At 35.9% G+C, this 72,089-nt stretch overlaps 2 protein-coding genes across 2 annotated transcripts in view; one reads left to right on the top strand and one right to left on the bottom strand.

The window, feature by feature from the left end:
* Positions 1 to 18,213: 18,213 nt before the first annotated feature.
* On the bottom strand, positions 18,214 to 55,944 carry LOC121408503 (carbohydrate sulfotransferase 11-like). The gene is made up of 3 exons (XM_041599986.1): positions 55,788 to 55,944; positions 31,452 to 31,567; positions 18,214 to 19,280 (listed from the first exon to the last, which is right to left on the bottom strand). The coding sequence occupies exons 1-3, from the start codon at positions 55,861 to 55,863 to the stop codon at positions 18,414 to 18,416; spliced, it is 1,059 nt and encodes a 352-aa protein (XP_041455920.1). The 5' UTR covers positions 55,864 to 55,944; the 3' UTR covers positions 18,214 to 18,413.
* Positions 55,945 to 71,498: 15,554 nt separating this feature from the next.
* LOC121408491 (phosphatidylinositol 3,4,5-trisphosphate 3-phosphatase TPTE2-like) overlaps positions 71,499 to 72,089 on the top strand; it is a 23,389-nt gene continuing 22,798 nt past the window's right edge. Inside the window, exon 1 of the mRNA XM_041599976.1 lies at positions 71,499 to 71,644. The gene's annotated coding sequence lies outside the window, so the exon portion shown is untranslated. The remainder of the gene's footprint in view (positions 71,645 to 72,089) is intronic.

The following is a 72,089-nucleotide window of genomic DNA, read 5'->3' as shown; positions in this document are numbered from 1 at the left end:
GACCGACTGAAGATTTGCAAAGACAATAGTCTTATTCCATCATTATCACTTCGGGGTAATAGGCATAATAGATACTGTCTCTGCCGTCAGAAGGATGATGGTACTTTCATGATCCAATGTGACTATTGTTTTGTCTGGTATCATGGGCACTGCATTCGGCTATCCCAAGAGGAAGGTAAGGCTATGGATAAGTTCAGGTGAGCTGTCTGCAAATTGAGGCAAAATTATGGATTAGATGGCTTTCATGTTTGCTTTATTTCTTTTGACCCAGCAACCATGGGTGAAAACAATTCGAACTGCATTTTTTGTTAAACGTCCATAAGTACTCAATGGATGGTTTGATTGATTTGACGTGCATTTATTTATTAATATCTGCCTGGTAAAAGGAGGGCAGACAGTCAAATTGTATTTCTTAGTTTTTCTTTCTCCCATTGCTCAGGTATGGAGAACGTAGAGTCCATGGAAGTGGATAACGGCTCAAGCAAGGACAAGGCCTCCGATGCTTGCGACGTCGCGGGCGATTCCCTGGAAACACTTTCAAACAAACTGGAGGTGTCTTCAGAGACAACCCTTGCAAAGGGTCCGGGTAAGGCATTTCCCAAGGCGCCAATTGCTGGCACCCCCCTGTCTCCTTCGAGGAAAGTGGATGGAGTGAAGCGAGGGATTATGTGCCCCTTCAGGGGGTGTAAGGTTGTCCTCAGGAGGGACAAATTACCTAACCATTCATTCAGATTTCATTTACCTCTGTGCTTCAAACGGGAATCTTCCGAGTTTTGGCAGAGAATGCGTGGCGTGCGCGTCGATGCTCGGTTTGCTCTTTCACGAGAGCTTGGAGTAAGAGGGCTGATAGGATTGTTTGATTTTCTGTTCAAGCGATGGAACTACCCGATTAAGACTCAATTCCAACTAGAGCTGGTGGATGACATGATACGCCTATCGAAAGAATATAGCTGGCACATTCCTCCACGTTTCGGTTTGTCACCACCAAACTCACCAGCCGTTCTCATCCGGGCGTCCCTTGCTGTTTTTGGTAGGTCAGTTGCCTCGGACCAGGCAAATTTGGTTCAAAAACAAATTCTCAGTTCCTTCTGTAAAAGAGGAGCCGGTACCAATTTCCCAAGAATGTCAGCACAAACCAGAGCCACCATCAGCGCCAATTGCTGCTCCATCAGTGGTACCTACATGCAGTTCTGAGAAATGTCAGGTTCTAATTGTGCAAGCACAATCTGCGCCAATTGCAATGACCATTTCTGCTGGTGCGGGCGTGGCAACCTCTGTCCCAGTAGCGATGCCGTCAAGATCTGCGCCAATCGCAATGACCATTCCTGCTGGTGCGGGCGTGGCAACTTCTGTCCCAGTAGCGATGCCGTCAAGATCTGCGCCAATTGCAATGACCATTCCTGTTGGCGGGCGTGGCAACCTCTGTCCCAGTAGCGTTGCCGTCAATATTTTCGCCAATTGCAATGACTACTCCTGCTAATGCGGGCGTGGTGACCTCTGTCCCAGCCGCGATGCAGTCAAAACCGGCGCCAATTGCTGTGTCTGGTCCTGATGAACCAGATTCACCTGTTCTTACAGTTTTTGACGCTCACTATCACCCTGACCGTTTGAGTGCGCATCTTGGGCATGTTACAGAACAACAGTTAGCACCGCCCCGTGTCGAGGCGTTATGAATTTCTGTGACCCAGGGACATACAGTCAGATGCCGCGTCTAGTTGGGCATCCATGGCATCTTGCCATCGGAATCTATCCTTCGTGCGCAGGTTTATATACTGCAGACGACTTCGCGTACCTTGAGCAGATTTTGTCATCTCGTCGGGTCTCGGGTATTAGCGAAGTAGGTTTGGATTATAATCTCGAGCCAAGCACATGGGATTCCCAGATGTATCTTCTAAACCGTATTTTAGAACTGGGTACTTTGGGTTATGTCCTTATCATGCATATCCGGGGACCGAGAGGAAACCCAGACCTTACCCGTTTGGCATATCGCAAGGTATTCAAACAGGTTATACTGTTCCGTTTATCAGCGGATACATCTGCATAGTTTTTCGGGCGACCTAGAGACCATGAACGAATGGGTTTCTAATTTCCCAAAATGCTATGTAAGTTTCTCCGGACTGTTGCATGTATTCACGTCGGATCAGCTTAGCGCACTGCGGCACTGCCCGTCAAAACGACTGCTGATCGAGACGGACTCACCATATTTGCCCCTCAGGGATAATGTGGGAGTGAATACACCCAACAACATTGGAGATATTTCGGCTGCAGTTGTGGAAATAAGAAATGTTCCTCTCATGGAAATTCTGCAGATGACCAGCAGAAATGGTAGAATTTTGTACCTAGGTGTACAGGAAAGCAATGCCTAGATACATGGAAGTACTTTTGTATATACCTTTTTTGATTTTGGTTTGTTTTCCTTTTACAAGAGAGATCAGAGTTTGATCTAATTACCTGCAAATTTGCAATAAAAAGTACAGAAAGTTGACAGGTAAAATATGGTAACAAATACAGAAAGAAAAATTATATCAACTCACTTCCTGCTTGTACTTGTGCTAAAAATGTACATGAGTACAAACAAAAGAATACCTTTGACTTTATTTTTCTATTAACATTAATATATTCATATGCAGGCAAATTGTTTTAGGGGATCCCCCGATAGTCTCGATATTGGTATCAAGTGCATCTTGTGACCGCAAGTTTGGGCATAATATTTCAAAAATCACATAGATACAAAACTCCTTGGGCCTTTACTCGAGAAGTTGGTTAGGTATTTTTAAGAAAAATGTATATATATATACATATGACATATGTTTATACAGACTTGTGACATGTTAATCTGTTGATCCAAACACTCATTTAGGGATTTTTTTTGTTTCTGACTTAATACTAATCCATGAGTGCGACAGTAGATTAATATATATATATGCGTTCTCACCTTATTTGGAATCATTGCGACCCGTACAAGGGCCATGGTCGAATTTCTGGATACTACCCGCTCAAGGGTTTACTTTCATATCCTTAAATTAAAAGGCGACAACGCTGTCCTAAAGTCGGGGATGTGTGGTCGTAAAGGCGCTGTCACACCTTGGCGTTTTAGACAGCGTGTGCCCGACGTATCAAAATTTCTCTAAAACGTCGGCATACGCTGAACTTTGTTGTTTTTTTTTCAACTCTGGGCGTATACTTAGCGTATTCATAACGAGTTGGACGTACACATAACGTATTAGTAACTTATATCGAACGCTTCGTTAACTTATAAGTAACGTATTCCAACGAATGCTTAGCGTATTGCTAGCGTACACAACTTATGCCCTACGATAGCCTAACTTAAGGCGCTGTCACACCTTGTCGTTTTAGACAGCGTATGCCCGACGTATGAGGAATTTGGCGAATACGCTGGCGTACGTCGAATACGTTACGGGTAAGTTTTGCATACGTTGAGAGTACGCTAAAACACGCTGGTATACGTCGTCATACGTAGCGCTGACGAACACGTTCGTAGCCTAAAAAAATGCTGCCGCTCGACTATTCAAATCATAACCGCACGATACATCACCGTATCAACACCACCGCCATGCCGAAGAAAACTCCTGTGAACCCCACCTTTATATACCAATTCCTATAAACGTTGTCAATACGCCATTATACGGTACCTGTAAGTTATAAACACGTTCAGTATTGTTTTGTGGTCGTCCGAGCACGTCTTCATGCGTCAATATACGTTGGAGTTAAGTTACACATACGTTCAAAGCACGTTATAGGTTAGAAGTAAGTTTTAGGGTACGCTGGACATTATCTCGGCGTACATCGACTTATGAGTAACTTACGAGTAACGCGTGTCAACGTGTATCAACGATCGCGTAACTTGCCTACAACTTATGACCCGCGTATGCGGGACGTATGAGCCATACGCTGGCATACGTCGAAAAATTTTTTGCTTGCACAAAATTTTTCGACGACCTCGCCGTATGACGGCGTATACCAGCGTGTTTTAGCGTACTCTCAACGTATGCAAAACTTACCCGTAACGTATTCGACGTACGCCAGCGTATTCGCCAAATTCCTCATACGTCGGGCATACGCTGTCTAAAACGCCAAGGTGTGACAGCGCCTTTAGTAGCTAAGACCACAGGGTATGGGTAGCTTGCACGCGCACGTCCCAAAATGGGGAGATCGCGAACGGACGGCCGTACGTTCGCAAGGGGCCTTGCCTGCGCGGAAGCCATCTTCATCACTTGGAGAGTCGACCGGCAGAAGACGAGGACGTCTGGTATTATACTACTACACACCTCATTACTTCGCCGTTCGCCCTTCGAGTTTTACCTTCATCACAAGCTACATATACATCACATCTACATGTATATATACATCCACAGCAAGAAGTACTAGTTTCTTTGGTGAGTATCACTGAATTTCCTCCTGTTAACACCCTTTTCCACCCTTCCTTCCCAACAGGTAAATTTATACCCAATATTCATTTTTCATACCACACTATTATTACGACGATGCGACTACTAATATTACTACTACAACTAATTATAGTTATAATTTGAAAACAAAGTAGAAACTACTTGTAGCATTTTATAATCAACAGAGTATAATTTGTCCAGTTAGTTTCCCCTAGAAGGGATCGTCCAGGCTGAAAACATTTCTATCTTAATAAATAGAGTAAACTATTTACAGAGCAAAAGGCTGACAATTTTATCAGAATCGGACAAGTTTTAAAAGTTTATTAATATTTTGTGAAAACAGTTCAATACATGCACATCATCAAGGTGGGTTGATAATGTCACATCCCAACTTTCCTTTTTCTTATTTTATTATACATGAAATTATTATTTTTTTTTCGTTTTTTTCATAAATCTTTAAATGATGGTCTCCATTATGATGAAATAAGTTGCGGCAATAATATAATGCACTTAATTAGTTGTCAATCCAATTGTTTTAGTTCTTGGTAGAGAAAACAATTGAATAAACATAATTTCATAAAATAAAATACAAAATATGACATCATCAGCCCATCTAATGAATATTCATAAAGACATACCTAGAATTGTTTCACCTGAATGATGCAAATCTTTAGAATCAAATAACTTCGTTATTTGTTATCTGATTTTGATCAATTTTCCAGCATTTTGCTCAGCGAATTTTACTTTATTTATTGAGTTTTATATATCTTTTATCACTAATATACTGCGCCAAATACCATCGTCAAATTAAGGTACAAATTAAGTATACAGTACTTTACATCAAACAAAGTTTAAAAAAGAACAAATGACATAAAAAATAGTGCCAACAAGTGAATAGATAAAATATGATTTTTTTTATTGTTAGAACATATTGTATTCGTCAAGCTTGCATGAATCTTAATCTTACATTAATAATGCAGTGATCAACAAACATTGTTGTTGTACGTATACCCTATAGGCTATATAATAATTGTTTTTTTCTTTTATCAAAAAATAAACTTTAATAGGTCTATTTTACATCCTATTCATAGAATGCAGTGTCATACAACGGTGAATATCATCTTCTTCCATGATAGCGAGGGGGCAAATTACCACTGAACTATACCACTACGTTGTAATGGGTCCATTTGTGCAAGTTACCTGCAATTCGGCAAAGGCAAATGGTCACGACAAACATTCGCGTTGAACCTGAATACAGCTGCATTTGAACATAGAGCTCTATGATTTGAACATGTTCTGTTCTCTTCGGTGCGGACTTTTGCATCGCGCGCCCAGCTGATAATGTAAACAAACGTAGACTCTTCACTAGTCGCTTTTTAGCTATTTTTGCGGAAAATGCCTTCTCCAGGGTGTAAAACGGAAAAACATGTGCTACTATTATATCTACCTTGCTACTAAGTAATGCTACCTCAGTACTAGATGTTGCTGTCTTCTCAGCTTGAACTTGTAACTGTTTTTAGTTAATACCATCGAGTTGAACTTGAAGTTGTTCGTTGCCTAGTTCGAAATTCTCATTCAGCGAGAGGACAGCCTGTGCAATGGCGGCAATAGTGAATTTGGTCGCCGGTATGCGTATTTTTTATTTACGCCACTGCTCCGCCAAAGTTCCAAAAAAATACGAAAGAACGGCTCGCGGGCAAGTCTAATCTGTGCGTTCAAGCAAAGCTCTCGGAATTCTCGCGAAGTTGAATGATAAACCTGATCCAAAACCACCTGAAGTCATCCCGTTACCACATTATTTTCTTAGAGTTATTATTGATAATATGGAAACGGGTTCTAAAACCATTTGAATTTGTTACAGAGCTGATTTGTGATTTTGTATTTAAAATAAAAGTGTAAAAGATATTGTGTATACGAATTGACGTTGAGCCAATTCATTAAGTGCTGAGAGAAAGTGTGCTCGCATTCATAGTATTTTGCCTTTAGCCTAGGCCTTCTAGTATTGACTTGTTCTGAGGTTTTCCCAACCTGAAATACTTTCAAAATCACAGAATGTACATTTGCAGCAATGCTTGGCAGTTTACCTCTTGGAAAAAGTTCAGTAGTAGCTGTGATATTTGAATGACCGAGAAAAATGAATAGCCAAAGTGAGGGGAAGGGGAGAGTTTGAAGGAATATATCTCAAAGGGTGAGAAGGAGATTGATTTGGAATATGATATTGTGAAGAAAAAAATAAATAAAAAATGGGCCTTAAGCAAAATGGAGGATAAAAAAATAAACTTTTGGGCCTTCAGCAAGAGGGAGAATAAAAGAAGAGTCTACCAAAGCAGAAAAATCAGATGAGCAAAACAAGCAACTTTTGAGGAAAATTGGACAACTCAGAAAAGCCGAAATTTTAATCATAATAAAAATTATGAAAAAATGGGGAAATCACAAGACAAATTGCCGATTTTATGAAGTCATGGATGCACCAATAACCAATTATTTTGTTTACAAGTGTATTTATACTGCAAAAATTCATTATTTGACCAATCACATGATTTTTTTCAGAACTGGAATCAAGTTTCATTGTTATGTATATAGGCCTTCTAATGAACTCAAAATATTGAGCTTTACTATACCTTTGTACCTTTAATCACTCAATAATCATATAATGAATCATAAATTCATATTTTCAAGGTTGTTAAATAGAACTATAAAGTCTGTAATAAAGGAAACATGAAAACATTTCTATTATCTAGATGATCCTAGCTGGAAAAAGTTTTGAGGAAATCAAAATATCGGAAAAAGTTAAATTTTGTAGTATAAAATAAATGGTTAGTCGTGCACCTATATTATGATGTCGGCAAGTTGGCAATTAGTGATATTAATTTCATTAAAAATTCATAACATTCTTAGGTCCTATTAGTTGTCCGATTTCCCTCATAGTGACTTTTAGTTCTGTTAATCTGATTTTTCTTATCCTGTTGAAAAAAAAAGTTATTTTGGGGTATAGACTTTCCTTTTAAAAAAGAATTGAGTTAGAAAAAAAAGAAAGAAGAGAGTTATAGAGAGAAGATCTTATCTGCCAAATAAATATATAATGATGATGATAATAATAATGATAGTAATAGTAATAATGATGATGATGATGAAATTAGTGATAATAATAATAATAATGATAATGGTAATAATGATATTAATAATTAATAGCTAGAGAAAAACAAAAGTATCAAGGTGTGCATATCAATAAATAGGCCAATACAGACAAAATTCATCGACAAACTGTGCCTAATTTAATGACAACAAAATAAAAGTCTTTTGAGTTGAGCAAAAAGCAAGAGAGCAATGCGGAGACCACTGTCGCCCCAAAACAGACAGGAGAATCACCTAGAGAGAGCGAGAGAGCCAGGTGAGTGCTGAAGATCAGAGAAGTGAAAATTTTAGACGAAGAAAATAAATCTAGTCTAGCTGCAGCTAAGAACCCTTCTTCTTTGTTTCATGCCTCTGAATGTCTGGAGGTGCAGAACTACGAACAAAATGCTCATACGATTTCTACACAATTGTAGAATTGATATGAAATGCAAGCGGATAAGGTCCCAACAAACTAAACGCTTTAAAAAAAAGCTATACATTGAAACCAGAAGAGTTTTTTTTTAGTGACTAGTAAGTTATTGTGAAAGAAATCAATGAGATGTCACAGTGCACGACGAAACGTGTGTGGTGAACGTGTTAGACTCTTGCGCGAGCCGTTTCTGTGGGGGTTTTCATTATTTTGGCGGAGCAGTGGTGTAAATAAAAAATACGCCGCCGGCATATCGGTAGTGTCCATAGAGAATTAGTATACGTCTCTATGGTAGTGTCACAGACAACGTACCGATAGATGGACAATCGAGTTGAAACCGGCCAACTGCACTTTATTTGACCTTATTTGAAACCAACCTTGTTCTCTGATTGTAAGCCAGGGAAGTTGTAAGTCCACAACTGAGCCCGTCCACAAAAAGTCCAGATATTTATTAAAGATGACATCCACTCTGCTCTTTTCTTTTTGTTGATCACATATTTATAGTTTTATTCAATTCCCAAATTCATTTTTTTCTATAATTTATTGCCTATGATGCTGCACTGCTTATGGCTGCACTGCCCGGGGGGGGGGGGCGGGGGCACTTCCATCACGAGTGGATACCATGCGCGACCACGAGGTCTCGAAAAGCACCCTAAACACGTAATTTCCATATTCTGAAAATGCACCCTTAACAAGTATAGGCGTGTGAAACCCTACCCTTAACAAGTATTGGAAACAAACGATACTCTTGGCAAATATTCCCTGAAATGAACCCCTAAACAAGTACAGGAATGTTTTATTGTTACGGGTCCTTCGGTCGTCGACCGGCTTTACCTTATTTGGTTTATTACGACCCCCAGCTTCTACACCTCGCGCAAATCCGACTCTTAACACGAATGTGTATTTTGATTTGAGAAAATAAAACATCCTTTAAAAAAATTTTGGGGCAAAAAGGATATATCCTTTATAAAACATTTAAAAGTGTTTTATCATCCCCGCAAATTTGACCCTAAACACGTAATTTTCCTAGCGAAATAGAAACCCTTTTTTCATCATTTTTGTGTTTTTGACACCCTTATGACGTTACGTACGTAACGTGCCCTATCGTGAAAAAGACATCCTTTTTACGTGTTTTTTGGTCGCGCATGGTATCCACTCGTTAATGTAAGTGCCCCCCCCCCCGCCCCGTGACAATGCGCGTCAACTTCGGGGAATCCCCGAGGCAAAAATGACGCGCACGAGTCTTCGCGGGGATTTCCCCTCACCATACATCTCTATTCCCCTCACTGATCAGAAAGTTTGAAAGTTTGTTACTATGATTGACTTTAAAATAAAAATCAACCAATCAATCAATCAATGAATCATTCAATCAATCAATCAATCGATCATTCAATCAATAAATCAACCAATCAAGCAATCGATCGATCCATCCGGTATTGCTAATATTTCATTTTGTAATTGCTGAAACGCATTAGTATTACTTTCTAGTATCTTTGAAGTTTGATGTATAAGTTGTATAATTATATTTGTAATGGATTTACTGTATCATTTATTATCATGTTTCAAATAGTGTACAACTTGCTTATGGAATGTGAATGTGTATTTTGATTTGAGAAAATAAAACATCCTTTAAAAAAATCAATGTGAAGGTGCCGTGACCGAGTGGTTTAAGGTGCATGGTTTTACATGGAAAGTCTGGGGTTCGATCCCCGGCAGCGGCGCCTACATGTATGCCCGCGTGAGCAAGGCATTTAACTCAATAATGCTCTTTTATCCTGCTTTCAAATAAATGGAAATGCTATATGCATTATTCAGCGGCGGATCCACGATTTTCCAAAAGGGGGGCAGATTTTTTCGGAGGAAGTTTCGGAAAAAAATTTGACAAGCAAAAAAAAAGAGGGTCTTCAAATTCAAAAGAGGGGGAACAATTTTCAACACAATTTTCATTTTGCTTTCCCTCTCTTACCTTTTTCTTCTTTCCCTTTTTTCCTTTTTTTTGCTTGTGACTTAGGTACGCAGGTGGCATTATTGGTAACTAGGTGTTCACTTATTAAACAATAAATAAATAAATGAAAATTTAAAAAAATCATGCAATCAGACATTTTTTTTCCCTTTCTGCTCTCCCTTTCTCTATTTCTCTTCTTTTGGACTCCACCAATGGAGGAGGGGAGGGCCCGGGGGAGGGGGGGGGGTAAAGTATAGAGCTGGATAAAGCTTGAAACGCTTTGTCCAATATGGATAAAAGCAGTAACATTTCCTTAAACTGTGCCAAAGGTGAACCTATGGTACTGGCCTTCCCCCAGTAAAAAGTACACAGATATAAGTTTATTGCTGTCTGCGTTACAATCCATACTATGTAGCCTCCAAAATAGCATTTATTATTCTCAGGAGACTTTAACTCACAAGGCCACTTTTGGCTTTATTTTAAGTCCTCCTTTTCGTTTCTCATATTATTACTGTATACACAGGCCTAATTATGCATGAATATCATTGTATTTATTTTAGTAGTATTTTGCATGTTTACATTTTTTAAATACTGATGTATATATTTGAATGTGTTTTTTTCTATGTATATATCTGTACTCAATGCCTTTTTTTTTAGAAATGAATAAATAAATGAACTGAATTGAACTGATTTTTTTCACAACGGGATGACATTATTTTTATGTTATATAATGGTCCAACAGATATATGAACGTTTTCAATACACATCTGAGCAGTGGCGTAGCTAGGATTTTTTTCCTGGGGTCCTTTCTTTTTCAGGGGGGAAAGGTATGCAACGAAACAATTGATGCGAGCGCGAAGCGCGAGATGAAGAAAATTGAGATTTTAGACCTAAAAACAGGACACTCTATTCATATTATGTAAATCACAAATAGCATAGTTAATTTGTTATCATTAATAATGCGATCGTGAAGCGTGAGCAGACAATTATGTGATGTGAAACTGGATAATTTAAATCTATTTTAAATAAAGAGCATGCAGGCTATCGCGCATGTTTTAGATTTAGACCTAGAATGTGGGCATTCTGAATACATTTTCATGGAACTTTATGAAATACACGTAGACAATATGAACTTGGAAAATCAAACAATGTGACCAAGCAGCGTGAGCTTAAAATGCTGATATGTGGACCATATAACGGACATTTTATAGATGAAAAAAATATTGAATGCTGGATGTACCAGCTAAAATATATTTTGTATATTGAATTCAAAACTTGCTCCATATCAGCCTATTGAGCAAGATATGAATCTCATCGAATCTCATCGAACAGGCAATTCTGGCGCGAAGCGCAAGCAAACATTTTATATAGTAACATAAAAGATTTTTTTTTGCACATTATTTTATTCACTCGTTTTCCTCCTGTTTCTTTCTTCTGTCTTTCTTCTTCTTTTCCTTTTTTTCTTTTCTTCTTTCTCCCTTTTTTTGGCTCTGTCATTTTTTTCTGGGGGGGGGGGGGCACGTTTCATCAACATTTTTATACTGTATGGTAACTGTTGGCCAGGAAAACTCTCCATCAAAGTTTTTTTATCAGTACGTGTAGTAATGTCTAGCTGACCAGATTTTATATTTTAAGTGCTGCAAATTATGCCTATATCTATTCACGTTAAACCACGGGCGTAGAATAAAATCTGCAAGGATATCTTTTGTTCAGGATGATGACCTATTCGTTTATCCGATCTGATGAATAAACGTGATGAGATCACGGATTATATCAAATTGTTTTGATACATTTCCTTGTACTGTAAGCCTAGTTATCGTTTATTATAATTTTTATGTTTGATTGATGTATCATGTTTGATTAGAAATATCATATCAATTTTCTTAAACCTTTATATTTTTAAATATATGTATGGACCTGCAAGTATGGGCCCAAAATCTTAAGAATATGAGTAAAAAAGGAATGAAAACCTAACCGGACTATATCTAGGCCTGCAGCCACTTTATACAATGTAACTACGAAACTTGGATGGAGAGGTTTTCTGACGAGTGCTGAAGATGGCTCATATCTAGATTACGGTTGTGATTTGGTAATATTCACATTTCATCTAATTTAGACTGCCATTTGATTTTTGTGGGACACGTACGTCCGCTTTGTTTTTGTTTTTCTTGCGACATAAAATGTGGAGAAGTTTATGTTTAAAGGGGTACTCCAGATGAAAAATATACAGATAAAAATCACACAATTATCACTTCTGCATGTGCATGTTTCAATGAATATTCAATGACTAATTTGATGATGTCATATGTTCTTTGTGATATATTATAATTATTTCAATGTTATCCTCCAAGAAAAAAAGGATGGATAGCTAATTAAACGCATTGATATATTTCCATAAGCCGGAGACATTACATACCCATAATGAAAATTGTGATCTTCTGTTTTTTTATGTAATGACATAAGTAAAAAGAAAGTAGGGCAGGCGCGTAGCCGGGGGCGGCGCCCCCTCAGTGATGTAACTTTTCCGGAAATTGCCGGATTTCCGGTATTTTCATGAAATCTCAACTTTTCCGGTTTTCCCTCCCTCGAAAGTTGCCGGAAAACCCGGCCCCTTCGAAATTTCACGATCGGCACGTTCTAAAAAAAGACGATCGATCGCCAATGTGTTTTGTACATGTGCTTTGCTTGCCACGTGAATCGCGACATCTCGGCTACTGAGAAATTCGCTCTGATTACGTTACGGTCAGTATACAGTGTATACTGACCGTAATTACTGTATTCAATGCACAGAACGCTCGCTGTCTGAAATTCTGATGGTCGAGCTGTCGCGAGTTGGCTTGAATGCGGAAGTGAACCCTAGATCGCAATTTCCACACACGTCACACGTACACAAACACATGCACATGTGCCGCACATATTTTGTTTGCCAACCTCTCGTTCGGACTGTGATTTAACTCGGAATTAACAGCTTAAACATTGCTTGGATAATTTTGTTATTGAAGTGAAATGGCCTCTCCTGTGGCCCCAAATGTGCAATAATGCTCTGGCTTCGGGGGGCTTCGCCCCCCGACCCCCACCGGGGCGTTGCCCCTGGACCCCCGGCCGTAAGGCGCGAGAGCTTCGCTCGCTCCGCTTCGCATTTTCAGGTTTTTATACAAAACTCCAGTTACATCCCTGCCCCCTAAAAAACGCCCTCAAAAAGAAAAAAGTAGAGGAAATGGAGAAAAAGAAAAGGCCAAAGGAGAAAAGGGTAGATAGCTTTTTGGGTTTTATTTCCTTCTTTTTTTAATCCAAAGAATAAAAAACCTAAAGGAAAATCGTGCGCTCTTCGCGTGCACTTATCATAGACAAATAAATAAGGGGCAGGTGGGGTAAGTTGTGACACTTTTTGCGTGCTAGAATTAATATGAGAGAGTCAACAGGTGTCTAAGCTTTCGATCCTAGCAGAATCTTCTTCGGAGGCAAAATGACAAACATATAAAGAGGAACAGCCATAATATAGACCACAGACATTCAACAGCAACGCTAGAAACAAGGAGACAAAAGGGGCATTAGTGAGAAGAGATGACCAATCAGGTTTGAAAGAAAAGGAGTATGCAGACACAAAGGGAAGTTAGTGTAAGTAAGGCCAAAGAAAGACCTCAAGCCGAGAGGGATTAAGATATGAGGCAGGCAACATCAAACAGGATCTCGAACAAAAAAGTGATAGGGGGTGTGAGGAAGAGATGACTAACAAGAGAATTAGTGAGAGGTGGGTCAAACAGGTAACAAAGAAAGGCATAATAAACTGGTAAACTGGTGCATAAGAGTGGGGGAAAAAGGGAAAGAATGGAGAACAACTGATAATGTGCAAAAGACATAAGTATGTATGTTAGAGCATTAAACAAACTAAGAGAAGAATTTAAGTGTAAAATTAAATCTGTAGGTATAAGATTATATAAATATATCCAAAAAGGAAAAATATATAAACACAAATGGTGTAACTGATATTGTTATCTGCTGGGTGTGAGGGGAAAAACAGAAGACTATACAGAAAAAAACCCCTGTATATATGGAAGGGAAGCAAATAGCCTAAAAGGGTAAAAGCAAATAAAGAAACTGATGCTGTATGAGAAAGGGGGTGTATTAAGAAAAAAAACATAGTAAACATGAAAATAAGCAAAATAAATAAGTGGTGAATCTAAGAGATGAAGGGAGAGAAAAAAATATATCACCTGAGTAAGAGAGGAAAAAATGGAGCTGAGCATATATGAGATATGGGAGGAAAGTAGAGGCAAAAACTATGATGTAACTAATCTAAAAGAGCTGAGGGGGAAAAATATGTGTGTACAAGTGGAAAGTGGATAAGAAGGATAGATCAGTCGTTCCCCTCTTAAAACACGTGTTATTCCACGAGAATAAGAATATAAGGTCGTATGTTAGAAGATTTTTTTTCGTAACTGTTTTAGGTCTGGAATAAAGACAACACTCTAAACCTCTTTTAAAACAGGTTCTTAGGTTGAAGGTTTGTTTGGTCTTAGACTTTGATTTTTTTTAATTTTTACTATTAGCGTTTTTTTTTAAGAAAAAATGGTCGGGCTGAAAGACTACGCTTTATCCAGCATTAATAAGATTATGGGGTCTTTATACTGTTTTTAAACTGTTATTCATAATGTTTAAATAACAGGTAACCGGGTCTGGAGAAAAGACTACGCTTGATTCTCAATTTACTCTTAGTGCATATATTCACAATATACACCGTATAAGTTGAAACAACAACAAAGACGTTAATTCCCCCAGTTTTAATTAACTGGATCTGGAGAGAAGACTACGCTCGATTCCCATTTTTTCCACAGGAATGTCATTATCGTATCTTAGTTTGGACTTATATTATAAATTTTGAAATAACTGGGTCTGGAAAAAGACTTTGGACTTATTAAAATTCTTGAAACAACCGGGTCTGGAAAAAAGACTTTGGACTTATATCACAATTTTTGAAACAACCGGGTCTGGAAAGAAAAGACTTTGGACTTTTATTATATTTTTTTAAACAATCGGGTCTGGAAAAAAGACTTTGGATTGATATTATAATTTTTGAAACAACCGGGTCTGGAAAAAAGACTTTGGACTTGTACTTTGATGTTTTATTAACCCAGTCTGAAAAAAAGACTTTGCACTTGTGTGCTATATGAACGCATATAGGATTTTAGTTTAGAACGGATTCGCCAATAATCCCTTCAAATTTATTACATTAATTTTGTGGGTAAAGTCATCATTACATTTGTGGGCGATCAAAAATAATTACATTTGTGGGTAAAGTGTTATGACATTTGTGGGCGTTATTACATTTGTGGGTAAAGTGTTATTACATTTGTGGGCGTTATTACATTTGTGGGTGCAACACCCCTTCCCCCTTTTGCTGCTATTCCTCCAACATTTATTTTGCTTATATAGTTTCCCACTGCATTTTTTTTTTCATTCTGTAAATTTTGAGGCTATTTATTTTCCAAGGAGGCCCTATCACTTTTAAGACCCTGTATACCTACAAATGCCCTTGGAAAGATTCCACAAAATAAACATTAGCGAGAGGTCACTCTTGTAGAAGAAAAGTAACATGAGCTGACCAGGAGGTCATGGGTTCTTACAACCTAAACATCTCTGATCTTGGAGAGGAGAAAGAATGACCGCCAAGAATAGATTCAGTCAACTAAGTTCAAAATTATTCCAAACACCAAAATATTGCCAGAGTGTAATTTCCAAATTAGTGCTTACATGAATACAATTTTATACCTTGCTAACAGTAGTCGGTCGTTTGAAAGGCTTTGGTTTTACCCCTCTCTTCTGTAGACTGCAATGAAGATATTAGTTCTCCATGCTGTTCCTGGACCTAATGCTTGTAATATCATGTTGTCTGGACGTGATCCATACTCGGCCACAGAACAGTAGCATTTAGTTCTGATATTCTTCTTCCTTCCACCTTCCACATGTATACCTCCAATACTTCTTGGTATGTCCAGATCATATAGAATTGATTCTGCTGGTGGCATTATCACTTTGTCTCTCAATATAATGTCCTTATGGGGAGAAATGTTTCTTACACTTGATGAAAAATTCATCTTCCTATCGAATAGGATGATTACTGTAACTTTCTTGATCTATTCCTCTGTTGCCTCTAATATACTTTTTCGAGCACAATGCATGATTCACAGTGGCTTTGCTTTCCCCTACTTAGGCCTATGATTAACCAAAAGTCTTTTTGACAAAATATATACCCAAATCTTAGAAGGCATGTGCGATACGGTTACACTTCGTAATTCCGAAGGTTCGTAATCCCGAAACACGTAAATTGCCTATACCTCGATGTTCGTTAATCCGAAAACGTAAAAGGGTTCGTTTATCCGAACATTTGTGGCGTTATTCCGAAGGTTCGATATCCCAAAGGTTCGTTAGTTCGAAAACGAAATAAGGTTCGTTGTCCCGAAGGTTCATTAATTCGAGAACGAAATAAGGTTCGTTGTTCCGAAGGTTCGTTAGTCCGAAAACAAAATACGATTCGTTAATTATTACGTTTTCGGATTAACTAACCGTCGGAATTACAAACCTCATTTCGTTTTCGGACTTACGATTCTTTGGAATTACGAACATTTGGAAATACGAACCTTCGGAATAACGAAGCTTCGGAATTACGAATGCATGCGGTGCGACACAACTATAATGTACGTTCGATTCATTTGCTATAATCGTACTCGAAGTCCCAAGCTATTGAAAAATGTGCAGTTGTACATTATATATCTTCATCATCTAGAAAATATTGTAAAATATCTGTAAATTATGCATATGACTCTACTGCCCAGCATTATAATCAAATAAAACAATACGTACAGTGGCAATTGCTTCTAAATCTGAAGTATACTAAATGCTGAAATATAATGGGCAATGTAAGAAGTAATCTCAAATAGGTTTGAAGCTAAACCAACACCTTAACACTGAGCATTCCAATCATACGTTTTGATTACCTGGTAAAAAACACAATATATTGCAGTTTACTACTTCATCTACATGATTTGTAGGATGCGGCGTTAGTAATTAGTGTCAAGAAGGCCTACAGAGATCTTCATTTCTCTTAAAAGATTTTGTTGTATAATCACCAAATGTACCCTTTCGTTACATATTTACAAGTCAACGATACCTGGGCTGTTTCAGGTCTGCTGACAATGCTTCAATGCTATACTGGGGACATACAGTCAATGATGCTTGAGGCTGTTTCAGGTCTACTGTACATAATATTTAAGTCATTCAATAATATCAAAACCTTACTGACAAGTAAGTATGTGAATATTACTCAACATTACATCCCAATGAAGCGATTAGTCCATATCAATCAAATTACAGCTTCCCTTTGCCTTCAAAGGTCAGTGTCTTCAATGGTCTTTCCCTGTGTCCCATGCCACATCCACTACAATACCCTCTGTCATTTTCATAACAGGAGAGATCTTATATAATTTTTTAATAGTAATCACATTTAATGACCCAGTAATCATTTTTTTCTGTGTGTTAGCTGTGTCATGTATAAGTAAAAAAAAAGTATGAAGAAAATAATGAAATTATGTACAGCGAAATTATGTTTGTTACCTATTTATGTACGAGTATTATGCAAATCATTTTTGGACTGCATCTGAACTCTTTTGTATATATGAGATATCTATTTTTTATCTAAGTTTTATACTTTGACCAATGTTCTAACCATATTCTCATAAAACATTATGTCCAAATTTTGTATTCAGGAATATTATCTATAGCTTCTATGGAAGATATGTTGCTATACATGGTTGGAATGTTGCTTGATATGTGATTGTGAAATTGGCGCTTAGGAGTCAAAATATAGTTTTTGAAGTAAGATAACACCCCCAAATTGGTGGTTGCTAAGGTAAATAAGTTACCTAGCAACTGTTGCTATACAGAGAGAGATCAGGTTGGCACCCTCTGCTAAAAATGTTCAGCACTGTTAACTCTTACTGTCAGCCAAATTTCATGCTTGTACCACAATCTGAACAATTCTTGCTATTTTTTGCACCAATCATCTAGACTGTATGTTTCAAAGAAGATTATGCCTATTTTTCATAAATCATATCTTGACAAATTATCGAATTTTTTATTCCAATTTGAGTTAAAAATGAGGGTATTGCTGTATACGCAGACCATAATAATCATCATCATAATTGGAAGACTTTAGCAGATGGGAGTCTTTTTTTTGTTTTAAATTTCCTCATCAGTAAAACATCATGTCCGGAAGGGGAAAGAATGGGAAGGCCCGATCGTCAAGGGAAAGACTCGCTCCGATTATTAGGAGTCTGATTATAACATTTATCACCCAAGAACAGTTTCAATGGTTTGAAAAAAAGTCGTATACAACTTAAAAAAACAGAACATCAAAACACCACTGATTAATATCTACTTTCCTACAGAGGCACATCAGCAAACAAATAAAGATAGATCATAATTGTCTTATAGGCACTTGCAATCAAACTAAAGTCTATTACGAAGAAAAGAAACGATCAGCAAGAAAAGACGGGACTCTGTAGTTGAATAATTCTATATCTGTCGCGAGTCTCTTGTAGAGCGATTCTAATTGTGTCGAACTGAGTCGCGAGTAGTATTTAACCAAAGTGTCCAAGTTACTACTTTTAGTAGGATTCGATGACGCAGGAATTTCTATGTCAACATCTTGAGTAATTTTTTGCAAACCCTCGCGAATATCTTCATTAAATGTTTCAAAACGTCCAATGAAATCGTAAGGAACTCGGCATGGATAGCATAGACGGAACATCTCCCTCCAATGCTCTTCTGGAGGATCGGCTAGTGTATTCCATGGATTACTGACGTAATCAATAAAATTACCGAAAGTGATGTTGAGGCCTTCATTACCCCCAGCCATTGATCTAGCATCCCTGTTGACCATACGAGGCAGAAAATTTGTCTTGAAAGATCCCTTTGATTCGAGTTTATCCCGATATGCAGACAAAATCCGTGAGAATGGTTCGCGAACAAATATCAGTTTACGATAGTTTTTTATTTTCTCTTTTGCATCTTCCAGACTGAACTTACCCAATGATGGAAAGTACTTCGAGGCAAGGGCATGAACCTCTTCATGGCCTACGTTAGTTGAGTTTATATGGCCATTGAGCAAAAGAAGCATTCGCTTCATAGTTGTACAACCAACTTTGGGAATATAGCAATAAAGAGTTTTGAATTTATCTATAACGAATATGTTATCCATTTTCTTTAAGGTGTCGGCGCTCAGACCATCAATGTTTTCTGGATGTTTCCTGGCATTCAAACCCTCACATGTTTTCAGGAGGTGTGAGCGTCTTTGCTGCTGAGTATCATCGAGAGGTACGGATACCTGGGAATGAACAGAAATAATATGGATATTCATTAATATCATCAATCAAATAAAACGTCCTAATTGTTGTCTTGGTGAACTGTTTCTTAAGGGACAAGTTCACCCAACAAAAAGTTGATTTGAATAAAAAGGGGAAAAAATCCAATAAGCATAACACTAAAAATCGCTCTATTCAACTCGGCTAAGGCCTCGTTGAATAGAGTATCTTTCTTTCACCTCATGCGAAATCTCGCACCATCGCACTCATGCCTATTCGCTATTAATGGGGGTGCATATTAATGGTTAAAATGCAATGATACACCAGAAACCTAATTCCTACTCAACTATTTTGGAACTGTCTGTAAAAAAATGTTAAGGTGATTATAATCCACTTTGTCTGTTTATACTAATATGAACTTCTCTCTTGCAGTGGGTTGAAAAATTTACTTACACGACTAGGTCAATTTATTTGGTGTAAGAGCTAGTTCTGTCAACCATTAGAACAATATCCCTTTTCAGGTCTAATTGTCAAAAGTCTTAGCTCTGCGTGCTTGCATTTTATACTTTTAGAAATATATATACTGTAACTTCAGAGGGCGACATGGCCCTGGGAAGCGGGGTGTGCATGCTATAGCGGTGCTGCGTTTATTATTCTCCATAGGGCAGCACCCCTGGAATCCTGCATAGATGTGAAAAAAGGGCTAAATTTAACCAAAATAATCTTCTTCTTTTTTTTTTATTGAATTTTTTTTTTGCTTGTCAAATATCTCAGGAGCAAACTGACCTTCAGTTTTCAGTGCACTTTTTTTTTGCTCGTCATAATTCAATTTTATCAGCACCCCTGGTCAAAAAATAAGGATAAGATGAAAAAAAAAATTCAGGTCACCAAGTAAAGGTTCGGTCACAAATGCCATTACGAACTGCTACGAACGCCTTACGAACAATTTTTTAGACCATTTCGTAAGATCTTCTCAAGAAGGCAGTATGAAATCAGCATTCGCCGGCCGTTCGTAGACCACTCGTAAGTTCGCAGTTTGGTCGACAGTCATGTCCAAGATTTTTTTTTACTTCGCACAAAACCCTCTCTTCGTAAGGCGGCCGTATGAACATTGAAAAAACATCATAAGAAACACGTATTTGGGGTCAATAGACAATTCTAGAAGCCTTTAATTCTTACGAAAATCGTAAGAAGGCCTTAAGTCGTTCGTACAGTGTTCTTACGAGTGTTCCAACTCGAGTTCGTGCGACCGTCTACAACGACTGCGAGTGCTCGCAAGGGATCGATCGTGCAACAACAAGAAACAAGTGGAGCGCCTCTGGCAGTCTCACCTGCATCGCGCGATTCAATATAGCAGCAGTGCTGATTTTGAAAACTACTATAAAATAATTATTCACAAAAACACCATTCATATAATGATACAATACTACGTTCATTGACAATCAATGACATTTGACCTTGATCACGCAACCTAAGACTTGCCAGTGACACTTGATTACCCCCTATATCCAACTTTTTTTTTATAAACTATATCTATAAACTTTGAAAGTTATGACAGCAATCTAATAAATACCTCCAAAATGGCCAAAGTTCAATGACCTTAAATGACCTTTGACTTTGGTCATGTGACCTACAACTCGCACAGGATGTTTAATGATACTTGATTAATCTTATGTCTAAGTTTCATTAATCAGGTCCATAAACTTTTAAAGTTATGATGGTAATTCAACAGATACCCCCAACTCGGCCAAAGTTCATTGACCTTAAATGACATTTGACCTGGATCATGTGACTTGAAACTCAGGCAGGATGTTCAGTAATACTTGAATAACGTTACCTTATGGCAAAGTTTCACGAACTAGGTCTAGATACTTTCTAAGTTATGATGACATTTCAAAAACTTAACCTTCGGTTAAGATTTTGATGTTGATTCCCCCAACATGGTGTAAGTTCATTGACCTTAAATGAACTTTGACCTTGGTCATGTGACCGGAAACTCAGGCAGGCTGTTCCGTAATACCTTATTAACCTTATGGCCAAGTTTCATGAACTAGGTTTATATACATTCTAAGTTATGCTGTCATTTCAAAAACTTACCCTTCGGTTAAGATTTGGTGTTGACGCCGCCGCCGTCGGAAAAGCGGCGCCTATAGTCTCACTCTGCTTCGGAGGTGAGACAAAAACTGTTGCAGGGGGTCGTAAACTGGTCGTACGTCAATTGTGAAAAGGGCTTTATTTATTCTTAACTCCTATTTTGTAACACCGAGGAAAGGTCACAAACATGCGAATGCAAAAAAAATAGTGCAATGTTGTAAGCCGTGTTGCGATCGGTCTTACAACAGTCTTATTGCCTATTATCGCACCTAGTCACAAGACTGGTCTCTATAGGTCGCTAGCACATGAGCAAGTGTTGTACGACCTCCAGTCGACTAAATGCGACTACTTAGTTGTGCCACCGCTCGCATCAAGTCGTACAACGTTGAACAACACTCACACAATGATCAGCAGACCGATGGTACGATCTGATGCGAGTGAATTGATCGTATTTGATCGCGTTTGGATTTTGAACATCTTCAAAGTTCGATGCGACCAGTCACGATCGACCACATTGAGTTCATGCGATCGTCTACAACGACCGCGAGTGCTCGCAAGACACCAAGAGATCGATCGTGCAACAACAGGAAAAAAATGTTGCAGGTGGTCGTAAACAGGTCGTACGTCAATTGTGAAAGGGGCTTAAGGGATTCGTATAGGGCTATTAATTGTGGAGAGTTTAACGTTGGCCAAACATTTATATTTTGACACTTTCCAGACCTTTCCCTATTGTTGGACGGATATGCGATACCATAATTCGGTAGAAATATTTACTGTGGTCCAACATTGTTTTTTGACAATTTGCCAACATTTCGCAACTGACAAAATTGTTGACTTTGTACTGATGTTGGCCCAACACCACCTCGCGACATCGTAAGAAGTCGAAGTTACAAAGTTTGCCCAACATTTTTTTTAATATTTTGACACTTTTCCAACCTTTCCCTAATTGTAAGCATTGTGATGCTGGCGTGACGTTGGACGGATATCAATTTTGCGATATCATAACGAGGTTACATTGGCCTAACGTTATATTTTGACCAATAAAAATATTGTCCACATTCGCGATAGAGGACATTGTTGACATTTTATTCAAGGTGGCCCAACAGTGCTTTGGCAACATCATACAAATTAAAGTCTAGATTTTAACCTTGGCCCACCGTATATATTTTTACACTTTCCCGACCTTTCCCTTATTGTCAATTTTGTAATGTTGGCGTGACATTGGACAGATCAGCTCAAAATATTTACATTGGCCCAGCGTTGTGTTTTTAACCATTTGCCAACATTTCGCGACTGAAAAAAATTATTGACGTTGAATTGATGTTGGTCCAACACTACTTCTGCGACATCCTATAAAGAAGTTACAACATTGGTCCATTATATTGACTGTTTGCCAACCTTTCCCTATTCCCTTAATAAGTATCCTTTATTATTATTATTATTGTCAGCATTGTGATGTTGGCATGACGTTGGACGAATATCAATATTTTTGCGATATCATTATTCGAGGTGTCAAATATTTACATTGGCCAAACGCTATATTTTTTACTAATTGCCAACATTTCGGCATTTGGATATTGTTTTCTCTAAGGATATTCATTGCCTATATTACATTTAAGCTTTGCTACATGTAGGTCCCATCATGGTACAATGGCAGATGCTAGCAAGGAAGAAAGGACAATAGGATTAACTATGTTGTTTACATTGTTAATTTCACTCATATCATTCAAGAGTTAAAGATAATACCAGAATAGTCGAAATTTATATATAAAGGCTAACAGTTTCTTAGATCAGATCAGAGCTCAGAGTTTCAAGGCAGTCTTCATGTAAAAGTACAGTTTATTTCTACCTGGGATACAACAGAACTTCTTTTGTGAAAATTATGTTGTACACCATCAATGAACTGTTTGCAGTTATATTGAGAAAGGAATTCTCAGTTCTCATCAAGATCATCGACCTGTTCTAAAGAACATTTGTCAACCATGGATTGCAGAAATCGACTGTTTAGCATCATGAACTTCGTCTTCACGGACATTTCAACTCGTAACAGTGACTCTAATTATTCATCGCGTTTCAACATCAATTTCTCATCATCATCGCCAGAATTGTGGACTTTAACTTAAGGAAATCCTTGCCAGCCAATTTGAATTATTTGGACTAATCAGGGCTCCGTAACACAAAGGTTTGCGATGAATAGCAAATACAAAAGAACACTTCTAATTGGTTCCTAGTCAGTATTTTGCGCCAAACTCGCGTATAACATTGATCTTGACTGGTCAGTTCATGTAGCGATTGATCGCTAATCTTTATGTTACGGAGCCCAGAACTGACTCTTCAAGATAATGTAAGATAACTTATTTTTTTGTTTAGTGTATGATTATAACTTAACTAAATTTCCTTTGTTATTTGTTCGGTCTTTGTTCAACATCGCAACATTAAGATATGAACTAATGCGCATACAACCGTAATAGTGGGGTATGGTGTGTCATCCCGTAGGACTAGCGTGCCAAAATTGATTTTTTGGTTGTTTTGGCTTCAATAGGGTCCCCTTAGACCAAAAACGATGGGGGTCAAATTTTCAGACCCCTCCTTCCCTTTGTGGGGGGTCCTTTTTGGCGCCATATTGGTCTGTACAAAGCCCAATAGGATAATCCATTGTTTTCAACCTTATTTCTCACTTTTCTTGGCCAATTTTATTTTTAAGTTGTCTGAGGTGTACAAGAATGAATATTTGATGATGTTGTGAAGTCAATATTTTTTCACTTTTGCCATACGGGGGGCGGATTTTGCGAAACATGCCCCCAAATTGTAAAATATTACCCCCAAAATGTAATTTTCCCACTTTTTGGCACTAGAATTAGGACAAAAAGATTACAAAATGAAGTGCATATGTCTTGTTGTACAGTCCAATAACAGAGGAATACATCACACGTAATTTATATGATTATTATTGATAAATTAATGTAAAAGTCACCCCCTTTTCAGGATTTTATGCAGTGAAAACCTAACTACAACACTAGAGGGCGCCATAACTTATCATGATGATGTTAGTGTGGTACGGTATATCATGACACAATTCCTGCAGGATTTTTGTGCCAAAATTGTTCTTTTTTGGGGAGATTCACTTGGGTCCAATCTATCACGAAATGATAGGGTTCCAAATTTCCCCACCCTCACCCACTGCCTGAGGGGGGGGGGGTCACCTATATCGAGACCCACTAAAATCAGGAGTATTAGTAATTTGCGCCCGGTTAAACAATGGATTATTTTATGGAATTTTATCATCCCTAGACAGCTAAAATGCCTATATCTGAAGGCTTCAAGTTGGACGAGCATCCTACCAACCATATCCCCTACTCCCCCCCCCCAACTGACTGGCATACAACTTTCACTATTCGGCCACTCGTTCTGGAGTACAATAACGATTAAAGTACTTCTATTCGAATTGTTAATTATGTACTTCTCGGCTAATTTCCAATTACTGATAGACAGAAAAAACACATAAAATATAATTTTAGCCCCCCCCCCACACACACACACGCACATATGCACATATTCATTATTGAAATAATATGTGATGTTTAGAGAACTTCCGAACTTACATTGTTTTTCAACAGTTGTTAAGTACTAATTGACCTCAGGAATAATATACTAAAAATCTACCAAAATCTGCATCAGGGAAAGTGGTTATTTTCAAGATAGTATCCAAGATGGCCACCATTCACTTAAAATTAATGAATAATACTCTCTCATTATCCACCCTAGAATCCTAATTAGTTTCATACTCCATGGTCTAGGAGTTAAAATAATTTGTTGACACAGGGTAGAGTGAATATAAGGACCCCAGGATACCTGGAAAATATAAGATTGCATCAAAAAAGCCTGCCGTGTGCTAAAAATCCGCAATTTGGTTTTGATTCAATGATTTAGAGGGTGAAGTAGTAAATTGGAAAAAAGTTACAAGGACAGTGAGTGGTCTGGTGGGTCCAAAAATCCATGATGGCTTCAAAAAATTTATTCTGAAATGGCTGCTAGAATTAAAGCAGACATAGCTGATTTCATATCGTCCATGGAAATGTGATTTCGATGTTTAATTTTAAACCACTGGTTTGGGTTAAGTAATATAGGATAAGTTACAAGGACAGTTAGTGGTCTGGTATGTCCAAAAGTCAAAGATGAATTCCAAAAAATGATCTTAAAATGGCTGCTGATACTTAAAGCGGACAAAGTTCATTTCATATCGGCCTGGGAGATATCAGGTGGGTGTTTCATAAAGCTGTTCGTAAGATAAGACGACTTTAAGAACGACTGGTGATCCTTTCTTTTGGTAAATGGTATACACCATAGGGGATGGTTTAGCGCGTAAGAAAGGATCACCAGTCGTTCTTAAAGTCACTCTTAACTTACGAACAGCTTTATGAAACGGCCCCCAGTTTGGTGTCTAAACCAATGGTTTCAAGGGTCAAATAAGACATTTGGTTAAGTAAATAAGGGCTGTCAGTGGTCTGCTATGTCAAAAAATGCGATATGGCCTCCAAAATGCAGGGTCTAAATTGACTGTGGTTCTTAAAATTACACATAGTTCATTAGAAATGCACATTGTGGATTTGATTTTGGTGTCTACACTAGAGTTTAAAGGATCAAGTATTGTTTCAAGTAGAAAGAACAGTCGGATGTCAAGTTTATAAAAAATCCAAGATTGCTTAAATGACTGCTATTACTTTAAAAGCGGATATAGAACATTAAACATACACCTGGGGATATCATTTTGGTGTCTACACTAGTATTTCAAGAGTTGAAATTAAAAATACATATTAAGGACTGGCTACAATGACTATGCAGTTATCCATTTTGCCTTAAAATCCAAGTGGGCTTTTAAAAAATGGGTTCCAAAATGACTACTGTTACTTAAAAGTGGAGACATTATTCAAACAATACCAAACTGTGAGAAATATTTTGGTGCCTACACTTATGGGATAAGTTATCATATTGATTCATGAGTTTGTAATAGCACCCATTTGATGAATTTTTTTAAATCTACAATGGATTTTAGACAAAATGGAAAACTAAATATCCTTGTTATTTGTTGAATGTATTATCTGACCCTTTATACCACCATGTAGACAACCAAATTATTCCTCACATATTAATATTGTATAAACTCTGACCATTATTGAGTTTTAGGAATCATTTTAGATGCCATTTTGAAAACTTTCTTGGATTTTTAGGCAAAATGGACAAGTGCATATCTTTGTAACTAATCGAAAGTATTATTATAATCATGAAACCATTGAGTGGACACCAAAATCCTATGTCCTTGGTGAATTTTAAATGAACGATGTCCATTTTTAAGTAACAGCATTCACTTTAGACTCAGATTTCTTCACGACATCTTGGATTTTCCGACATAGACCAATGACTGTCCTTGTTATGATATGGTAATATTAATAATATAGGTATATTTACCTAGGGAAGCCACTTCAGTTCTAAAAACTGTTCTCCCAGCGGGCCTTGCCATTATTATTACCCCTGCCTTAGATGGGCAGCCTAGGCGCTTTAGCATTCAGGGAATTTCTACCGGGTACCCATTTACCTCACCTGGTTTGAGTGCATCACAATGTTGATAAATTTCTAGCAGAATGAAACTATGCCATGGCTGGGATTCGAACCCACGACCCTTTCAAAGTCAAAAGACCAATCCACTGGGCCACAACACTCGAACGGTTGTAACTAATTTTCTGACTTTAAAAATCATGGTTTAAACATGAAACCATATTCTTGATGGATATTACATGTCCACTTGTAAATAACAGTGGCTATTTCATACTCTATTGTTTAACATACTCGACCAACGACTCTCCTTGTAACTTATTCTAATGTATTATTAGACTCACTTTTCCATGGTAGTCACACACATTCATATTCCCGGATATTGAACAAACTATATCGGTTTTTCAAGCAGCAACAGCAATTTCAAACTCCATTTTTGGAAGCCATCTTGGATTTTTTAACATACCGGACCACCGACTGTCCCGGTATGTTGAGTTGGCCTCCAAAAGTTAAATGAATAAAGAATGGAAACGGTATTCTTGTCCCAATTATGATCGTTGAAACCATGGTCTAGACACCGATTCCATCTATCTCAGGTATATAAAATGTGCTATGTCCATTTAAAGTATCAACAGCCATTTTAAACTCCATTTTTGGAAGCCATCTTGGATTTCTGGGTCCTTGTAACTTTTCCCGATATACTTCTTCACCCTTAAAAATCTTTGAATAGAAACCAAATTAAGGTCACTTAAGTAACAAAAAAAATCCAGGATTTTTTTATTTTAGCCTAAGGCAGCCATTTTGCCCCCCCCCGTGGGGGGGGCGAGAATCAAAACAAATTAGATGCCCATACTATGAATCGGCATTGGAAATAATTGCTCTTGAAATGTGTCAGCTTTCAAATTTATTGATAAAATTACAGTGCCTAGAATTTGATTTTTTTTAGGGAAGTGCTTATCATAAGTTATGGCGCCCTCTAGTGTTGTAGTAAGGTTTTCACTGCATAAAATCCTGAAATGGGGATGATTTTTACATCAATTGACCAAAAATAATGGTATACATTACATGTGATGTATTCCTCTGTTGTTGATTGTATAACAAGACATATTCATTTCATTTTGTAATCCTTTTGTCCTAATTTTAGTGCCAAAATGGGAAACATAATATTTTGGGGGCAATATTTTACAATTTTGGGGCATTTTTCGTAAAGTCCGCCCCCGTATGGTAAAAGTTAAAAACAATTGACATCACAACATCATCAAATATTCATTTTCATACACCTCAGACAACTTTAACAATTAATTGGCAAAGAAAAGTGAGAAATAAGGTCGAAAACAATGGATTATCCTATTGGGATTTGTACAGGCCAATATGGCGCCAAAAAGGACCCCCACAAAGGGAAGGAGGGGTCTGAAAATTTGACCCCCATCGTTTTTGGTCTAAGGGGACCCTATTGAAGCCAAAACAACCAAAAAATCAATTTTGGCACGCTAGTCCTACGGGAGCTGTGTCAGTGACATACCGTACCACACTATAATTCCGAAGCTTCGTAATTCCGAAGGTTCGGTTATTCCGAAGGTTCGTATTTCCGAAGGTTCGTAATTCCGAAGGTTCGTCAATCCGAAAATGAAATAAGGTTCGTAATTCCGAAGGTTCGTCAATCCGAAAACGAAATAAGGTTCGTAATTCCGAAGGTTCGGTTATTCCGAAGGTTCGTATTTCCGAAGGTTCGTAATTCCGAAGGTTCGTCAATCCGAAAACGAAATAAGGTTCGTAATTCCGAAGGTTCGTCAATCCGAAAACGAAATAAGGTTCGTAATTCCGAAGGTTCGTCAATCCGAAAACGAAATAAGGTTCGTAATTCCGAAGGTTCGTTAATCCGAAAACGAAATAAGGTTCGTAATTCCGAAGGTTCGTTAATCCGAAAACAAAATAAGGTTCGTAATTCCGAAGGTTCGTTAATCAGAAAACGAAATAAGGTTCGTTAATCCGAAAATTGAATAAGGTTCGTATTTCCGAAAATGAAAATTATTCATTTTGGTAACAAACAAGGATAATAATAATAATAGCTGGGAGAACACTTTTCAGAACTGAAGTGGCTTCCCTGGGTAAATAATATAATTTTTATCATTTTAGGCCTACATGAAATTTCCGAAAGTTTGAGCACGTGATTCGCTGGCAACATCTCACAAGGATGCCCTTTTAACAGTAATTGACCAAATAGGCGAATTTTACATTTTCCCAAAAAACCGCTTGCTCGCTACGCTCGCAGAAATGAAACGTAATATATAACTTACCAATCAGAGATCACTTAATTTTTTTTGCTCAACTTAATTACTACAAAACACACAACCTCTTTATATAGATGATAATCTTATGGCGAAAATATCCGTTTGCACCAAAATGCCCCTATTGGCCCCTTTTTTGGCTCCCCCCAAAAGGAAAATACGTTCCGCCGCCACGGGTTGAAACACGCATCCTCTTCATGGCTAACTGCAAAAAGTTCTTAAAATGTCCCCTTTAGGTCAGGTCAGAGCTTATATTTAAAATTTCTGTTCGCGCTTCTTGCTCGCAGTTATTATCTAGTTACATAGGCATCTCGTTTTGAAGATCACAAACATATTGCCCATCATATTAAAAAAATATAGCTCGCGCTCGCATTATTTAAAAAGGATTTATCATGTTATTACATATTTACTTTATTTTATAATTATAAAGCTAATTATTGACTGTTAGGACTACCCTTTCAATAACAAACAAAAAAAACAAACAAAAACTTTAAGCTGCCGATTGAGGAAAATATGGCCGAAAAAAAAAATTGCCCCCCCCCCCTCCATTTGACAAAAGTTGGATCCGCCGGGAGGGAGGCAGGGGGCACTTGCTCCCCAAAAATGAAATAAAAAGCAGGGAAATGCATATTTTTCCAAAAATGGGAAAGATCCTTTTTCAAAAATAAATTTGCTGTTTTTCATGTTTTCGAAATAAAATACTCTTTTTAAAGTAAAGTTTTCAGGCTGGAATATTGCAATTTTTCAGCTTGCGCTTCGCACTCTCAGCTATTCGATTGGTGAAATATGTATCCTAAAGAGGTCACTAAATTCTTTCTTTAAGATTCCTTTTCTGGTCAGTATGTTTAAGCTCGCGTATTCTTTAGTTAGATGTACATATTTTAGTGACAACAGAAATCTGCTGGGATTTTTAAAAACTTATTTCCATTTTTATTGAAATACCCTTAAGTTTTAGCTTGTGATTCACGCTCGCAACACCTCGCAATAATGCCATTTAAAGAATAATTGACCCCAAAACGAGTTTTACAGCTTCACTTTTGATTTTTTTTACCAGGCCGCTCGCTCATTATACTCTCTCCCGAAAAATAAAGGCTAAATATACATTTTGCCATAATAAGAAGTCATTTCAAAATTTTTTTTTTTGATAATCTAAAGGTGAAAATATCACCAAAGTGCCCATTTTGACGTATAAGTTTCATTTTTTGGCTTTACCCCCCAAACGAAAATTCGTTTGGCCGCCCTTGCCTTCCCATCCTCATAACAATTGAACGGCAAGTGTCCACCCCCCCCCTTGCCTCTGCCTCTGCTTTCCCGGTTTTCATTTTTCGGATTAACGAACCTTATTTTGTTTTCGGATTAACGAACCTTATTTTGTTTTCGGATTAACGAACCTTATTTCGTTTTCGGATTAACGAACCTTATTTTGTTTTCGGATTAACGAACCTTATTTCGTTTTCGGATTAACGAACCTTATTTCTTTTTCGGATTAACGAACCTTCGGAAAAACGAACCTTATTTCGTTTTCGGAATAACGAACCTTCGGAACAACGAACCCTATTTCGTTTTCGGATTAACGAGCCTTCGGAACAACGAACCTTATTTCGTTTTCGGATTATCGAACCTTCGGAATAACGAACCGTCGGAATAACGCCACAAATGTTCGGATTAACGAACCCTTTTTCGTTTTCGGATTAACGAACATCGAGGTATAGGCAATTTACGTGTTCCGGAATTACGAACCTTCGGAATAAAGAACCTTCGGAATTACGAAGTGTAACCGAAATAATGATTACATATATTCATAATATAATGAAAAATGGAAAATGGGGATATGACATTATCAGCTCCTCTATTGCATATTCATAAGGGCATGCATTTAACCCTTTTCACGAAATGCTGCCACTCTTTAAAAAAATCACTCTTTAAAATTGAATTAATTCATTTTTTGTTGTCGATTTTTCATGAAATTTTCAGCGTTCTGCCCATTGAATGTTATTCTATGGCCTGATATTCATCCTGGGTTAGTCTCAACCATCCATAGTCACCCTCGCACACACCCACCCACAAATAATATGGATGGAATCTCTAAATGAAAAATTCAAGAAAATGTATAAATCGCAGAATTTTAGATTGAATTTATGATTCTCCTTTATACAATTAAACCAAACGAAAATATTTCCAATAAGAGATTAACAAGGCGATTAGAGCGTGAGGCAGATAGAGAGAGAGAGAGAGAGAAAAAGATGTATCAATTCTACTTACTTTAATAGTTGTATTTTGTGTCACATTATTTTGATTAATTCCTGCGGTCAGTCTTTTTGGTACCTCTAAAGAAGCACGTTGATAATGACCGTTGAAGAAATAATTATCATAAAAGTCTGAAAGAAAGAAAATAAAAAAAAACATATTATTCAAATTTATTTATTTCACTTCAATCAAACAAAAACAAATTATATACCATAAATAAACATAAATATTTGTATCCGTTACAAAATAAATTAATAATACTTGTGAAAAAACACAATTTGGGCAACACATTGTAGGGTTTTAAATATCAATAAAATTAAAGTAAGATGGAAATGGAGGGACCCACTAAAAGGCAATGCTTGTACAATGTGGGCCCCTCAGCATAGATGGTCTTGAATTCAAGAAAAAATCGGCAGGTTCTCAGTGCGAGGGTGGTGTGCATATTACAGTATATTACTTATTCTACTTACATGTATTTGTGTTTTGAACAGAATATTGGCAGATGATGTTTCAATATCAGATCACCTCTTATGTTTTTACCAATTTCTTTTTCATTTCTTTATTTGTTAGGTGGTCTGTCATGAATGGTTGGATCTTAATTATATAAATCAAAAGTCCAGTAGGCAGTTCTTTAAACGTATTTACAACAGACATTTATTAGTTGAGATGCAACAACGATGATCACTACTGCGTCATCTTGACAGCAGCCATAACTTTTTCCATGCAAGTGGTCACGTGTAATAACAAAGTATAGTCTACGCTTGCAGACCTTTATCAGTTATCACCACAATGAATATGACAGATCACCTTTTATATTCGTCAGAATTTTCTTTACTTTTATTGCCAATCATTGTGGACATGTCCAGCGAAATTTTTCAAGGTTATCAAATCATGATGACGTCATCTAGACGCCATTTTGTAAATTAAATGATTGATCATATCATCGCAACAAATCGTCAAAAATCATCCATATTTCATTATATCAAGTTCAGGGGCGGTATTCTGAAAACGTTCTTATCTTAATTTTGTTCTTATCTACGTCACTTTCTTAAATTGGTATTCTGAAAACGTTCTTATCTTTTTCTTATCTTTTGTTCTTATCTTTGTTCTTATCTTGCTCTCCACCCAATGCTGAGTGCGTAAATTTACAACTCGCGCATATAATACCAAATCGCGCTAAAAGATAAGAACAGAATGTAGATAAGTGGTATTCTGAAAACGTTCTTATCTTTTTTCTTTCTTATCTTTCACGATATTTAATTAATATTTAAGATAGCTAGAGGGTTATCACATCTCACGATGTCCGCGTTTTTCTTGCTCAAAATCGATGGCCTCTAGTAGTAACAAGTACCCACAAGTATTCCTCCCACCATTTATCGCATTCACCCTTTATTTTGCCCGTCTCTTTTTTCTATCCCTTCTTTCTTTTCCATTTTTTGTCCTTTCTATCTGTCTGTCTTTCTTCCTTTCTATCTGTCTGTCTTTTTTCCATTCTATCTGTCTGTCTTTCTTCCTTTCTATCTGTCTGTATTTCTCACTTTCTATCTGTCTGTCTTTCTTCCTTTCTATCTGTTTGTCTTTCTTCCTATCTGTCTGTCTTTCTTCTTTTCTTTCATTCTTCATTTATATCTTTACTTTTGTTCTGTTTGAATCTTTTAATTTCTTTTTTTTCTTCTTTTGCTTTGTTTCATTTATACTTCATCTTTCTTCCTTTTTTATTTTCCCTTTTCGTTTTATCCCTTTCTTTTTTTTCCTTTACTGAGTCTTTTTTCTGCTTTCCCCCCGTTTCTCTTCCTTTTTTCTTTTTTCTTTCTTTCTTCCTTCACTTGTTTGTAATCTTTATTTTTCTTACTTATTTTTCTTCCATTCTTTCGTTTTTATACATGCTATTCCTTTTTTAATCATTCATTTCATTTTCCCCCTTTTTCTTCCTTCCCTTTAATAATTCTTAATTTTTCTTATTTCTTTATTTCTGCTTTCTGACACTTTTGTGTCTTTTTTTACTTTCTTTTTTTTCTTTATTTTGCTCATTCTTTTTTCGTTCGTTCTTTATTTACTCTTTTTCTTTACTTTCTTTCTTCTCTCTGTCTTTCTTCTATTAACTTTTTCTTTATTCTTTCCATTGATTTTTTTTCGTTTTTTTTCCCCAACTTTTTATTTTCCCTTCCGTTTTCTTTTTCTTTCTTTCTTTCTTTCCTTCTTTCTTTCTTTCTTTTTTTTTCTTTCTTTCTTTCCTTATTTCCTTTTTTCTATGAATTTACCTTTTTTTCTTTATCTTTTTGTAGTCTTCATATTTGCGTCAAATTTCCTTTCATTTTTTTCTCTCATCTTTATTTCTTTGTTTAATTTTCTTTTTTCTCTCTTCCTTCACTTTTTACATTTTTATTCCCTTTTTTTCTCTTTCTTTTTTTTTCTTTCTAACTTTCTTTCATTCGTTTTTTTTAGACTTTTTTTTCTTTTTCGGTTCCTTGTTAATTTATTTTATCTTATATTAGTTTGACCTTTTTCTATTTTTGTGTGTATTCCTTTTAGTTAATTTCTTTTTTTCTTCATTTTTGTTCCTTCACTTTATCATGGATAACTGTTCTATTTTTTTTCTTCCTTTTCCTTCTTTTATTCATTCTATTTTCTTTCTTTTTTATTTTTGAATTCTTTTTGCTTGCTTTCTTTCGTTTACTATTTATTTTTTCATTATTTTCTGCTTTGTCCCTTTCATCTTTTTTTTCTGCTTCATTCTGACCCTTTTCTGTCTTCTTTCTTTCATACCTACTTACTTTCTTTCTTCATATTTTGTTCTTTATTCGTACCTGCTTTATTTACTTTTCTTACTTTTTTTTTGCACGTGGACGTCTCGAAATAATAAAATCAGTCATTGCGTATAAAATGCCTATTTCGCGCAATGCGCCAGAAACGGTGAACGCGCAGCGCCCATGATATTCTCTTCACATAAGGAACGCTTCTATTGGTTAAACTGCCAATATAAAGCGCATTTTGATTGGTAAAATCTTAAAAATGGGCGTGTTGGAAATAAGAAGGGGGCAGTCCTTACAGAGATAAGAACGCGTTAAGAAGATTTTCAGAATACCGATTTGCAATGATTTTAGCGTCTTCTTATCTCAGTGAGATAAGATAAAAGATAAGAACAAAGATAAGAACGTTTTCAGAATACCACCCCAGGTGACAGGTCATCAAGACATGTCATCAGAGGTCATGCAAAGGTCATGACGCGCACGTACCTGCGCGTCAAAAATTTTAAAATTCCCCAAATCGACCGTGGTCAAGTTTGGGTACGTTTCATTTTGAGCATTTCAATAATTTGCGCGCGCACAGGTAAAGCGAAGGTCTTTGGTTCGAAACTCACTTGACCATTTTTTTTTGCTTATTTATTTGTATGTGACCTCTATTGAAATTGATACTTCATTTACCACAATCTTCATAAAACATACAAATCAAGAAGTGTATAAATAAAATACATTGTAACACAAGTGAGTATATTTAAGAATAGTTGAAGGATCACTGAAAAGTTACAAGGAAGTTATAAAATTAGTGATCCTGAGATTAACACAAAACAACACAATTAAAAAAACAAATGCAGTAAGGAAAGACAGAACAAACAAACATAACATGTATACAATTGTATCTATATCAGTATTACTATTAGACTTTCGGCATTAAATGCAATATTCTTAAACGTCTTTTAAAACTTTGAAGGGTTTTGCACTGCTTAATGATTTGAGGGAGCTTATTCCAAATAATGGGTCCCCTACATAAAAATATGTTGTATGAGAAAGAATAATGACCATATATTGCACGAGTATCAGCTGAATTTCTAGTATAATATCTATGTATATGTCTATTGTTTGAAAAAAGTTGTCAAAATTATTAGGCAAAAGGTTGTTATGATAGGAATACATAAAAACAGATAATTGAAAATCATGTAGTAAAGAAATTGGGAGTATATTTCATTTTAAGAAAAGAGGTCTAATATGACTTAGAAAGGGCTTATGGCATATCATACGAACTGCTCTCTTTTGAAGAAGAAAGATGCGGTTCAGTAAGTGTTGCTTGCAGGATCCCCCCAAAATATTGCAATAAGATATGTAAGGTAAAATCAATGAATTATACAATATAAGAAGAATATTTTGTGGTAAAATGTTTTTAATTTTACTCATTATTCCTATTGTTTTGGAAACTTTCCATAAAACCTCATAAACGTGTATTTTCCATTTTAAATCCTTGTCTATAATAATTCCTATAAAATGTGTAGTATTTACATGTTGAATTAAGTTGCCATTAATATATATATATCTTTTTCTTTTGCACTAATTTTTCGGAGAATTTAATAGCATCACATGGGTCTTTTTATAATTAAGTTGTAACTTATTATCTTCAACATGTTCAACCCATTTGCTAACCTTTGAAAGTTCATAGTTAAAGTTTTGAGTAAGACATTTCACATCACTGTGTTTATAAAATATATTGGTATCGTCTGCAAATAACAAACAATTTAATAGTGGAGATACTGAATTTAAATCATCGATGTACATGTAAATAAAAAAAAGTATACGACCGAGGATTGATCCTCGCAAGAATACCGCAAGAAACAGTTTGATAATTAGAGTTTTTAGAATTGTACACGGTAAATTGTCTGCGGTTACTCAAATAACTGTGAAATAAATTCAAAGTAACACCACGAATTCCATAATGAGAAAGTTTTTTTTGAAGGATAAAACAATATTATTTCTTTTTCTGTAATATGTAAAAATATAAGCTCTATATGGACAACTTTTACACAAGAATGATTCAAAGTTGTTGCAAGTGTTATTATTATTCATTCCAGTTATTTCATGACCAATATTCTTAAAATAATCATTGAAACCTTCAGCGATATCCTTGGATTCACTAGTAAGTGTACCGTTACATTTAATACAGAGGTATTTTCATGGAATCTTTTTCTTTGTAACAGATCATTTATCGTTTTCCACGTTTTATCAATGTTTCCCTTAAACATATGAAACTTAGAAAAGTATAGTAATCTCTTTTGGCATCACGTACTTGTTTTGTATAAGAATGTCAAAGACTATTTGTAAATAAATTGTCAATCAATGAAGCTAAGGAGTTAGTTATTCTTGTTGGTTTTGTAAAACAAGGAAAAAAGGCAATATGAGTAAAATAATTCATGTAACTCATTACAAGAACTCTGTACAACTAATTTCATTAACTCAATATTAAAGTCTCCAAGAAATATACATTCTTTTTTCTCATTGTGAACTGTAGACAAAAATTTCCTTAAGTATTCATAAAATGTGCATGTGATTGATCACCAACAAAAATGTTCTTTCCAAGTTTTCAGCTTTCAATTAAAAGGCTTTCAAAGTGACAATTAAATACTGAGATGTCATCACGCATGATGTATCTTACATCATTTTTAATGGAAAAAGCAACTCCTCCTCCTTTCCTATTATTTCGTGATTTACTCTCAGTCTTATATCCATAAACATTATATTCACCCTTTTTTGCCTTTGTCCAACCATGTTTCAGTATATGCTGAAAGACAAAAAGAATTATTTACATGTGATAGTAAAGACGTTATATCATCATTGTGTCTTTGGAGCTACGGCAATTTAAATGCGGGAGTGAAAAACAAGGTTACATCAAAAAAGTCACATCCAAATGGTTATCTTTACGTTTTTGTACACGTTAATGCAAAAAGTGTGTGTGGAGGGGGGGGGGGGCGGGGATGAAGCAAATCCCCTCCTCCAAACCCCATCCCATCAAAATTTCATTGCATCTGTGGAACTCGGGGTTGCAAATAATATAAAAATTAGCATTAAGTAAGGGGCAACCAAAATATTAAAATATAGGCATTACTATTACATTATTATTCTCGGCGAATAAAATGAAATAACAAAATAATGTGCGATTATGTCGTGGCTTTATCAATCATAGATGAACGCTTTTCGGATTCTGGTGTCACAATGACATAACTATAAAACATGAATATGCACAATACCTCTGATTAGAGAGTTACATGTATGTCTGGCACCAACCGATAGCCTTGTTTTAGTTCGCCGAAGGGGGGTTAAACTCCCGGCTTGAAATTGCTCCCCTCCCAGAAAATCAACGTTAAATTTCGCGGCAGCTTCCCACTGGTTCTGTGCTAGCCGGACATGAATACCAGCACAGCTATGCTATTAACTATGAGCTATCGGCAAATCGGTGGATTTTACAGATGGCATACTTATTATATATCATATCATATACATATATACCAGCCTCCCCGCATGAGAACTTGGGTGAGGCCTAAATTTCACGAAAAATATAAATGTATACCGAATACCAGCATCCCCGCCTTTGAGATCAGGTAAGGCCTAAAAACTGAAACTTAAAGCGTGACAAACAATCAGGTTACAACAGCGCTCCTATAAAGTAATATGTAAAACTGCAAATAAATCAATACCTTCGTCGATGCTACGAGTGCGGACTCAAATCAATATAAAAAATAATCAACATACATGGTATAAACGTGTAAATTGTAATAAATAGAAATAGACTAGAGCCATTCTGGAAAAAGTGGCCTGTATAAACTTTAAGAAGCATTTTGGGATAAAAGTTGGGAACCGGACTATTTCACACAATTCAAATATGCTGAATCTGATAGGATCGGTTCCCAAGCTAATTTCTCATGTTTTGACCACCTAATTTGCATAAACGAAATGGCTGCCAAATTGATAATTCAGAATATTATTTTGACAATGTTCTTTACTCATATTTGCTTTCACAGACATGAATACTGCAAAATCATGCATACATACGTATATCTTTCGGGAAAAATTGTTATTTTTGTTTCCGGCTAATTAATTATGCAGATCTATGCATATTTTGGATCATTATGCTTTAATTTGATAATTTCAGCTCAAATATTTATATTTTTGGTACAAATAGTATTTGCATCATTATAAATGATTGTATGCCCCTTAGAATATAATACCACAGTGAATATTTTTTTTTTTTTTTTGTAATTGTGTCTAATAATTATTAATTTGTTTACCACTCGCTTTTTTGTATTTTTTGTTTTTAATTAATAATATTTTAAATACGTGTTATCATTAATCTATTATCTGTTATCATGTTACCTTGACTGGACCTCTAGGAAGAACAGAGCCATTATATCAATGGCTCTGAATAGAGTGATCCATCCGTATATTTTTATGTGCATGTTTATATATTTACATTTGATATCATATCTTGTGCAATGTATTTTATTGTGATTTTTATACGGTAAATAAAACCAAACCAAACCAAACCAAAATATTAATGTATTTTATTGTTTATGAATTTCTTATGTATTTCTTTGCATTTTGTGCCATTTGTTTCGTGCATGTTTTGTCATGGGATCTGTCAAAGTATTGATTATCAATGGCAGAAAATAATAAGTTTCAATGATTTTTACAAATTGTTTGTATTCGTATGTATCCATGGGCATTAACAGATGCACTGACTTTCACACTGACATCTGCATACAAAGGTAAATTCCTGCAGGGAGGGCCTTCGCATTTTAAAAGCACACTGGTGGTGATCCAACGAATTTCATGAACCTATCTGTATTCAAGGGAATGTCACTATTAATTGCTTAAATTTTAAATATAAAATGAATTGAATGATATCATTCAATTCATTCGTATTTACAGTTTTAGATGATGGATTATTAAACCTGAATCATGACAGTACTGTAAATCTCAACTCTTAATAGTCAATCAGTCGCATTTAATATCCTTTGGGGTAGTTATGTTCCCCGACCAACAGAATCTCATTACACATACATGTATATATAATATATATATATTCAGTGTGCTTTTCTTTAGCAAAAAGAAGTGAAAACAGTCTGCTGAAAATGAAATGTCTTGTGTGTTCTCCATTATGCTTGTCAAATTGTTCCAATTTTGAAAAAAAATTCTCAGAATTGAACCCACATATTTATAAACCATCTAATGTCTCATTTTGTCTATTGATTAGACCGTTTTAAATGATTTAAAAGCCAGACTATGGTGTTCTAAAGTTCCACAACGAATAAGTCACTGCATGTCCTTTTAATAACAAATTTTGATAATTGGACTTCATTAACTGATTACATGTGCATCTCCATAATAAATCTTTTCCAATGCAGTACTGCACCTTTCCTATCAAGGATTGCCGCTTCATCCCACTTAAGAGGCATCCGGCTTCCCCCAGCTTGATACACCTTCGGGGTGTTGAATGATCAATGTCAGTTATCATCGAGCTGGTGTTCCATTGGATGGCTTGATTGATAGGACAGCCTCATTATAAAATTGTTGAAATCAAATCAATTTAGCACAAGTGTTCTGCGGAGGCAGTTGGTATCGAAGTCATCGTGTTTGTGTTCTTGAGATATGTCCGATTCTTATGTCACAGATCCATAGAGAAAACCTAAACTTTTGTCTTGAGAGAGAATCTGCTGTCTGACCAGATCTTGTTTCAGGTGTTAAAATGCTCGGAGTGTATCTTTCAATACCGCAGTGAATTATGTAATGTCCCCTTGGCCATTTATCGAACTTCTAATATTCACACATATTCATATCTTCATAAGATAGATTACTTCTAATTGATAACGAAGATATCTTTCAGAGGATGGTGGGTTCCTGACATGTTCGGTGTTCATGTAGGTTATTATTAATCCACTTCCTTTGATCGGTATTAAACCAAACAGCATCCAATAGCTGACCCGGCTCTGATAGGCTGCATGCGAGTCTGAGATATAACCATCAAAGTCTAGGTCAAGAATTTCTTTGTAGAGCCAGGAGATCTCTTTCTATGAAGAAAGCAGTTGCCTAGGTTATGTTTGACTTGTCAACCGGTTTTGGTACCACTGAACATGTCATTCTTCTTGGGAGACTGACAGTGATTGATGATTCTGCACTCCAATGGCTTTCCCTTTACCTTGCCAACAGGAGGACAAGCTGTATTCATCACTGACATGCAGTCTTTTGTTACTATCCTTTGCTATGGAGTTCCTTGGGGGTCTGTCCTTGGTCCCTTGTTCTTCAAACTGTACATCACTCCTCTTGGCTCTATAATGTGGCAACTTGGTCTTGGTGTACACTTTTATGCTGATGACATCCAGCTGTATACCTCACTTTTGATCCAAATGTTAAAGATACAGAGGTTCGTGCAGCTGCTGTTGTTGGTGCTGCCACTGAGGATTCGATGTTGGATGAAGTTCAACTTCTTGAAGCTTAACGATTAAAAGCGAAGTAAACTTGTTCTGTCATCTCCATATGCGTAATTATTATGACTACAACTCCAGTCTTAATAGGTGAGGAAGCTATATATCACCAGTAAAGATATTTTGGCGTAGTCTTTGATAGAACAATGAGCATGAAGAAACTCACATCACATGTCTGCCAATCTGCATATTACCAGCTTCACAGAATTGCTGAGATCAGACACTGTCTTACATGAGGTGGTGCGGAAAATATCATCTATGACCATATAACCTCTAGACTGGACTTCTGCAAACTGTCTCCATGCTGGTTTACCTTCATCAGGCATCCCTAGCACTTTTCAACCATAGAACGCAGTGTGAAAATTTGTTCTGCATTAGCCGTGACTGGGCAGCTGGAAACCTTCTTGTTTTGCCCATGTTTTTACCATGGAGCTAATCTGTGTTTAGCCCCCTATTTTTTTTTCATTTCCTCTTCTGTATTCAGTATCGTTTGGCAAAGAATCTTCAATGGCAAGGATTGGATAGAAGCTGTGGTGTTCAGTTATTACTTTGATGGGTGACTCAGAGGAAATAAATATATCGGTAATGATTAAAAAACAAGTGGAATGCCTCTGGCCGTCTCACCTGCATCACGCGGTTCAATATAGCAGCAGTGCTGACTTTGAATACTACTCTAACTCGCACAAGATGTTCAGTGAAACATGGTTACTCTTATGTCCACTTTTTATGAACTAGACCAATAAACTTACAGAGATATGATGGTTATTCAACAAAAACCCCAACATGGCCAAATTTCATTGACCTTACATGACCTTTGACCTTGATCATGTGACCTGAAACTCGAACAGGATGTTCAGTGATACTTGATTACTCTTATGTACAAGTTTCATGAATCAGATCCATAAACTTTCAAAGTTATGATGGTAATTCAACAGATACACCCGATTCGGCCAAAGTTCATTGACCTTTGACCTTGGTCATGTGACCTGAAACGCGCACAGGATGTTCAGTGATACTTGATTACTCTAATGTCCAAGTTTAATGGACTAGACCAATAAACTTCAAAGTTATGATGGTAATTCAACAGATACCCCCGATTCGGCAAAAGTTCATTGACCCTAAATGACCTTTGACCTTAATCATGAGACCTGAAACTTGCACAAAATTTTCAGTGATGCTTGATTACTATTATGTCCAAGTTTCATGAATCAGATCCATAAACTTTCAAAGTTATGATGGGAATTCAACAGATATCCCCAATTCGGCCAAAGTTCATTGACCCTAAATGACCTTTGACCTTGGTCATGTGACGTGAAACTCATGTAGGATGTTCAGTGATACTTGATTAACCTAATGTTTAAGTTTCATGAACTAGGTCCATATATTTTCTAAGTTATGATGACATTTCAAAAACTTAACCTCAGGTTAAGATTTCGATGTTGATTCCTCCAACATGGTCTAAGTTCATTGACCCTAAATGACCTTTGACCTTGGTCATGTGACATGAAACTCTAATAGGATGTTCAGTAATACTTGATTAACCTTATGGCCAAGTTTTATTAACTAGGTCCATATACTTTCTAAGTTATGACGTCATTTAAAAAACTTAACCTCAGGTTAAGATTTGATGTTGACGCCGCCGCCGCCGCCGCCGCCGTCGGAAAAGCGGCGCCTATAGTCTCACTTTGCTTCGCAGGTGAGACAAAAACGAGTAAGTGATCCGGTAATACAGACCCTTTGCCTTTATCACAAATTCTTCTTTTGTTAACTGTAATGATTGCCGTTCTGATGGATACGAATCAAATATATAATTTTGCTACAAGGATGTTAACAATGTACTGATACTTAAATCCGATTGATAAACTACACTGAAAAAAAATCATTAAAAATCATTGATTATTGGGTCTGTTATCTAATTATAAAGGATATATAAGATATTTTAATATAAATATTTCAATAAATCTAATTCCAGCATGATTACAGGTTTTCTAACTTCTAAACCCTTTTTTCTGACGGGTTCATTGAATTTGGTAATTGTCATGATTATAGGATCAGCATCAATGTGTTTTATATTGGGCATGTATAATATACCTTGCAAGTATATTACTTTCTATATACAGGTGTGGGTGTGGGAGCATGTGTGTGTATTTGTTCCTGAGTACAATTAACAGTTGTGGCAAAAGAAGTTTATCAAATGATTCAATGATTGAAGCTTAATATTTGTCTGCCGTTGATACTAGTTTTTCAAGATCTCATATCAAACATATACAAAGAAATGGCAAAAATACAAGAACATAAAAAAAATCAAAGAATAATAAAATACATATAAGAATTGACTTAAATGTTATATTTAGGGGCCAAACAGTTATCATAATGACACAAATTATATTTGTACCCAGAATAATAATTTTTTGAGGTGTAATTATCAAATTATAGCACATTTTTGCAAAATATGCATAAATTTGCATAATTAATTAGCAGCAAACAGAAATAACAATTTTTTCTGAAAGGTACATTGTTATGTATGCAGGATTTTGCAGTATCAATATCGGTGAAAGCGAATATTATAAAAGAATATTGTAAAAATAAGATTATAAATAGTCAATTTGGCAGCCATTTTGTTTATGCAAATTAGGTGGTCAAAACATGAAATATTGGCTTGGGAACCGGTCTTATCAGATTCAGCACATTCAAATTGGGTGATATTGACCGGTTCCGAACTTTTACCCCAAAATGCTTCTTGAACTCAAATTCTCCCCATATTGGTCTTGTCTAAAAGAGAAAATATCATTAAATGCCTTAAACACCTTGCATAAATGAACCCTTTTGATTAAAGAACATGTCATCATTTTGGAGGGGGCGGTAAATGCACGCGAAGCGTGCCAACACTTGGAGCGCGTGAAGCGCGCTCCCTAGGGGTGGGTGCAGGGAGGGGGAGTTTCGGTGTTTCATAAATTAAAATGAAAAGGAGCCGTCTCTCTTGTCTCTAGTACCTGTATCAGCTCCATTTCAGTTGACTATATTGTGATTTGAACCTTGTTTTCAAAAGTGATTGTGAACGCACAAAAAAGGGAAAAAATGGAGGAAATTAAAATAATATTTACCCCGCGCGAAGCGCGGAAGCTAAAGGATTTTATCAAGTTTTTTTTCCAAAGAAAGGGGTCCCGAGATGAGGGTTCTCTAGGTTAAAAAGATAAGACTTGATTACAAACAATTATATCTTTAACTCGCAAAACAGAGGAGAAGGGAATATGCCGGGAGGAAGATATTCCTCCCCGCCCTGAGCAATAAAACTCTGAAATTTCAAAGGGCGGACGTTTCATCAAATGCAGATAACTCTATTATAATACCCCATCAGCTCTAGTTCAGTTGATTTTCTAAGATTATTGAACTGCATTACAAGGAAAATCGAGCGCAAAAAGTTGAAACTCCTGTGATTTAGTTAAATTGTATAAAAAGGGATTTCTTTGACTATTATCCTGAAGCGCTTCATTTTTAATGATAAAGAAACTTAAGTGTCATTCAAAATTTCAAACTGAGGAGGCAAAACAGGACAGGAGATGAATGTGCAGGGAAATAAAGTTTAATAGAATTTGATAAAAAAAAGAATATTGTGCTTTTTTATTATTTAATACGACACGAATTGTATACCTCCCTCTTTTTAAATTAGGCACATGATTGCCCCCCGAAATTATGGTTGTTTAATAATGAGCTGGAGAAGTTGCCTATATGGAGGTGACAACAAAAATTGATTGATTAAGATTTTACCCGCCAGGAGTCGACCCGACCAGAAGTTGCGCGATCAATTTGAAAAAAAAAGACAACTTCATATACTTCGGACTTATTCTAATTCCATGCCCTAATGTATACATTGAACTTTAACTGGCAAGCAACACATAATAGCTGAGGTGGAAAAACAGGGTTAGAGAAAGGGTAGGGGATACAAAAGAGAACTGCAACATTCTCATTTAACCGCGCGCAGCGCGGAAGCAAAATTCATATTCATAAATTCAGAGCAAGAGTGAAGAAGAAAAACCCACAAAGCTACCTTTCTTCCCTTTCCTCCCTTCGCTTTTCCCTTTCTCCTCTCCTTTTCCCCTTCTTTTTCCTTTTGGAGACGTTTGGGGACGTCGCCCCCCCCGGCTATGCGCTTGATGCCGATATAAATCTATGCCATCTCAAATAATTTAATGATTAACTATAACGAACACCCAATCCCAAAAACGGGTAAGGGCGAAAACCCACCTGACCACCAACCAAAATAGGTCAGGAGAAAATTCCCTTATGCGGCCCATATTTCTAAATGCACGACAATTGCAACATTGTTGGGATGTTTGTGCGACCAGGAAAACTGCCCCCGGATTTTTATTCGCATTTCGCTATAACAGAGCATTTAATTCGTGAAAATAAAGTATTTTTCAACTTCAATACATTGTTATCTGACGATTATAAACCAGTTATTTCATTTAAAAAAATCAACCCTGCTAATACTCAAAGCACCCTCATTCTCAACCATCTCCCTGCATGTCTTTAAAACAATGTTCCACCATTTTATTGTGATTAAGCGTAAAGTTTTCATTGGTGGTTGATGGGGAGGAGGTGGGAAAATTTACAAGTGAATCTTTCGAGCACGTTCATCTCCGTTGAAAGCCAAGACTAAAATGAAGGATTTTTGGCGCCTTCACCAAAGCGCGCCCAAAACCTGCGCGTTTCGAGCGCCCAGTACCGATTCTTGTCATTCTGCACATAAACAATACAGACTGGCGCGCTCATGACGCGTCGCCTCGTCAGCCGCTCCAACCCAAAATATAAACAAATTTATGACCTGGCTTGTCCGCCGACTAATAAATCATTTTAAATCGCCGAGTCGTCTTTAAAATACATTATTGATTATTATTTATATCACAATAATCTCATTAATGGTAAAGAGGCTGATATCGTTCTCAATCATGTCAATACAATGTAAAAACTGCGGTGTTAAAGCTGACACCAATTGGTGTTAATAGAGGACCACACCTGAGGAGTTAAAATTACACCCCAGAGATTAATCATAACACCAAAGAGTGTAAATATAACAACATAAGGTGTTGTAATAACACATATAGGTGTAAAACTAACACCACCAATTTAACACCGGTGTAAAATAACTGGTGTGGTCCTCTCTGTACACCGGTTAACACCACAGTTTTTGCTGTGTATTGACTCATTTTCTACAATTTTAAATAGTTCAAGTATAGATAAAATTCTTCTATCAAATCTTTCGCTGTTTCATTTCAAGTATCAAATTACCTTTTTTCTATGAAATATTATGTCCAGGTGAATCTCTAGTATGGGTATGTCCCAAGTGAATGTCCAACGTAAATAAATAACTATTCTCAATGCACATTTTCCAATATGACTCCTTGGCTATGATCATAATCGCCCAATCAGTTATTAACGAGTAGTAAGGCAAACGAAGCGAGTCTGGCTATTCTCTCGAGACGGTTAGACGTGTGAATTTATCCTACTATATTGAGGAGGAGTATGGTAAGCCCGTCAACTGTTGTGATGCATGGCTTAATATATTTTGTCTGGGAAATATTATGTAAGAATGATTGTGCTGGTGGATGGAGAATGTAGTACTCTTTAAGTTTGCCATGTATTTTGCAAAATCAGAATAATTTTTACATAATTGAATTGCTTGTATATCCATCACTGTTTTGTACACACACATATAGACACCCTCACATCCTCACAACCACACACACTTGTATTTTTTTCTCCTTCTTTCTTAGCGCTTTGAAACTTAAAGCGCTTATAAATTTTTTATATTATTATTACACACACCCACCCTCACCCTCACACACACACATACCTATACACACATATATATATAAATTTATATATATATGTGTAAAGCTTTTTTGATAATTTTTTTAAAATTTATATATATATATATATATATATATATATATATATATATATATATATATATATACATATACATATATATATATATATATATATATATATATATATATACATATACATATAACACAATTAATATATTATATTATATGCAGACATATTATGTAATATGTATACATGCATAACATAATATCTTTGCGTGAAAAGGGGGAACAGTGTTACTCTGCTTGTTTCTTTTTACCTTTTTAATGATTTTTATTGATTATTGATTCATATATATATATATATCTGTGTGTGTTTTAAAGATTAGGAAAATAAAATCATTTTGAATTGAAAAATATATTTCAAAAAATACCCTTCGTCAAGGTTTCTTCACTATTCAGTAGGTTTTTCCCTATCAGCTAGCTTCAGCTAGCTTAAGCGTGATTAGCATTTCATACCAGCCCTTAAATCTATTTTAGCTACCTTGAGGCATTTGCTCCAGCTTCCATAGCTCAACCAAGGAATTCCTTGCCTCAACTAACGCGTCATCTTTCGACGTTGAAAATGAAAATGGCGCCTGGATTATTTATATGCCGTGAAATGAATTAGAACCCACTTGGGATAAGCTCTTCATCTTAGAGGGGGTGAAAGTGTAAACAGTGGCTTGAATTTCAATCAAGAAACTATTCGGAATACCGTATACACAGACAATCCTTTCGCAATCTCAGCTGAAATTTAAGAGCGCGAGATGTTTGGCGCGCGATGCATTCTCTTGCGTTATCGTCTGATTCATTTGTATAAGAAAATAATTAGGATAAACATCGATACCCATCTTGATTCGGGAATAATTCTGACGCATCCGGGACTAAAAATTATTGTTAAAAGTGATTTAATATCTATTTAATTTTGTTCTGCAGTTACGGAATTTCTGAAGATAAATGGAGCTTGAAAATTTCATTTTTCTCGCACATGGGAGTAAACATGTAGAGGCCATCTGAGAGACAATAAATACGTGGAATCTGTCATAATCAAGTCCATTTCAAGAGAGAGAGAGAGAGCAGAGCTTGAGTGCAAACCTCAATTTATACTTGTTATAAACCCTTTTTTATTGGTTATGCATACAGTAAATTATTTATTGGCTATGATTCCAGGAAGGCAGAATAGTACACTTAAAAAAAATTGGGTAAAAATTTTACCACCACTATCCAACCAATTTGGGGCAGTAAATTACCCAATGCGGGAATTAAGTATATTGTCCAGTAAGGTTAAAAATACGCAGCAATTACTTAATGGACAAAATTTTCATCACACTGGATAAATAAAAATGCCCAATATGAATGCCCAATGTTGGTTTGTCACATAATTACCCTCATGGAGCACCAATATTTTAAGAGTGTAAATGACATTGATACATCGGTTAACACTGCGTTAACTAGAACAAAAATTGAATAATGTTTTTTTTTTAGGAATTACGGGGTATTTTCTTACATTTAGCAATCAATTAAAATCAGAAAAATCAAAGAGCTATACTGACCGCACAGAAAGGTTGTTAGCGCTAACAATACGCTAACAGAGATCCTGTTACAATCGGTAATGTGACAGCGCGATGCATAATGTAACAATAATGCAATTACACATTCGAATACAGTGAATGTTTTGACTCAACTATCCGAAAGATGTGATTGGGCTTATATGCTCTGTGAGGATAACAACGTTTCTGTGCGGTTGGCACCGTTTCTTAAATAAAAACTGTAAGAGTCGGTAAATTTAACAGTCTCGACGATAAGCATTATTAATCATTTAATCAGTGAAGAAAACACACGCGCTCACTGTGACGGTATTGCACGTAGATTTCTGTAAAACGTTAAAATTTGATTTGCATGAATAGGTATGCGACAGGCCTATGAGGTTTCATATACGAACAGAATTATACAAAGATCAGCGTGCAAGCTAAAACAAGGTAAATGAAACGTAGTGAAAAAACAACTAACAAAAGATTAAATTCGTACAAGTAATTGCTTGGTGAAGATGAAATAACGGAAAGCTAACTTAAAGTCTATTTCATCAAAAGATGTAGTTGTATGCCCATCTCAATCTGGACAATAACTTAATGGCAAATCCAAATCCTTATATGCAAACTATTCAGTGTAGGTTGTGCATGTAGCATGTATATAGAAAACGTAATTATTTCATTAATGTATTCCACGGTGATATCATTTCGGTCTTATTGAGTAGTAATTTCACGTCACAATTCTTAACAGCGCAAAGTATCGTCTGGGTGGAATGATCATGTTGAGACTTATTTCGGGAGTGCATTACATCGGCATAAAGATGCAGGTTGAGAATAATCGTCCGTGTCATTGACGAAGACATAAAACTAAGCCAGACGATAAAGCTTTTAAATTGATAATAGAAGAAAATCATGACAACATGACGTAATAACATGGAAATTAGTAAATGAAAAATGGGTGAAGAAAATCTAAAAAGCCTGCCCTAGCAGAATGAATTAAGATTTAAATATTTATGGATGTTTCTTTCCTATAAGAACCTGGTAACAAAGTACACTGTAATATTATTGGGTAAAAATTTAACTAGCACGAGGGTAATTATGCACTGTAAAACTGCGTGCGGTGTTGAAACTGACACCAATTGGTGTTAATAGAGGACCACACCTTGAGGTGTTAAAATTACACACTAGAGATTAAAACGTAACACCAAATAGTGTAAATGTAACAACAGAAGGTGTTGTAATACCACCTAAAGGTGTAAAACTTACACCACCAATTTAACACCGGTGTAAAATAACTGGTGTGGTCCTCTATGTACACCGGTTAACACCACAGTTTTTGCTGTGTGTGTCCACCCAATTATGGGCAGTATCTTACCCAATGCAGAAAGAAAATTGTTCAGTAAGATTTAAAAAATTAGCAGCAATTACTTTATAATGGGCAAAATTGTCATCCCACTGAAGAAAATAAATGTGCCAAAAAGAAATGCCCATGGTTGGTTGGACACATAATTACCACCACGGCGCATTTCTACCCTATATTTTTTTAGAGTGTGTTTCTTTACTCTGTTATTGATAAAGAATTATAATAATTGGAATAATTATTTGGATACATTACAAGATACTATGTCTGGCAAGCCTAATGGTATACTTTCACGATACTAAGAATAACCATGATCTGATACGTCATTATTATGAAAATAGGTCTGAATGAAGGCAATAAATGATGTGCAAAATAACAAAATATCTTTGTCCGTCTGTACAAACATGGCATCCAAATGGTTCGATTGTTTGATTTCTGAAGCTTACTTGCGATATATTTGAGTTGAACAAAAGAGAATGTTGAAATACATTTTGATAATGTTATGTCTTATAATCTTTAATTTAATAGAAATTGCATCGTGCTAGAAATTATATTGAACACAATACTTCAAAATACACTAATAAACAAAAGTAATGTTATTGGTGGAAGTTTTCTCTTTCCAAATACCATCATTGCAAAATACGTATCCTTACCGACACAAATACAAAATAATTCTGCAAATAAATACATTTTTATCCCTTTAAAAAATAAAATCTGGATCCCTCAGCACTTTTAACATAATGATACCCCTTTCTACCTTTTAATTTTCAGTGATGGATAAATTTCTTTATACTTAATGCTTTTTTCAAAAATCAATAGAATGCATTGTATTCAGAGTGCGCGTTTTTTGCCACACGTCATTTAATATCAAGAACACAGTATGAATGATAATACAAATTCCATTACATTTATAAGGAGTTGTTTTATAATCGGGATGTCTTATGGCGTCTTCCGCATCGCATTTTTAATAAAGATCCTATGGTCATGCACGCGTGAATAAACCGATTCAAATGAAATATCAATCCGCTGCTACTGAAAGCTGATAAACTGAAGCTTCGTGATGAAAATATGATTCAGAAGCGAGAGAATTAAACGGATGCCATTATGTACAGACTCAGAGAAGGGAAGCTGTATCTTTATGTTTGTATCGGACAAAATATCATATATCAATGTATCAATATTTACTTTTACATGTTTAGTTCAATTTATATATTTAACATCAGGTAAAATGAAAACAGAAAGAAATACAATTGCACAAATAAATGCCAAAACTATCTACCATCAAACAAATACAAAAAGAATACACCAGCAGTAAAGTAGAATGATGGTTTGGTGACCCCGGGGAAAGCAGAGCTTATAAAAAGGGCCCATCTATACACAACAAAAAAAGTAAGTCCCCCCTAAATCAAATTGCTGTAACTTTTGAACCGAATTAGTTTGAGATATGATATTTCATAGGTGGTTTTCTGAACTCATTAAGCAACTCCTGGGGAAAAATGAGATCGATCGGTGGAGTCATGCATGAGTGATTAAAGATTGAATTAAAAATGACCATTTTTAAAAGTCACAAGAGTCGTTTTGCAGTTTGTTCAAATACAAAGTTGGGAAAAAGTTGTTTTTCAGGTGAATTTTTTGGTGTTATGCTGCTTTACTGTCCATCATTCAACCACTTCAGACCAGATTTTGATATCGTATGTTCATGGTTGAGTGAGCTTAATGTATTGCAGGGGCTGCGGAGGCGGGGGGTGGGCTTCAGCCCCAACTTTTTTCCAAAAGCATGTACAAAAATGTAAAAATGACCATGCGGTTTTGATTTTTTTTGCATGATCAGCCCCCCCCCCTCCCACTTTGAAAACTGTTCCGCGGCCCCTGAATTGTGACGTATCATCATAGGGGTTTACGGTAGTATCCTCTACAACTTGTTAGATCATGTTAAAATTTGAAAATTTTAGTGGCTCCCCCGATTATAGGCCCCTCCCCCATTTTAAAATTCTGGATCCACCACTGATTTGTCTATACATTCAACTGATCCTGAGAAATTGTGAGGAAAAGAATACATTTATGCAGTATAAAGAGTATTCATTCCTAAGTTTTCGATTGTGCTCGCTCAACCATGAAAATGTTCAAAATTCGGAAAGTGTTTGGTGATATAAATGATGGATGATAAAAACAACAGCAATTAAAGTCACATTTGAAACCGAATTTTCCCCAAATAATAACTTTATTATCCTTTAAAATGTGTCTGTGACATTGAAAATACCAATTTTTCCACTTTGATGCGTGCTCACTCATCCATAAATAAACAAATCGATTTCATTTTTGCACAGAATTTTGCCCATAGGTTGATAAACATTACTGCTAAACGACATTGCTAAAGACAGCCTTGAAAAAAAGTTCCACCATATTGAATAAGGGGTTACTTATTCGTAAACATATGCACCCATAATGTACACAAGTCTATGAGAGAAGAAGTCAAAATTTTGAAATGAGGGTTTGTTTCATGGACGGTTTTTGTTACTTCTGCCGACAGTTATTTCATGAAACTTCGCACATAGCTTCAGAGTAACACTATCCAAAAGGTGCGCGCACCAAAATAACAATTCGATAGGGCACAGAGTGGGGCCAAGGCCTTGAACTTTCTTCTCATTTGCATAATTTTCGAGTATTGTGTGTTCACTGATGCATTAAACATCGGGATTTTCACAAAAATCAAATTAAATGAACTATGCAAGGATGTTTGTGACATATATCCGTAGTTACAAATTGCATTTTTTCCAATAACGTAAAAAAGAGCTTATCACATTCCACATGTTCATTCAAGCGTGAATGTTTAATTAAATGCCTTTGAATCATTGAAGCATGTTAATTGGTCATAAACACAACGAAAAAATTGAGAAAAGATCATTTTCAGGTACCAAAATGAAACAATACTTGCATATGATATTTGAAAATCGTATTTTTTGTTTTTAATAAATGTTCATTGAACCGTGAAACGATGAATACTGTTGCAGAAACTCTTCCCAAAAATAACTGTCATCATATTCGATCATTTTTATTGATAGAAGCGTGTAAAATAACCAATTATAGTAAATTTTGACTTGTGTTTATTCAACCGTGAAATTTAGCCAAAAAAGTTGTGTCGTCCTTTAGAAAGTACCTTTTATAAGCCTACTGACTATTTTTTGGGATGAGAATGTGGAATAAGTTCCAATGAAATGGAATCAAAGTCATGATATTTGGCTTGTGACTTGAAAAGTGACATTTTTGCCTTCTGACGGTGCTCACTGAAGCATGACGTAAAATACGTCCATAACATTTACTTATAGGGTAGCTTATAAAATTACCTACACGCTCATGTAAAGATATATTAAAAACTCGCATTGGTTTGGAAATTATTGATGTTTGTTTAAGGGGGGACTTACTTTTTTGTTGTGTATAGTTAAAATACTCATTGAAAATATACAATAACTAATGAAAATTACACTAAGTACACTGATGCAGTAGCCAAACTAGAAAAAAAGAGAGCGGGGGACTTTCAATGAGAGAGAAAAAAATAAGTGACTGAATGTTTTCTAAACACAGGTTAATCATTTTCCGATAAGTCTCTTGAATCTACAGAGAGAGAGAGTTGAGCTGGTAGATGAATTAGATTGCCTTGACGAGTATAATGAGAGTGTATGGTAGAGTTTTGGATAGAAATATCGTTGAAAAGGGGAGGCAAGATTTTAGCACAAATTCATATACATAAATACGAGGGAATTAAATGATATCAAGTCCTGTAATAGCATTATATTTAATTGAGAAAATAGAGGCCATGTATTAATGCAGTAGGGAGCATTTGATATAACGTGAATTACTTCTTTTTTTTAAATAAAATACGTTGTTTATCTTAGTGTGGATTGAAGGTGTAGCCTCAGTCTAGATAACATTGTAATAATTCAAATGGGGTATAGTATGGTGCTATTATGAAGTAATACAAATTGATTTAGGAACAAAATGTCGTAATTTGGACAGAACACCAATGGATCATGATGTATTTGTACTAAAAGAAATGATATGAGATTTCCAAGAAAGATGTTCACTCGAAGTAACACCAAGGAATTGAAGTCAACCCTTGTAATAAGATTACCACCAATGTGAAGATTATGGAGGTTAGATTGGAAATTCATTCCTCTTGTTCTAGAAATTATATATTTGGTTTTCTTAAGTTTTATGAATAATTTATCGCAAGCAAATCATTTGTTTAATTTATCCAATTCAATAGTTGCGAACGATATAGAATGATGTTTATTTTTTTATGTGATATTGAAACAGTGGTATCATCAGCAAACAGAGAAAAGTTGAAGACTTGGAGAACAATTAACAATATTGAAATACATAATAAGACGGTGAAGTGTTTTTTCCATTTACCCAACAAATATTGATTATTCTCAACCAGGTTTTTTTTCATATCACTCTCACGTTATCAAACAAAGATAACTGAGTGAATTAAAACTACCATACATCCTATCAGTTTACAGATGGGAAGGTACGTTTTCATTACAGTGAACAATAGACAATTTATGAAGCAGTATGGTTTAAAATGTGGAAACTATTGCTATCGAAATATGCCATATTCTATGATAGGTATCATATAAAGTCTGATCTTGATATTAACATAAACTATTTTATTATAATCAAATTCAAATTCAAATTTAATTATTTCATTTCCATCAAACAAAAATAAATTGTATACCATATATAAACATAAATATTTGTATCCGTTGCAAAAAAATAATAATGATACATATGTTGTGAACAAAACAATTAGACAATTTGGGCAACACATTGTATAGGTTTTAAATATGTATACTTTTTTTCAACAGAAATGAAATTAAGATGGAAATGGAGGGACCCACTATAAAGCAATGCTTGTACAATGTGAGCCCCTCAAAAAATAGATAACACATCAAATAACAAATCTAATTAGTTTATCGCCTAGTTTGATTGATTATTGTATTACTTTGCGTTTTGTTAATTGCGTTTTGTAATTATATATTACTGCCTATGTTATTGATGTTATTTCATTATCCACGCTCTCACACTTTCATAACGATATTTTCAAAAGGAGGCTGCACTTTTTTAGTAGCCTCCTCCATTGCGAAACCTGTTTACGTGATAATGATATTGTGATTATTGCTTATGACTTTTATCTAGATGTGCAAAACCAAACATTATATTGTAATCGTAGGAAATGAAAATCCGGGATGAAAATAAATGGAATGAAATACGTGCTATCCTGACTGCAAGATGACTAGCAAATCTCCGGCTTCAATAATGGTGTATTCTTGTTGATGTATTATTCGATTGGAAATGGAATATAACTATGTATGCATTTTTTTGTGGGGAGGGGGGCACAATGACCAATAGCTATATGGATAAAAACAATGATCGGAATATCGTATGAATAGTATTCGTGTTCTCCCATCCTTTTCTTATCTAAGAACCCATACACTAGTAAATTTATCATTTGAACAATTTCTCATCCTTATTCGCGAATCGCAATACAATAGAGACGGGTGATAAGGGTGGGGTTTCAACATTTTGGTAATTCCTGAAGAAGAACACAAGTCATGCAATTAATATGACCAATGCTCACAAAAATTCGACAGAGCTCAAGTAAATAACAATTCCTCTTTCCCTTTTCGCTTCTTTTTTTTTACATTTTCCTCACGCATTTTCATGATCACGTAAATCTCACGATGAACTATTGACATTGTATCTCAATGAATTTAATATAAGACACATTAAAGGTGTCATGATTATAATTAATCATACACAGAGATTCAGTCATTTGTTTTCATTTACGCTTTAAATATGAATACCTCTGATCGCACTGAAAATCTCACAAAGGTAATTATCAAAGCTTTTTAATGGTTGAGGAGATTTTCAAATTCATATTCAAAATTCAAATCCATTTATTTCACATCTCTAACAAAGATACGGTACATCGATACCAAGTGATCAACTGATTCCATAATAGGGTCAATAACAATGAAAATTGTAAAATTTTGACAAAATAACAAAATACATAAGGTAATGAATGAGATGTGAGAGAGCAGCAAAAGACAATAGTCCTATATATGCTACCCCCTGGGCTAAGGGTGTGACCAGCTGTAGCAGGGTATCCTTTAATACAGGTCACACCATCGCGGGATCGGATGATGCCCCAAAGAAAGAATCCTGATATATAACATTTCATAATATCGACTTTTGAAAATAATTCATAATTATGAAGCACTGAAGCACCGTTGATTTGTCTGTTAATCACGTTATCCTTTGTTAAGAAGGGTAAAGATGATTACTCACTCTTCATGCTGAACAAGATCACCGATGATGTTGCAAGAAAAAGAACGGTAAAGAGTGGATTTCCAATCCTAACCATGATGATTTATTGTAGAGTTATTGACAAGAATGATATCTAGCAAATTGTAGATAGCGTGCGAGATCAATCCCGTTGGAAGGACTTCAAACCATCGCTTCATACCCCAATCCACCCTCTCAGTGAGATGCGAGTTGTAGAATGAAAATAATCTGACGGGGAATACACCAGCTCTCTGTGATCGGGGTGCATCGCGAAAGTGCGTCACCGCGGATAGCTCTACCCTCCATGGTAGTAGCCATGCATGGCCCTGGTAAGCGGGGGTGTAGGGGGTGCTGCATGTATTAATTTCCATAGGCCGCACCCCCTGGAATTCTGGTAGGTGTGTAAAAGTTGAGAAATGTATTGAAAATAATTAACATTCTGTGTTGAACTTCTTTTTTTTTTGGGGGGGGGGGAGGGGTCGTTGAATTTCTTGGAACACTAACGCCCTTCATTTTGTAGTGATTTTTTTTTTGCTTGTCAAATTTTCTTCAGCACCCCAGCAAAAATAATCGTTCATAGGGCCCTGGTTAAACTTGCGTTTGTTACAGCGTTCCATGTTTGAATATTCTGCATCTTGGGATTAAATTCCATTCTATTTTGGAGCAAACGTATTATCCCCTATTCTCCTCTTCAATTATCTACCGTTATGAGGACCCAGCTTGCTGACTAAGGTAAGGTTTTACTTAGTCTTCCCCTCCTTAACAAAAATTTTTTACCCGTTCAATTAAAAAAAATCAAATAAAAATGATGGTAAGTAAAACCTGACAATGCATGGATTCGAATCGGTAAAGTGTACTGTAAGCACATACTCTAGCCCTCTGGCAGCGTCATAATGAGCCATAGATTTCGAAGGGGCGAAACATGGCGTATGAGGCAAATTTTGAGTGAACTAAATTTTGACCTTTTCAAATTGAAAATCGAATTCTTTGGATTGATTTTGACATAATATTCAGAAAGTGCTACCACATTTCACCCTCTTTCCTTTCTTTTGCTCTCCCTTTCTCTCTTTGTACAGGGTGGGTCGGGATTCACGACCTCGGACCCTCATCAGTGTGCTTAACTCAGATATTGGCCCCCAAAAAATTAGAATGACATAAATCTGACTTAAAAATCCTATTTGGAGACCCCAGCTTAGAGCTTAAATTGACGAAGGCCTTGAAAGGAAAGGGATGGGGAAAAAACCATGCAGAGACTTTATCTTTTATTGCATAAATAATAGAAATATAACAAAAGAACATCAGATGCACCCCCCCAAAAAAAATACTCAGATATGTTCTAAGATTTACGGTAGATAAAAAATAAATGGAAAGGAAATTAAGTAAAATATGAAATCATTTTTAACCGTGTCTCAAAATAAGATATAAATTAAAATAATTCCCCCTTTTTTACTCAGAATTTTCCCTTAAGCATACATACGCAATGGTGTACCAGCTCAAATCTTCGTTAATGGCCACAGCGGTTGCCATCTGGTATCATCAGCCATTCTTTCTATCCATTAAGTGTACTTCAACATATTTTCACCAGACAGATATGATAATTGCTGATGTGGTTTACGGTACACCATGTGGAGTGTTATAGAAACAGTGGATAGAAGAAGAGAAGTGGATAGGCGAGAAAGTGGAGATTTGAGAGTAGAGTATTCTTTCTTGAAAATAGTCCTGAAAAGGACTGTAAACCAGAAGGAATGCTGAGTGAGAACAGCTTGAGTAGTAGAGCTGATGAGGAGATGCTGGCTTGAGTCGGCGAGTAGAGATGATGAGTAGTTAGAGAGACTCGACGTTTCGGACATGTTGACTGTCCGTCTTCAGGAGACAAGAAAGAATACTCTCAAATCTCCACTTTCTCGCCTATCCACTTCTCTTCTTCTATCCCATAGAGATGTATTTATGTTCTATCCACTGTTTCTATAACACTCCACATTGTGTACCGTACCGTAAACCACATCAGCAATTGTACATACCACCATGCAAACCTTCAAACAACATATGAGATATGATAATGTAATGTCCATACCGAGCTTATGAAAATAGGGACTGTGAAAGAAAGAGAGAAAAATTAACACAGCAACACCAGAAATATGAATCACACTCAAAACTACTAAGCAAAGGAAATGACCCGGAAAAATCCAACATGTTCTCTGACCTGCCGATCGTAGTACAAAGAAACCTATTATCCCATTATGACATCAACCTTTTATCAATCATTTTAAATAAGAGGTCATGTAAGAAAAACTATATACTGTAGGTGCTCTACTTTGTAGACACTGTATTCTACGAAATGTTCTCTAAAATCTATAACACGGAATGAGTGAATCAATTCTTTGAAAATGCCCAAGGACAGTTGAAAAGCTTTTGGGGCATATGATCATTGCCCTGAGAAGTGGGGGTGCTGAATTAGCACCCACCCCCAACATCCTTGTGGGTTCTTGTGTATTATTCTCCATAAGCAGCACCCAGCTATTCTGGAAGATGTGTACAAATTAAGAAATGTAACCAAAATGACGTAATTTTTTGTAATAAAACCCTTTTTTCTTACTTTTCAGATTTTTCGGATCCAATTTAACTTCCATTTTCAGCACCCTCACTTATAAAAATCGTTCCCAGGGTCCTGGTAGTAGTAGCAATGGAGTGACGCATATTGTATTGGTTTAATTTTGATTGGCTGAATCAAGTAGTCTGTTTTAATGAACCTCATGAAATAACTTCATTTAATGATTACTGTCGAATATTTTTGTATATAGGTTTTATACTTGAGTTATCATTGAACAATGAAATGCATTATTTGTGTGGTTTTTATTTTCTTTCTAGGCTTATCACATATAAGGATTTACATTTAGGATGTATATTTCATCCCCCTCTATGCGTTGTGTTTGGGACTATTGGTCTCTATAGGAACGATATATGCCATTCTGAATACTTGAAGTATTCCAGTGCCGGAATAAGCCAACGTCGTATGTTCCAACATTTACATCTTATTTTCTGTCCTTTTCTCCCTCCTTTTTATTTGTTATCGGTCATGGGACAGTTTTTTTCTTGTTTGGGGGGGGGGTGCGCCTAAGTGACCAAAACCCCTCATATATTCACCAGTTATCGAGGTTATGAACATACACTGTCTCGTCTCTGCAAGTCGACTTATAAAAAGTTGTATGTCGACATTTTGAGATACACTGTCTCTCCAAGATGACTTATCAAGAGTTGTATGTCGACTTTACAAGATACACTGTCTCTCCAAGAAGACTTATTAAGAGTTGTATGTCGACTTTACAAGATACACTGTCTCTCCAAGAAGACTTATCAAGAGTTGTATGTCGACTTTACAAGATACACCGTCTCTCCAAGAAGACTTATTAAGAGTTGTATGTCGACTTTACAAGATACACTGTCTCTCCAAGAAGACTTATCAAGAGTTGTATGTCGACTTTACAAGATACACCGTCTCTACAAGAAGACTTATTAAGAGTTGTATGTCGTCTTTAAAAGATACACTGTCTCCAAGAAGACTTGTTAAGAGTTGTATGTCGACTTTACGAGATACACCGTCTCTCGAAGAATGTCCAATTTTGTATGTCGACCTGGTGAGATACACTGTCTCTCCAAATCGACTCATAAAAGTTGTATGTCGACATGATGTGGTTGACGCATCTTACCTCGTCAACATTTAACTTTTTATAAGTCGACAGGACAAGATAACGTATCTCGTAATCCCGTCAAGCCGATGGTACTTTAAAGCTGACAATGGGTCAGATGCACAAAAAGTAGCAAATTGCATTTGCTTGATTCCGTATGTCTTAAAATGAGCGAGCAAATGTTTTTCTACTAAGTTTAAGCAATCGCTAACTGACTGCTTGCACTTCCTTGACGATTAAGCTATATTACCAAAAAGCATATGTATAAAGCGATCATTTTGCTTGTGTGTTTAAGCACTTGCTTGTGTTTTTTTCAAGCTCCGTCAGAGCAGCTTTCAGCGTTTGCTGACTTGATCAGGGCGTTCGTATTTTTAATCATGATCATGCAGCTTAGCCTACACATGCATGTTTCCTTCCAAATAAGTGCAAACCAAATGCCAAATACATAAATTTATCCAAAAAAAAACAAGCTAGTTTGACACCACGTCTCATGAAAAGATGTTAGATGAAAGAAGCGGTAATTTGCACTGCCAAACCTTTGCGTTCAAGTCTTGCCTTTTCTGTGAGTCGTGTTTGCCGTCGCTATTGTTCAAACCGCTAGCAGTTGCTTTGTGAAGACACGAAAACAGTTCCAACACGAGCAAGGGGTTATGCATATCAAATAAAGCAATTGCTGAGGCATGATCTTTTCTTAGCTAGCTATTATGCCTGAAGCAATTGCTTGCAAGAAATTTCTACTTTTTATGCACCTGACCCATAAGCTCCCTTGTCCTTCTCAAGTATTCAGTCACAGTGGCAGTGTTACGGAAGATGATTTGCTTTCTTCAACAACATGATAAAGGTCAAATATACAATTTATTTTCTCAATAACAGTAATAAGGACTCAACATTGTGACAAAAGAGTGTTCATAAAGTGTGAACATGTCACACGTACACGTAATAGATCGGTGTTGGTACGGTGTTACTAACCCTTATCACTCCTAACACAATGAGACAGGCATACCCTCATCCATTCCTATATACATTATTAATTTCATCATCACCTTCTTCGATACACTCGACACAAATACCAAACCACCATTTGCATGCCACCTTACAAAACTAGAGCACCCATCACAGAGAATTGACTTACACGAGGTGACATTTAAATGCATAAACAAGAAGTAATTGCTGGCAATCAACTGCTTTCAAGCACGAGTAATTGCTAGCCAAGCAAAAGTTCATGTCCAGCAATTGTCTTATTTCATAATGCATAACGATGGAAGCTTATAAGTGCCACCCAAATTTAATCATTTCACCATGTCTACATCTCTTCTGGAAAATGATGAGATGACGAGATCTCAGGTCTCGTCATGTCTACATCCAGCGGCGCTTTAGGGGTCGATGACGGGGGGGGGGGGGGCAAGAGCCAAAAATTTCCCGGTCATATCATGGTATGAACAGGCGTAATGATGTAATGAGGCCGATAGATTTTTGACATGATATCCAGAGAATAATATAATTCACTCTTCTCTCTTTCCATTCCTTTTTTGTGGTCTGTGCGCCACTGTGAACAGGATACTTTGCGGCAGTAGCGTAAAGAGTACAAATAACAAGTGGAATGCCTCTGGCCGTCTCACCTACATCACGCGGTTCAATATAGCAGCAGTGCTGACTTTGAATACTACTCTAACTCGCACAAGATGTTCAGTGATACATGGTTACTCTTATGTCCACTTTTTATGAACTAGACCAATAAACTTACAGAGATATGATGGTTATTCAACAAAAACCCCAACATGGCCAAATTTCATTGACCTTACATGACCTTTGACCTTGATCATGTGACCTGAAACTCGAACAGGATGTTCAGTGATACTTGATTACTCTTATGTACAAGTTTCATGAATCAGATCCATAAACTTTCAAAGTTTTGATGGTAATTCAACAGATACACCCAATTCGGCCAAAGTTCATTGACCCTAAATGACCTTTGACCTTGGTCATGTGACGTGAAACTCATGTAGGATGTTTAGTGATACTTGATTAACCTAATGTCCAAGTTTCATGAACTAGGTCCATATATTTTCTAAGTTATGATGACATTTCAAAAACTTAACCTCAGGTTAAGATTTCGATGTTGATTCCTCCAACATGGTCTAAGTTCATTGACCCTAAATGACCTTTGACCTTGGTCATGTGACATGAAACTCTAATAGGATGTTCAGTAATACTTGATTAACCTTATGGCCAAGTTTCATGAACTAGGTCCATATAATCGCTAGAGGGTATTCATTTGTCTCGCAATCTACTATGGTCAACAAGGAAATTCGTGATCACTCTCGCAAAAAGTGTTCACTGGCTTTCTAGGAAATTCGTGATCACTCTCGCAAAAAGTGTTCACTAGCTTACAAGTTCACGAGCTTTCGAGTGCCGCTGCAACTCTTTATCAAGTGACAAGGATTGTCCGATATCGTACTGTATTTATACTAATCTCCAAGACCGTACGCACAAGCGCGAGAACAATAGGTGGGCACTGATCCGTTGTGTGATTGGTCAGGAGTTATGCAAATTATATGCAAATACGCCGTGGGTCGGCAATATGCATAGGAGGTTTGACCCGCAGGTCTTTGGGAACCACTGACGCTTTAATGCAACGCACAAGAAAGGTCAAGTGGTTGGAAAATCGAGCAATCTTTTTACTACATCGTTCGTATCTTCGAGTCAACTTTAGGGCGGGGCGCCCATATGTTCGTTCAATAATACTAAATAGGTTCATTATTGCGGATTGAAATAATCGCTAGAGGGTATTCATTTGTCTCGCAATCTACTATGGTCAACAAGGAAATTCGAGATCACTCTCGCAAAAAGTGTTCACTGGCTTTCTAGGAAATTCGTGATCACTCTCGCAAAAAGTGTTCACTAGCTTACAAGTTCACGAGCTTTCGAGTGCCGCTGCAACTCTTTATCAAGTGACAAGGATTGTCCGATATCGTACTGTATTTATACTAATCTCCAAGACCGTACGCACAAGCGCGAGAACAATAGGTGGGCATTGATCCGTTGTGTGATTGGTCAGGAGTTATGCAAATTATATGCAAATACGCCGTGGGTCGGCAATATGCATAGGAGGTTTGACCCGCAGGTCTTTGGGAACCACTGACGCTTTAATGCAACGCACAAGAAAGGTCAAGTGGTTGGAAAATCTTTTTGCGAGAGTGATCACGAATTTCCTTGTTGACCATAGTAGATTGCGAGACAAATGAATACCCTCTAGCGATTATTTCAATCCGCAATAATGAACCTATTTAGTATTAGGTCCATATACTTTCTAAGTTATGACGTCATTTCAAAAACTTAACCTCAGGTTAAGATTTGATGTTGACACCGCCGCCGCCGCCGCCGTCGGAAAAGCGGCGCCTATAGTCTCACTTTGCTTCGCAGGTGAGACAAAAACGAGGGGTGCAGTATGACACATGTGCTAAAAAGCTGCTTAATATAAGTCCCGAGCGAGCGAAGCGAGGAAAAAAAATCGCCTTTTCATGACAATCTAACTTTGATATGTTTTGGAAATTATATTTAGTAAATAAAATGATATCCTACACTTTTCCTCCCATTTTTTTGTAACTTTGGGGGGCCAATGGCCCAACCCTTCCATACTCATATACGGCAGTGCTGTGCGGTTGGGGTCCGGGGCGGAGCCCCTGAGACTTTTTGATATCAAAGCCATTTAAACCTCGCAGATTGCCGCTAATTCAATCAAATCGCGGGTATATACAGAATATAGCTTTTACACAACACATATATTCAACCCAGTTGCGTAATGAACCAGATATATTTGAGGGAGCAAAATATAGCAATGTGGGAAATTTTACATCCTACATCCACTGCATGTTGGTTCTACTCTTTCTATTTGTCATTATATTGATTTGTTTGTTAAATTGATTAAAAGTCGCCAGCTTGCAAAGCGAGCTGGAAAAAAATTACGTATTGAAATTAAATTCTAATTATGTGATAGATTTTTCCATTATATTCAGCAAATAGACGTTTCATCGTTTCCATTCATTTCATTATACATTGTCTCCTATAATGTCTTTTATTCCTCTTGGGTGTGGAACCAAGACCCCCTCCCCCGCGCCTGTACGCTAGTGATTGAACGTGATTAAACGGGGGGAGGTATAGACTCATTTGATGGTTGTAGATGAAGAGCCCCTACTCCGTGGGGTCCGGGGCAAGGCCCCGGTAGCTAATTTGCATAAAATTTAGCAAGCTTATAACACAATGTTGTATGTAGACCATATTTCATACCGCTCTTTAGTTCAATCCTCGGCAGCCCGGTCTTGTTAATATTATGTTTTTTGTCCTTTTTCTTATTCCATTCTAACCTCGTTTACCGCTATCGTTTGTCATTTTGTCATCTCTTATTTTATTTCTCATCATGCTATTGCATTACATAAGCCTATTTCGGAATTATTTGTTCTTTGTCAAATTTTCTTCTATCGTACCTTTTCCATTAAAAAAATTTTCGTTTTCTTGTCACTTTTCCCTTTCCTTTTCCTCCTTTCCTTTTCCCCTTTCCTCCCCCTTTGCCTTTCTTTCTCCCTCCTTGTTTGCTTTCCCCTGTTTTTTTTTATTTTCCCGGTGAAATCCGCCAGGGGGGGGGCAGCTTGCCCCTGCCCCCTTTTTAATTTTGACAATAAACATTTTTTTCCGATGGGAGATTTTAATATAGACTTATTGAACCATGAACTCAACAATGTTTCTCAAGACTCAAGAATTTCTTGAGTTGATTTTTATCGTCCTTTTGTCTGCCACTATAGTTTCCAAACCAACGCGCGTTTCAAATGCTACTTAATTCCACTTCCTGATTCTTATATAATATTTTCGGACATTACTGATCACTACCCTATTGCAATGCACAATCCACTGGGACAACCTATAAATAGTTCCTCACTATTCAGACGTAAAGTTAACGCCGAAAGATTGGCACGTCTTGGTATTAATTTTGAAAATTATGATTGGTCGAGTGTCTACATAAATGATTCATATGAAGCTTTTTCCCAAATATTAAGCACTCAGCTGGACATAGTTATGCCAAAACTAAAAATCAAAACAAATTATAAAAAACACACCAAACTTCGTTGGATTTCAAAATCTATTCTACGCTCAATTAATCGAAAAAATAATCTTTTTATAAATACAAATTAAAAGGTACTGAGAAAGCAGAGTTAAAGTATCCGTCCTCTAAAAACACATTTATCAATATTATTCATTTCGATAAAAGAAAATATTTTGCAAATCGTTTTGGAAATGTTCAAACACGATACCCAAAACACATGGAAAGTCATCGATGAACAGGCGATGAACTTTACTGAAGGAGTTTCTATAATGAATAGAATCAGGAATAATAATGAAATTATAGAAGATCCAAAATATATAGCGAATATTTTCAATAATTACTTTTCCTCAATTGGTAATGATCTGGCTGAAAATATTCCACCTTCTGACAGGTGTTTTACTGACTTTTTGGTCCTGCTAATCCAAGTTCTATTTTCCTTTTTTCCTACGAATAGACTAGAAGTCTTTAATGACTTTTGTAGAAAAGGTTGCCTATTCAATTGACTCTTCTTTTCACACAGTTGGTATACACTGACTGCGTATCAAAAAAAAAACGGGACAAATTTGAAAAGTCTATAAAATTTTTGTTTCAGATTATGATGTCTATATTTTGGTGTTAATAGAAGCTCTAAGGTCTTTTCTTTGAAATGCAATTAAAAAAAAATTGTTCATGACTGAGCGAACACGGGACGTTTTTGTTGGGGGTTCAAAAAGAGGCTTGCGCCAGAATTGCAGAATATAAGTAATATGATGATCAGACTTTTTGCTAACCAGGAGACTTCCTCTTGACCTTTTCATTATCTGTGCCACAATTTTCGAATTATGCTGCCAAATTTCATTTACAAATTTATTTATTCAATTGAATTATTTTTTTCAGTTAAACCTATCTTACCTTTTAATTTTCCTTCATAAGTAACTGAGAAAAGAAGATTTTTTGTCAACCCAAGCAAGAAGATTTGAATTATCAATTTTGATAGCTTGTGATTATTCAAATCCTTTTATTATGTGAAACAAATTATGTTATGTACCTTTAAAAGACATGAATCTATGATTCCTTGACCAAGTTTTATTGCTTGACAGGACGGGATTAATGTCTTTCAATGACAATGGTATATTGAGTCAATTTTGAAGGAGCTAGATATGGCAGATCGGATAAAATGTATTAAAAAGTTGTGAGCGAGCGAAGTGAGTACGCAAATATTCCCACTTTTTTATTACAATATCAAATTTTCTGATAGATTTTGACATAATATTCAGAAAATAATATCATATTTTATTTTCTATCTTTCCTTTTATTTCCTGTCCACTTTTTTCTTGGTCATGATTTTTTTGAGGGGGGGGGGGCATCCAGAGCCCCCGCCCATCTGTGTGGCACTGTTCAAAAGACAACATAACCTTTGTAGCAGACAATGAAAGGACTTGAAAATAAATCCACGCTCTACCATAATTACGTTGAAACAAAATTGTTTCAGCTTGAAGAAGGAATATTCAAAGCTAACAGAGAGCATATTAAAAAGAAACAACAGAATAATTCCAAGCAAATGAATAGATCTGAAAATTAATTTTGACCGCATGATTTTGAAATTATGGCAAAGATTATGAAAAGGTTAATAGGAAGTCTGCTAATTAGCAAGAAGTCCGATCATCAATTAATAATTTTATGCCATTTTGGCGCAAGCCTCCTTTTTAACCCCAGACAAAAACATTCCGTGTTCGCTCAAGCATGAACGAAACTAAAAATTTTAATAACATTTGAAAGCTAACACCTTAGAGCACCTATTAACACCATAATATAGACATAATTTGAAACAAAAATTTTATAGACTTTTCAAATCTGTCCCGTTTTTTTTATACGCACTGTATTCCTGGACTTCTCCAAGGCCTTCGATACGATAAATTATGGCATTTTTCTTTATAAACTCATTCATATCGGTGTCCATGAAAGGCCTTGGAGTGGTTTAGGAGTTACCTTTTCTAACAGAAAACAATTTGTTTATTTAAATAAGCAAGAATCTGATTTTAGAAATATTACTTGTGGTGTTCCGCAAGGGAGTCTTTTAGGCCCTTTGTTGTTTATTATAAAATGAATAAAATTTATAAATAATTGCATATATCGTCCAATTCACTGTCATTCATGTTATTTGCAGATGACACTAATTCATTTTTTTCACCCAGAGATCCAAATGTTCTTGTTGATGTCGTCAATGCAGAGTTGCGAAATATTTTAGAATGGATAAGAACCAATAAATTGTCATTAAATCTTTTGAAGACGAATGACATATTATTTAGTAACTCCTTAGCTTAATTACCGACTCAAATTATGTTTAAAAATATCCCACTTTTGTAGGTTTCTCATACAATTTTTTTAGGTGTTTTGGTTGATAGCAAGCTCTCCTGGAAATTACATATCGAAAATATTTGCAAAACAATATCTGGAAATATTGGTATCATTGACAGACTGAAATCACATCTTCCACAACCATCTTTGCTTATTCTTTATTATTCTCTTGTTTTACCCTACCTAAAGTATGGACTTTTGCTTTGGGGAAACACTCATCAAACTCTGTTAGAAAAAAATATATATAATTACAAAAAAAGAAATTCGTGTAATCTGCAATGCTCGGTTTCGTGCCCACTCAGATCTACTTTTCCTTGAACATAATAATATTCTCAATGTAAACGATCTCTACTTGTTTCATCTGCAAATTGTAAATGTTAACTAATTTGGTATGAGATCAATTTTGTTTGTAATGATAATTTTAGTACATTTAGTTATGATTCATGCCAAAAAAATTATCAATATACTATGTTTGTTATGTTATGGAAAATGTATTCTATACGAATGATGTAATTGCAGAAGTAAACAATAAAAAAAAAATCAAATCAAATCTTGGAGAATTTATGTATAAATTCAATTCTGGTGCCCTTCCCTTAGTTTTTCATGACATGTTTAAAAAGAATCAAACTATTTATAAATATCCCATTAGACAGTCTGAAGAATTTCATTTACCTTTACTAAAAACACTTTCATCACAAAATACATTCATTTTTGAAGGTCCTAAATTTTGGAATACTTTACGCATAGATTTGAAAATCACCCCTTCACTCGCAGTCTTCAAAAGAAAACTTAAGACATTTTTATTGGCTACTTTTGCTTTCCCTGTTGTATTTAGATCTCTTCTCTTATTGTCAATATCATCACTATTATCATGATTATTTTTGTTATTAGTATCATGATTACTATTATTATTGTGATTATCAATATCATCAACATTAATGTCATTGTTATTATTGTTGGTATCGAAGAACTCGTCACCACTTCTCAACCAGGCATACACTTTGATCCGTTTCCTTAGCGCGTTTACTTCATACTCGTTATACATCACCTGTGAACATTTTATTTTAGTCCACATGCAGATATGTTCTTCTCATCGTCTCTCCTTCTTATTCTTCGTAAATTACTCATTCCATGCATCATGTTATTGTTTCTTTTTATTTCACATTTTTCTTCCCCTCTTTTGGCCACCATCATTATTTTAATTATGTAATTTAATATTAATGAATAATGTGTTTTGAGGGGTCCATGATTTACAAGCACAGCTTCACAGTGGACTTTTCCATTTCCAGCATGTTATTTTCAGCCATAAATATTTCATGATCCATATTAAGTTTCAAATTTAGATGAATATATATGTATATATGTCTACTCTTTTGTTGAAAATGAGAAAAATAAAACTGAAACTGAAATAATATTTTAATCAAAATAATAATGTGATTGATTATCTGTCTCTTACATTATAATGCTTAACACCAATGTGTAAATCCACTTAACATCTTTTTATTTGTACATATTGAATAAGTTACCACAATTTTGTTCATAAGTCTCTCTTTTTTTCACATGTAAAATACAGAAGCTAATAGGTTTGTGTACCGTTTTAACACAAAATTAACATTTACTGTTTGAGGAATTTTTGAATAAATGTAAATATTTCTTCGTGTATATTAGTTCATAAAGCATTTAAATTGAAACTATATACTTATAGTACATTAAAAATATAGCCTTAATGCGGACTATTCCTGAGCAATTGTACTTATTCTCTATATTGTTAAACGCAAACGATTATTCAAATTTAACTCTTAAAAATGCCTTGAATAATTACTTGGATGTAACGTAAAGTGTTAGTTTTTCCTATTATATATACACTGATTTGCTCTCCAATTTTGTTATATCGCGTCTTCCTCAGACTGGGCTATGACTTTATTCTATAAACATATTTCATTTTATAAACCTACTTTATTCTAACCTATAAGTCTCTGTCAACCACATTACCTTCTTATAGTCATTTCTTCATTATTTCACAAACAATGATCTACTTACTCTCTTCGTTCTACTCCTGCTCCTTCCTATGTAATTCATGCAAAGTCCAGAAAACAGGCCGGTTTCATCTCCTTTCAATCTCTTGCCCCCCGTCTTTGGAACAAACTCCCTCCATCTCTTCGAAACCTCTCTTCTCTTAACCTCTTCAAAAAACATCTGAAAACACAAACCTTGACTTGTCTTATGCAATTAACAGCGCTTTGTATCCTCTGAAAAAAGCGCTATATAAATCAATTATTATTATTCTGATCAAAATCAGATGAGATTCTGATAAAGGTGATCTAAAACGCACATTCTGATATCACCCTTCGTTATTTTATTTATTTTACTTCCTCATTTACCCCCCCCCCCATTAATGAATATTTTTTAATGAAATATTTACTTTTCCCGACATTTTCTCTCGCGCACACAACTGCTGACATAAAATAAACAGCTAATTGTGAGATTTTCTTCTCTTGTGTATCGTAATCGAAATTATAATGAAGGGGGGGGGGCACTTCCTATAATTCCTACCCCTTCATGACTCGTCACTATCATAATCACCACCTTTTTTCACCGCAGTGAAAACCCTTTCACTTCGGGGCAAAACTAGAGCGCATTCCCTCGCCGAAGCGTCCAGAGCCGGAGCCTGTCTCTTACCCGTCATTCTACTCCCCGGAGTCCCATTCATCTCTTTATAATTCTCCGCAGTATTAATGATTCAAATAACGATGACAGCAAAGATGTTACCCTTGAGATATCATGATAGCCAGGGTATGTTGCCGGGGGTATTGTCTGCCATTTTCCACAAGAAAGATTGGATTTATTCAATCTTTCATAAAGTATGATTGAGAATATGCATTCACATGTGTTGTCTGTGTGTGTATTCTTTCATAAAATAATTATTATTTTGAAGAACAAATACATTATTCAATAAAAAAATACGTATGTTAAACATAATCAGATTTTCTTCTCTTAAAATACTTAATTCTGAGAACAAAAGCTGAATTATTTTCAACTCCGATAAATCAATGTAAAAAGAAGGAACATATATACAAGAACAATTATATACATGCAATCATAGTAACAATTATTCAATAAACAAATATTTACAATATTCACGTAAATGACGTAACATAGAGGAATAGAATTGGGGAATGGTGATGATGATGATGGTGATGAAGATGATGATAATGATGATGATGATGGTAATGATGATGATGATGATGAAGATGATGATGGTGATGATGATGATTGTGATGATGATGATAATGATGATGATGGTCATGATGATGATTATGATGATGATGATGATGATGATGAAGATGATGATGATGATGGTGATGATGATAATAATGATGATGAAGATGATGATGATTATGATGATGAAGTGATGATGGTGATGATTATGATGATGATAATGATTGTGATGAGGATGATTACATGTATAATGCTGATGGTTATGATGACGATTATAATTATCATCATTATCATTATCATCATCATCATCATTATCATCATCATCGTCATCATCATTATCACCATCATCTTCATCATCATCACCATCATCATCTTCATCATCATCACCATCATCTTAGTCGTCATAGTCATCATCATCAATCTTCATCATCATTATCATCATCATCACCATCATCTTCATTATCATCACCGTCACCATCATCATCGCCATCGTCGTCGCCGTTATCATCATCATCATCATCATAATCATCAATCTTCACCGTCATCATGGTTTTTCACCGTACATCTACATAGATTGTGATATATTTTTCCCTTCAAGCTGGCAATGAACTTTGTATTCAGCAACAGTTCACCTTCGGATTGGCGTGGATATGTGTTTTGTTTTTACTTCGCAGTCATTTAATGAAAAAGTACGAATTGAGTGCTCATGCATTGAAATGAAAATTTTCAAGTAATGGATTATAATTTTAAAATAGTAAAAATATTGAAAACATCCGTTGGCAAGAAAGGTAATGTCACTAAATTTATCTGCACTATTTCTTTATAATTGCCGTTCATACTTTTGCATGTCTTTCACTCATGTATTTTTAAATGTTGTCATGAAATGTATGTATGTAAATCCTACAACAAATTTCTTTTATGGACCTGAATAGATTCAACTGAATTGACTTGAAAAGATAAAGAGAAGATATGATGCGCGATTTGGGGCCCGTTGTAGAAGAATTTCGAGCAAACGCAACTCAAATTACCTTGCGCAACTTGATTTTCAGCCAACGACATGAACGAAGCATCGGCCCGTATTCGGGACTTGCGCTTGATATTTTGACTTTGCGTTTAAACGCAACTCTTTCTGCAACATGCCCCTGAAAAAGTCAAAAAGATTGTGATGAGGAAATACTACGGATATTTGTATTCGAATATATCCGTGAATAGTCCATTAACCGTGTTAACTGTACAGAAAGGCCTTCATCGCGTGATGTGGAAAGTGTTAGTTCGGAAATATTACTATGCATGGTCACTTTACTTGACAAAGTTGAGGAAATAAAGTGCGCTCTCTATTGATTGAAACAGTGTGGTGTCGCATGGACCTTTTACATGGGTATAGTCAATGGGATCAAGATCTTATTGCATATAGGAAGTTGTATGATCGCACACTTCTGGATTGAACTATTTAGGACTATATTCATCTTTACAGTTGCTACGAATATGGTGATTTTATAATAATACTGACAAGTAATTAGGTAAGTTATTGATTATTTTGTTATTAGAAATATATCATTAGTCGTTCTGGGGTCCTACCGGCTTTATTAAGTGCATTGCATGACGTAGATGCTTTAAGCTGAAAAACATGTCATGAGAAACAAGGACAGACGTAACCAATCTGTGTTTAGTTTGTATAGATGTTATATTAAATCTAGTAAATGTGTTTATTAGCATACTGTGCTTGCATGTAATTCGTTTTCTTCCTGAGGCAAGGTAATGCATTTAGTAATTTTACGACCTAGTTAACCAATTGTAGTGTTCCCCCCCAAGAAAAAAAAATATGGGCGGACACTATCTTTCTGTGATTAACAACAATGATTCGTGTCCGGTTCGTGTCCTATATAAGCTTAATAGAAAAAATAATTTTAAAAATATAAATGTGCATACAGATATTATCATGTTCTTATTATTAATCTATTTCTT

The sequence above is a fragment of the Lytechinus variegatus genome, chromosome 1 (genome assembly GCF_018143015.1).
Source record: "Lytechinus variegatus isolate NC3 chromosome 1, Lvar_3.0, whole genome shotgun sequence".
Taxonomy (NCBI): Eukaryota; Metazoa; Echinodermata; class Echinoidea; order Temnopleuroida; family Toxopneustidae; genus Lytechinus; species Lytechinus variegatus.
Note: the sequence above shows the minus strand (reverse complement) of the source record. Positions and strands in the feature narration are given on the sequence as shown.

What these genes read in the sequence shown, in the direction of transcription:
- LOC121408503 (XM_041599986.1), bottom strand. Translation starts at nt 55,863, where the DNA reads ATGGTTAGGATTGGAAATCCACTCTTTACCGTTCTTTTTCTTGCAACA. An exon ending in GATCTTGTTCAGCATGAAGA is followed by an intron (nt 31,568 to 55,787) that starts GTGAGTAATCAT and finishes TCTTTCTTTCAG; the next exon opens with ACTTTTATGATAATTATTTC. An exon ending in CACAAAATACAACTATTAAA is followed by an intron (nt 19,281 to 31,451) that starts GTAAGTAGAATT and finishes GTTCATTCCCAG; the next exon opens with GTATCCGTACCTCTCGATGA.